Source organism: Anastrepha obliqua, chromosome 1 (genome assembly GCF_027943255.1).
Source record: "Anastrepha obliqua isolate idAnaObli1 chromosome 1, idAnaObli1_1.0, whole genome shotgun sequence".
Taxonomy (NCBI): Eukaryota; Metazoa; Arthropoda; class Insecta; order Diptera; family Tephritidae; genus Anastrepha; species Anastrepha obliqua.
The window spans coordinates 168,917,940-168,986,166 of record NC_072892.1 but is presented as its reverse complement, the minus strand read 5'-3'; the positions used below and the strand labels follow the sequence as shown (position 1 = coordinate 168,986,166).

The 68,227-nt window shown below is 37.8% G+C and overlaps 2 protein-coding genes across 2 annotated transcripts; one reads left to right on the top strand and one right to left on the bottom strand.

Annotated features, from left to right (window-relative positions):
• Positions 1–7,793: 7,793 nt before the first annotated feature.
• On the top strand, positions 7,794–12,900 carry LOC129240615 (DNA-directed RNA polymerase III subunit RPC3). Its single transcript, XM_054876533.1, has 7 exons — positions 7,794–8,039; positions 8,094–8,221; positions 8,287–8,779; positions 8,843–8,948; positions 9,023–9,372; positions 12,144–12,311; positions 12,392–12,900. Exons 1-7 carry the CDS (start codon positions 7,893–7,895, stop codon positions 12,560–12,562), a joined length of 1,563 nt encoding a protein of 520 aa, XP_054732508.1. The 5' UTR covers positions 7,794–7,892; the 3' UTR covers positions 12,563–12,900.
• Positions 12,901–13,415: 515 nt separating this feature from the next.
• On the bottom strand, positions 13,416–47,667 carry LOC129240609 (esterase E4). Its single transcript, XM_054876520.1, has 9 exons — positions 47,110–47,667; positions 29,907–30,011; positions 22,530–22,666; positions 18,298–18,459; positions 18,010–18,199; positions 17,413–17,950; positions 17,053–17,222; positions 16,705–16,985; positions 13,416–13,668 (listed from the first exon to the last, which is right to left on the bottom strand). Exons 1-9 carry the CDS (start codon positions 47,665–47,667, stop codon positions 13,476–13,478), a joined length of 2,334 nt encoding a protein of 777 aa, XP_054732495.1. The 3' UTR covers positions 13,416–13,475.
• Between the last annotated feature and the right edge of the window lie 20,560 nt (positions 47,668–68,227).

Below are 68,227 nucleotides of genomic sequence, written 5' to 3'. Positions count from 1 at the left end.
ATCGATTGTTATGCGCGCTGTATGGCAAGGTTGCGCTGTCTTATTGGAACCAAATGTCGTCGATGTTTAGCTGATTAATTTTTGAAAACCAAAATTCAGTCAGCATGGCCCGTAACGGTCGAAAGAAATGTGGAGCGATAATGTCGCTAGTGCTCTATGAACTTCGCGAACAGATTTATTTTTTCAAAGCAAGTTTCCACAATTTGGAATCCGCTAGTTGTTCTAGCGTTAAACGATTCGTGGTGACTTACCAAACCTTACTGAACAGAAATGTCAACACAGTTTGCCATTCTCAGCTGTCAAAACATAGTTATCGATATCGATAACTAACAAAACCACATCTAAAAAAAAGCACCCGCTATAATCTCGAAATTGGGTGCCATATCAAAATATATGCAACTGGACCCATTTAGTCTCACAAGCATCTTATTTGCCCGATTTAGGCTACTCAAAGGGCTAAGAACGCAACTGACACTACACCGTTGCGAGTTCATGGAATGGAATATGGAACCTGAATGGGCTGAAAAGTTAAGCAATCGAGTTTAATATGTAAGTATTTTAGCGGCAGGCTAATCACCTACCCTGTCAGAAATCAAATAGATTAACGAAACCAAGCATGCTCCCGAGAGGAGAGAACAAGGGGGGGAAAAAGTATTTCGTAAATTAGAAAAAAATGTTGAATTAAGGTGGGATTACTTAGAAGTGACTACCATTCGGAATTCACAGAGAAAACGTTGGTTCGAATCTCGGTGAAACACCAAAATTAAGGCTTGAAACTGTAGGTCCCTCCATTTGTGGAACAACATCAAGACGCACACCACAAATAGGAGGAGGAGCTCGGCCAAACACCTAACAGAAATGTACGCGCCAATTATATATATATATATGCTTAGAAGTCGGCGAAATATTTGGTGGAATAAATTTATAAACAAAGTCATCTTTCCACTTGATCAGAACATACCTAAATACTTACTTTTCCACATGCATACATACATACACACATACATATGTATCTATCTATACGCACATTCGTGAGTTGCGTGTCATTTCGTTCTCATTTAATTTTACCTGCCAACAAACGCAAGATACTCGTCAACGAATTTATAAAATACTTCCAGGTAAGAGTAAGAAGCAGTAGTCCAAAATCTCCAAAAAATCTACAATCTTGCTTTATGCTTGAATAAATAAATAGAGAGCAACAACAGCAATGCACATACATATGTGTTTTTACCTAGTCTTCAATGGAAGCAACAACCGGTCTACCACCACTCACGCATGTACTGGAATTTCTTACAGTCATCATCAAATGCTCTCTTGATTTCCCGTTCATCCACTAGCAGGTTTCTAAACAAACAACAACACTCTACGTAGCTTTACTACTATATAGGGAAACATTTAATGTGCCCACAGTCTCTCTTTTTATTTTATATTTCTTTGATATTCCAAAATTTCTGTTCCACATCGTACTTGGCCAGCGGTTAAGCGCTAGCAACCGGCAAATTCAACGTTCATTTCATTTTCGGAACTCAATAGAGATTGAAGCGTTTTTTCGCGCTGCTACTTCGACTGCGTGGCATTTCTTGCCTACACATAGGCTCACGTACATACATATTTACATATAGTATTTAGTAGTAGTATTGATTAGAATGTGATTTTAATAATTGGTGTAATTAAATTATTTGCTATTCTGCGCATTTGAGGTGGTGAATCGATTCAATATTTACACACCGTGATCCCGCAGATATATTAAATATCAAAAACGCCTCCAATACCGTGTTGAGTTAACCTGAAAAAATAATGGTGACTTTAACCCCGTAGGACGCGTACACGTGTTTATTTTTATTTTATAATTTACATTCATTGTTTGTATGTACATAACTTATAAAATTAATTGTGGCGTAATTGTTGCAATTTATTTATAAACTTAATGGAATTTAATAAAAAAGTAACACTTAATTCATTAACTAAATTGTCATCGGGAGACTAGAGCACTTCACTTTCAACTACTTGCTGTCATTTTATTTTGAATATTTATGTAAAATAAGTTCTTTTTCTATTTGATATTTTAATTTGTGGACTGTTAGTAGTAAATATTAATTCCCAGTTCACTTTTGTATCTAAAACTAGTAGATGAATATCTTAAAAATCTTTTTGCAGCTGGTGTATTAAATACGCCACAAATGTAATGACATACTCGTGTATATGTACATATGTATGTATGCACAATATATTTCTGGGCGCGTGTAGTTAAAAGCTAAAGCCAATCTTTTGCGGCGAACTAGAAGAACACGTGGATAAACGTTGGTACTCTCATCGTTTTGATGGCTACATGGGAATCAATGTCTATGTACATACCATATATATGTATATGTATGTGTGTGTGTGCAAAAGTACGAGTTGCTGCATGAACATGTGCGAGCATGGAGAGGCACTTGTCTGTACATACACGCAGCGACTATCGATAGCACCTCAACAATTTGGAATATTTTTATTTTTTATTTTTGAAGTTTCACTACTTATTTTTTTTTTTTTTTTTGCCTCTGAATTTTCATTATTTTTTCGATAAAAGTATAGTTGAGTCTCTAACAAAAACATATAAATCCAAGTTGCAAACTTTGTACAAAAATAGAAAAAAATTTCATGCATTTGTTATATGGAGAAAATGCGCAACGCGGACGTGGAAACAAATCAATGGGATCTTTCACGAAATAAAAACTCGCATTTAATAGCACTAAATTTTAGTTATTATTATATTTGTTTCCTTGTTCAATCCTCTCGAGAGCATAGGGCTTCTACAAAACTTGTCTTGCGTTGCTTTCGTTAAACTATTTGATTTCTCAGGGTAGGTGATTAGCCTGCCGCTGCAATAAAATCTTTCGCTTTTTACTAAATTTAAATAATCTATAGCTGAAACGGCATACCAAAAATTTTCCTAGAAGTTTTAATTGAAAACCCTGAAATTGTGATAAATATTCGGAATTTTACTAATTTTTGTGTAAAATTTGAAATTTTAATTTACATATATGTATGTACATATGTATGATTTTTATTATATAATAATTTACAATTTTCTAAAAAAATTAAAAATTATTTTATAAAAAAAAATTACAAATATAAAAAAAAGAAGAAAAATAATCAAAACTACAGGGTGGGCCATATAGCGTTTGCTTTTTGAACCACCTATTTTTTTGAGAATGGTAACACAAATGACATGTCAAATGTGTTCATAATTTACTTAAAGGTTTGACATTTACGAAATGGGACGTTATAGGCTTGAACAAAATTAGGAAATATTGAAAATCTATTTCCAAAGTGGTGAGTCTTCCTCTTCTTTTCTGATTTTCACATCGGTGGCTACGTCAATAAGCAAAATTTTCGGATTTGGGGCTCAGAAAATCCACACGTTACTGTAGAGAAGCAAATGCATCCACAACGAGTCACTGTTTGGTGCGGTTTTTGGTCTGGCGGCATCATCGGGCCATTTTTTTTCGCAAATGAGCGAGGAGCCGGTGTTACAGTATATGGCGAGCGTTACCGTGACATGCTCAACGAGTTTTTGTTTCCAAAAATTGAAGAGGATGACATGGACGACATTTGGTTTCAGGAGGACGGTGCAACTTGTCACACTGCCAAAGTTACACTCGAACTTTTGGCTACCGTTTTTGAAAACCGAATAATCAGCCGAAATTCCGATATCAATTGGCCGCCTCGGAGCTGTGATTTAAGCTCGTTGGACTATTTTTTGTGGGGAGCCGTTAAGGACAAATGCTATGCGAACCATCCAGAGACGATTGATGCTTTAAAACACGAAATTGAAGTTGCCATTCATGAAATTGGAGCCCAAACAATCGAAAATGTGCTTAAAAATTGGGTTGATCGAAGGTATAGTTAAAATGTTGAAGTGTTTGCGCTTTGTCGCAGGCTGCTCCCAAATACATACCTATTTACATATGCTTGCCTACGAAGGAGTAGAAAGTTTTGGCAACGCTGAAATCGAGCCACCTTAAATTCGATTTTTTTTTGCAAGATAGTGAGTTATAGAGTCAGGGGTAGTCAGAGGCCCGAGGAAATGATGATTTTCAATAATATTTTTTTTGTGCTAGTCATTTGCTTTACTTTACGAAAGTAAAAACATAGCATTAATACATCATTTCGACTTGCCCTTAGGAAAATTTCAAAAAAAAAAAAAATTAATAATTGTAACAGTTATCGCTGTTTGTGTGGAGCCCATTTCTGCAGAAGTCCTTGCGGTGATCATCACAAGTCATTGGAGATTCATCTAAAATCAGTCGGACAAGAGAAATTAGTTTTATTAATAGATAATCTTGTGCCTGATCGAAGCTTTTTTTCAAAATTAACAATATAGCGGAATCAGGAAATATTTTTCAGATTTTCGAGAGAAAAATCGACAATTAATTGTTTAAAAAATCGAAAATTTTTAAAAGATTTGCCCAAGCGCCCTTTGTTAATTGTTGAATAACCCGAAAAATATTTTTCGGATTCACTTAAAATTTTCACACAATATTTTCAAGATACTATACTTTAAGGAAATGAAAAAAAAAATCCAATTTTTTGTAAATTCCGACTACCCCTAACCCTTATCCAGTTTTATGAGGTATAACCATACTCGCTAGCGGCGAATTTTGTTCAATAAATTTGTTGTTTTTTTCGCATGCAAATTTTTCGTCAAGTTAATCGAGCATAAAGATAGCGAGCAAAGAAGTAGCGAATAGAAGAGGTCTTACGAAAGTAGATCATCCACATGATTCAATGATAAAATGTTTGCTCAGTAAGCAGCTTTCTCGTTCCCTCTTGACAAATCGGCTCCCTTAGCAAGACAATGGGTTGCTAGCTCTAGAAATTTTGAGTAAAAGTGGAGGAAAAATAAAATTTGTAGAAAAAACTTTTCATATGCGAAATGGTCTGCTTACGAGCAACAAAAAGAGTTTTCATCGGTATGTTCAGGACTATTGTAGTATGACATGAAATACATACCGCTTAAGTCAGGACATGATATAGTAATTGACGCAATGCGAGATCGATGAGTGGAGAATTTACAAAGCTTTGTTTTTTATGATGTGGTGATTTAGACGGAATTCATGTTTTGCGAAGAGCTAGCATTTCCCAAAGAGTTACGACAGGGAGCATAATTGGATAGTCCCGACGCGATCGATAACATTGCGTACCACATTTTAAAGATGAGATTAGCGGAAATTAATTCCAATGAGCACACCTTCCCATGTATGGATGAAGTGTCCAGAGGAGGCTTATCAAAGCACAGTACCAGCTTGAAAAAGCTCTTCATATAAAACCACCTGCCGGAATCGCCTTAACACTGTAGGTCCTTCCATAAGTGGAACAACATTAAGACGCGCGCTATAAATGAGATTGGATCTCGGTCAAACACCTAACAGAAGTGAATGTGCCAACTATTTATTTATTTTTAACAAAATAGTTTTATATTGGCGAAACTTTACAACTTCGCTATCGATGTTAAATTTAGAAACTAGTTCACAAAATAAAATATTGAATAAAGTGAAATAATTTCTTGTTTTAATATTAGACAATTTCCGCTAATAGCTTCTATTTGTACCATTATTTGCATTCAAATATTAATTAAAATTTATTTTTTACGCCGTTCGCAGTTTGTTTCCATTTAAGTAAGAAAGTACTTTTTTGCTACTATTTTTACCTTTTTAAGTACAACCTTTTGTAAGGGGGTGTCAAAAATCGAGTGTCACTAGTGAACAAACCTTTAATAATTGAATAATGGATCATCTACTTATACAGCTGTTGACAGCTAATTAGAAACGACACTTATTTCAAAATAAATTTTCCATTTTCCTTTTAAACACGTATTTTCATAACTTTTTGCCAATTTTATTTAAAAACTAGTGGAAAACAATTTTAATCCCAATTCTTTATGAAATATATATATTTTTTTTTAAAGCATGTGAAAGTCACGATTTGGATAGGGATACTAATTAGAACAGTAATGTATTATCAGATCAACATAAAGATTATGTTAGTACTTGGTTCCATAACCCTTTTGCTTCAACACTGCCTCACATCGATTGCGCATTGATGTAATGAGATTCTGACAGCGCGCCACAGGTGTTGCTTGCCATGCCGTTTTTACTTCGGCAAAAAGGACATCCATATTTGGGATATTTTTGGCACTCACGGCTTTTTTAACGTCACCCCAGAGATGCTCTATTGGGTTTAAGACCGGACTGGATGATAACCATTCCAAAACATTGATGGAATTTTCGTCGAAAAACTGTTTCGTCAACTTTGCCGTGTGCTTTGGATCATTATCCTGTTGAAATTTCCATATAACAGGCAAATTTTCCTCAACTCACGGCAACATTACATTTTTTAGTATATCGACGTATTTCTCATTATTTAAAATTCCATCAATCCTATGGATTGGGCCAACACCATTCCACCGGAAACATCCCCACACCATGATTGATCCTCCACAATGCTTCACTACCCGTGAAACGTAGCGAGGATTGAATTCTTGGTTGATTGGCCGTCGAACATACCTTTTACCATCTGGGCCTATGCGATTTATCTTGGTTTCATCGCTCCAAACGATATATTTCCATTGATTTGGAGTCCATGACCAATGGGATCTCGCAAAGACTACTCGCCGTCTCCTTTGTATCTTGGTTAGAAGGGGCTTCTTGCATGCTGCTCTGCCATGCAGTCCAGATTCGACCAGACGCCGAGCAATTGTCCTCTTGCAGATTTCGAAATTATATTGATCCTGAATTTCCCGTTGGATGTCAGTGAAAGTCTTTTTTGGGTCTCTTTTGGAGATAATTGCTATCTTGCGGTCAATTTCTGCTGAAGTTTTCCGGGGCCTTTTCTTACGTGGAACATTGTCAACAGTCTTAAAAAGTTGGATATGCTTTAAGGCGTTAAAAACCATTTTTTTTTAGCATTTGACTTGCTTAGAAATTTCACTGTACGACTTTCCAGCTTTACGAAGGTCGAACATGGAGCTGCGCAGGGCAGGTGTACAGCTGCTGCTTTTCCCCATTGCACATCTTGAAGACGAATATTTTAGTTGCTTTTAAACAACCAATTTAAAATATATACACACCAAAAAGTCGATTATATTACTATTAAAATAACACAACTTGCTGAATATGCTTCCATTGAACAACTGTTTCTAATTACTCGTCTCAGTTTATTTACCTTGAACTAAGTAACCCATGCACTGCGTTGGATAATATTAACGGTACTTCAATTTCACAACTACAAAACTAGGCGCATTGGGTAGTAAATAGAGTAACAAAAGCAATGCAAATGATTTTAAGAGAAAAAATAACGGTAAATTAAACAGTTTAATATTATGCTCATCAAACGTTTATCAAAAGGGAGCGTTTCTAATTAGCTGACAACAGCTGTATGTGAACGTATTATTATAGTGTTTTTTTATGTCGAAAAATGTTATTTCATTATGTGGCAGCATTATGCAAATATTGCCATACGTGTCGTGTGAAACTTTTGCATTTTTCGTATGGGAAAAGAACAACAAAAGTTCAACACTTCTACAAATTATACAATAAATAATGGAAATAATAAAATATTTGCGTAGTAAATATAAAAAACGTGGATAATTTACTACCATTTTTAGTTACAATTAAAATTCTCGCACAATTTCTGTACAAAGCTAATTGCATTCAACTGGTTAACGCTCAGCTCCATTTATATTTCACATTACTCAGTTGACACTAATATGGCAACATTGAGATTTTCGTAAATCAGCTGATTGTATTCGAAGTCATTGTTTAGCGGTTTTCAGAAAGCGGAAACTATTTGCATTGCATTTCGATTATTTTGTAAGTTAAATGTAATTATTCTATACCAAGGCGTGCAAAATGTCTATTGAATATGCAAATCTTTGTTCGGTGGTGGTAAAACTAGTATTTGGCGAGACAGTACAGACTGTTTCTGATTGTTTATTCTGCGCCGTTTCACGCACGTTGCCGGCTATAGTAAAATCCACGAAGTTGTCACGCAAGGAGGTACGCTTAATCTCTATGGAATAGGCCGAACAATGTATATTTTTGAATTTTTAGGCTGCCATGGCATTGTCAGTGCTGATTAAATATCAACTAGTGGTTTTTACACCCTGCGAATCCAATCCGTATTTAGCTGAATATTCGCTGAAACGCGAAGAAATTTTCTACATACTCCGCTATCCAGGGTGAGTGCAAATGGTTTAAATGTTTAAAAAATAAATAATTAATTGAATTGTTATTGCTTTCACAGCTACGTACAACTGATACATACTAAGTATGGCACGGTTGGCGCCGCTATTGCTGAAGAGTTATTGCACGGCGGCCCACAAACGGCCACAAATACAATACTCAAATGCATTGCTAACTCTGAGGCCAAGGAAAAAGTAGAATCATATCGCGATAACTTCTTGGCTATGGTGAGCGATAATTACCTTATCCGATTGCCACAACTAGCATCTGCTGAAGGGGAGCCGGTTCCGAAATTGCAAATCGATGCATACCAATACTTTGTGCCTCCCGACATCAATCTGCAGTTTGTAGCGCAAGTGCAGGCGGGCAAAGAAAAAGTGGAAGGAGCTGCCGATGCTAGCATTTTTTGGCACATAAATTTCAGTCGCTTTCATCAAGATTTTCGAGATACGATAATGATTGGTGCCATTGAGCGAAAACTAGGAACCAGCGCCAGTGAATGCTTCAAATACATACTTAAGCAAATGTACGAGCGTACGGATCCATGGCAAAGGGTTATTATTACTAAAATATGCGCCACAAAACTTTATAATCAACTGGTTTTTCGTGTCTTTTAGGAATGTTCGAATCCCTTCACTTTGGCTGAAATAAAACAAATGATTGAAAAGAAGTCCAACAACTTGGATTTAATAAAGCATTTGGATCAGTATGTGTCATTATTGGGTATGTAGTAAAATGCTGAATTGAGTGGATTTAAATAGTATTCAGCTTAATGATATACTCGTAAATTTGCGCAGCTGATGATCCATTGGGCTTCATACGAAAAATTGGTGAAATGGGTGGTGGTCAGTATGTTGTGGATTTGAGGCACGCCTTCAAAGAGCTAACATTATCCTGGTTCGGACGTGTGATAACAGAACGCTATGGCTCAAAAGCGTCACGAATTTTTCGCATAATACACATGAAAAAATTCATCGAGCAGGAAGAACTGCAAAAGGAGGCGATGATACCGGCGCGAGAGGCAAAGCTGCTTTCTTACTACCTATTCCACGATCAATTTATACAACTCAAAACAATCCGGAAGGCAGGCGGCGGTGGCACAGGACCAGCTAAATCGTTCTTTTTGTTTCATTTCAAACCTAAACAGGTAAATAAAACTAGTTTATTTTCTCAATAATCAGTTCCATTTGCAACAGAAAGGTGCAGATGTGCGCTAGCACCGGATAAATCCCTAAGAAGGCTTTGCATGAAAGTGTAGAGGAAGAATTCGTGATAAAATCGCCGAGTGGTGCACGAGACAAGGTCTCTCCTTACGGAAAAAACTACTTTACTCTTGTGTACGAGAAAACGGAAAATGAGTGAACTTAGTCTTCCATCACTGAAATGTGTGACACTCAGTCTTTCTGAGAAAGTTAAATATCTAGCAGTAATCTTGGACAAGACACTGACCTGGGGTCTGAAACCTGCTATGGTCTGGTGGATATGCACAGCACTTATCAGACAAATCATCGTTTATGCCTCTGTGGTTTGGTGGCGACGATCTATGGTTAAGACTACACTTCGGGAAGTATACAGGCTGCAAAGAAGTGTATGTTTATGCATTACGGGTGCCATGAGTACAACCTCCGCCGATACCCTAAATGCAATGCTTGATTTGCTCCCCTTGGGTCTTAAGATGCAACAGTCAGCAATTAAATCAATGTGTAGGCTCTATAAATATGGTTTCTGGCACAAAGACGGATCTTCGGGACACCGAGAAATCTTTAAGATGGTATCTGAGCAGTATCCGTTGTTTTTGGCAACCAAGGACGACCTTATACATATAGTTTTATTTGGAAGAAAATTAGATGTCACGCAATGGAGTAGCCCTGAGTGCATTCTAAGAGGTTTGACGCAGGTTTCTTTACCGATGAATCTAAGAATGGATTAGTTTCTGCAGCCGAATGGCTCTTAAATGATAGTAATTTAGTATCATTACGCTATGGGAGGAATGGCAACTGTTTTCCAAATGGAAATGTTTGCCAATCTGAAAGTAACAGAATGGATAATTGAGAGGAGGTGGAGCGGGAAACACATTTGAGTGTTTAGGGATAATCAAGCTGCACTGAGGGCTCTGGAGAACGCAAATCAAATCTCAAAGATTGTTCAAGAATGTAAGAAGAAGGTTAACTCCGTTGCAAGACAAAATAAGCTTGTACTTATATGGGCTCCAGAACATTGCGGGGTTCAAGGAAATGAAATTGCCGAAGAATTGGCCAATCAACGGTTACTCCATAGGGACCAGAGTCAATAATCGGAACCAGTTCCGCAGGAATCATGAATTGGATCAGCGATTAGGTATGCAATTTACATAAAGAGCGATGGTCCGGCCCAGAACGCTGCAGAACTGGAAAGCGTTTTATGACAAGCCCGAACAGAAAACTGTCAAACTTTCTTCTAAAATTTGGGAGGAAAGACGTTCGGTTGATGGTCGGTATTATTACAGGACACAATCTATGGGGTCAACATATGACCACCATTGAAATCATTGAATACCCGATTTGGCTGTCTTGCTTAGAGGAGGCGGATAGCGCTAAGAATTTTCTTTGTGAGTGTATTGCATTTCCTAGAGAAAGGCTGCGAATTTTGGGTTCCGATGTCATGAGAACGAGTAAAATTGTTTCTCTTAAACTGGAGGATATTTTCAGATTTACCAAAGAATCTGAAAAATTCTCTTTTTTCTTCCGTTACTTTTCTCCTTTGCTCCTTGACTATCTACCCTTTCACTTTCCAGAGCTTTAAATACAATTGGCTTTTTAACCTGAGTGATTAAGGAGGAGTTACCAAAACTCTTGGTACTTCTTGGCACGACTGCTCAAATTTCAATTTCAAAGCTCCAGAGGGTCAAGGTTCTTATTTCAAGATCTTTTAGGTTTCCTAAATTTTGTTAGCGGTGCACAAAAAAGGCATCGTATGGAGTTTCTCTGGATATCTTGATGACCTAGACTTCGCCGATGTCATCTGCCTCCTCTCTCACAAACTCTCGGACATGCAAGCGAAGGCGAACAAACGAGTCGCGCTGAAACGCACTGTCGGACTGGAGGTTAACATCGCCAAGACCAAAGCTATGAGAGTTAGCGACAACAACGCAATGCAAATATTGGTTGACGGATGCCTGGTGGAATTCGTCGAAAGCTTCCGCTACCTCGGTTGTATCATCACGGCAGATGATGGAGAAGATGAAGATGTCAACTACAGGCTAAACAAAGCAAAGGCGGCATTCGGGGGAATGCATACAGTAAGGGGGAGTTCGCAAATCTCCAGGCGCACTAAACTACGAATATTCGGCCCATGCGTGAAGTCCGTCTTGTTGTACGGAAGCGAAACATGGCTGGTCTCTAACACCATCACACAGAGACTACAATTCTTCATCAACAAATGCCTCCGCATCATCTGCAAAATATTCTGCCCGAACACCATCAGTAACGACGCATTGTGGAGATTAACGAATGAGGAACCCATCCTTAGGCAAATCAATCGCGCAGAAAGTGGCGATGGATAGGTCACACGTTCAAAAAGCCACCAGATAGCATCACAAGAATGGCACTGGACTGGAACCCGCAAGGGAGCAGAGGTCGCGGTCGACCAAAAAACACTTGGAGAAAGTCGATGCTGTGCGAACTCGCAGATATTACTGTTAACAAACAAACAAACAATGCCGACATCTCATGGGACGGTACAAAAACAACAGAACAGAATGGTGTACGATGGAAGAGTTCCTATGCTGTGGAGTGAACAAGGAAAAAAACTTGTTTTAAACTCCTTTGTTCTTTTAATTTTATAATTACGTAAAGTCAAATGTGTTTCTGTGTAAAGGACTTGAATTGCTTTAATGACAAATTATTAATTTTACTGTTTTTTTTTGTTTTTTTTCCACAGAGCGTCCGGATGATATTAAATATTTGCTACAAAGCTTTATACAACACAATTGAGCGTTCTAATTTTGAGAAGTCTGAACACAAGCGATTGATCGACAAGTCACAAAAGCTCGACAGCATTGTTGCTACGATGAAGGAGCGTGGGGAATCCGCGGAGTACATAGACGAAGTATGTAGCGATTCGTAATTTCCAAAATTTGTGTAATGAACAATTTATTAGACGTGTAACTAAAATTTTTTGATTTCCAGATACTTGAAACTCTGACGCCACCCGAAAGAGAAATACTAGAAAAAGTAAAATCTCGCATCAAGACACTCTCGAAAGCGGAACTCACCATCGATAGTAGTATATTTTTGTTACAAATGTATTTGCACCACTCCAAGGAAACAACGTCGCTTGCGAGTAAAGAAAAAAAGTGAATACAAATTTAGTGTTTTTTATTTCAATATATAAAAATTTTGGTTTTTCAATGAATTAAGTATCCCAAAAAAAATGTTCATTAATACTTAAACTTTAAAATTATAAATTAATGTGCTGTGCAACAACGTAAGAAATTGGACTATGTACAAATGAAGAAGACCAACGGTAACTACAAAATCTTGCGTATAAAAATATGTATGTATGTGCGCGCATGAAGAATCATACAAACATACATAGATATTGTAAATGCTCTGAACAGATGAAATGCTGTGATGCTAAATGCTTAAATACTAAACTAAAAATACTACAGCTAATGTAAAACTAATAGTAATTTAAATTAATATGTTTTTTTTTTATATGCGAAGAGCTGTAAATAGACGCTCCATATGGAGCACTCACTGAACTTGGAACTAGAAATGAAATGCGTTATTTTTTGATCATTTAAATAGTTGAAGAGTTGGATTTGCTTAAAACTCCGTTCTCACTTTCTGCGCTTTAGAGTAAAAAATAATTCCGTATTTTCTAGCTTTTAATCCTCCGTTGGGCACCCGAGTCTGGCCAATCCTTTTCAACTTTGGACGTGAATTTAACACATTTCAATTATAGCCAACGACTTGAGCTTCCAGGCAGGTTAGGTGCGGTTGAGTGGCTGTCATTCGACACACTTAAGCATGAATAGTTCCTTTATGATACCACTGGTAGCTTCCTTTTAAAAAGGATCCTCGAACAGTATGAAAAAAGGCCCGACCCGGATGCCCTACCGAAGGTTTTAAAAAAAGGTGTCCAACGGAGGTGTAACTGACTTTGTTTTTGTGACGTTTGTGATGCTTTTGTTTTTGTTTATGGCATTGTGAAAGAAATTTTGAAATCGTTATATTTGATTTGAGCGTAGATTAGTGCCGTAGAGCGGCACTACATTGCAGCGCCATTAAAGTGCGTGTACATATAGTCCCAGAATTGTTGCCGTTCTGCTTCCGGATTGCTACGCATCTTCATATTAGCAGAGATATCCAAATAGCTGAGATCTTCCATCACAGTGTGCGGGCTTATCGGCTCCCAGGTTGTAGTCAATAGTGCGTCCTCCTCGTTTTGTGGTGTAGGAGTGCTGATATGAGAGAAAGTAAAAATGAAAGAATAAAATGAAGAATAAGTAATGTAATATACCTTCTCTTTATTTGTTGTATGTCCGTAGACTATCGGACAAATCATTTGCAACTGAAGCAGAGTGTAAAATTTTTTTCTAGCAAAGACAATTTTTCTTGGAAAATGCTTTATATTTTTTTTTTGGAAACTAGAGCATATCAGTAATATATCTCGTTCCCATGACAGTCGGTTCTACGTTACCGGAATGACCCGGATTTATATCCGGCCAAGGACTGTCACTTCAGCAGCATTCCCCATATATGTATGGGAAATGTTTATGCTGCTACAACAACAACAACAAGTAATATATCTCAAAATGATTATTGGCATCTATTTTTTGCGATTATATTCGAAAAAAGTTTAACGGGTTATATACAGTTAGAATTTTCAAAAATCGATTTCTTTTATTTCTTTTCTTAAGTGGTTATATACAGCTAGAACTTTACAAAAAATCGATTTTTTTTATTTTTTTTTTTCTTAATGTACATATATTTAAGAATACACACAGAAAATTTAATATCGTTCCGGTGAATATTTTCAAAGTTACACGCAAATTTGAAAAGGCGTTTCAGAGTGTATGTAAAGTGATTTTCAAACTTTAAACGTGTTTTTCTTAAAATGGTGTTTTCAAAGTCGATGACCAACATTACTCGAAAACGGCTAAACCGATTGGTCTCAAATTTTAACGCGAGCTTCTTAAATATATTTTTTTAATAATTAATCGAAGACTTTTTCTCACCGATACAATTTTTTTTATCAACAATTTAAGGCCGAAATTTTGGTCAAAAATCGATTTTTTTTTAGAAAGCTCCTTTCCAAATAAATATTTTTACTAATACTAAGTCTTAAAGTACAGTTAAAAGATAACATAAGAAGTGTACAAATTTTTAGATCAATAATTTTGTAAAGTTTTCTCAGAAAAAATGCTGGGAAATTCGCTTTTTTCGGTCTTCTAACTGTATATATCCCCTTTAGATATGTATATATCCCCTTTAGATATGTGGCAATCCTGCAGTTGATTTCCATCCCTTAACTAAGTTGTTTAAACCACGCAGATTTTTTTGGGAAGGTAAATAGTACCTCCAGATAAATTGTACTTAATTTCCCAAGTCTTCGAATAAATAATCGCTAAGATATTTGTCACGGCTTCTTTGAAGTGCAGGAGGAGGTGTTGCACCGACTAAATTTCTTCTTCATCTCCATTCCTGCAGAAGTCATTGTGTGGTACACCCATTCTACTGGCTAGGGTGTCAAAAGTGCAGTCACCCGTTATAACACCTGTGAGGACACTGGAAGTTGATCTGTTGAATCCAATCACACATTTTGTCCTTTTAAGATTCAGTTTTGGCCAGAGCGCTTTGGAGACACTACAGTTGGTAGTATTGGTTTCCGAAATTATGCTCAAGAAAATTGCAATGTACAGTTCGTTTAGAGGAATGCTAATGCCCTCTACCACTCGCTGAAGCTTCAGTTCGGAGGCTTTTCTTGCACACTCTTTCATTTCCTTCCTCTCCAGAGTGGCCGTTGACCTAGCAAAGTGTGGTGTTGTGTTGTTGGGTAGGCGAGAGGGTCCTCTTGCATTCTTTAACACATCTTGAGTTGATGTGCGCTGAGACCAGTGCCTTGATCGCTGCTTGACTCTCAATCAAAATCGTAAAGGCTTCTGGAGGTAAGTAAGATTTCAGGTTGGAAGACGCTACTTTGATCTGGGAGTCTAAAGGAGCAATTTAATTGCCCCGAGTACACTCTCGATCCAGTGCCATTGGCCATCTTTGTGGTGGTCATCTGATATGACTCTGGTCTGCCAACCCTTTCTCTCGGGTATTCGTATTTTATAGTCTTTGTTCAGATCTATCTTGGAAACCAGATAGTCTGTTTTCGTTGCGTCTTGCAAGTGTACAACTGTGCGTGTTTTCTTTTATATTGTCAGCTTGCCAGGATTAACATAGAAGCAGATTTTGCCGCTATCCCTTTTACATATATATCAATGTAGAACCACTTCCAGCGCCACCTGATGCGGCGATCGGGGCGCACCTGTTATTTCTAGATAAGCTAATCGTTCGACTTTTATGAGATTCTTTAGATTGGACTGCGTATGTACCGCCTTCCACCACACGAAAACTCTATTAGTTAAAATGGGTCGTATTGTACACCCAGTGATTTATATGCGGTCTCAGACCCAATTTTTTGCCAAATGTCGTCTTACAGATAAATAAGACATTACAGGCATTTCTCGGTGTTCCTTTTCCAAGAAAGGACTTGTACGGTCCTTCTGACTTGTAGCACCGGAAGGAGTTTACCGCCCAGGTTACCTTGGTCTCGCAGATAATCTCCCTTGCAGGTTCATCTATCTGAATTCCAGAAAGGCTAGAACTTTGTGCATTGTTCGTGCATTCTGGGCATCCAGGAAAGTGTGTTTGCATGAGATACTCAAGTGTTTCCTGCCCTTTTTCTGTGAAGCTGTCATCCGGTCTTTTCAAAAAGCTCGGTTTGCAGGATACCTTGAAGGAACATTTTCTCAGCCTTGAGAACTCAGATGTGTTCTTCAATTCTTCACAAAACCTCATTCAGGATTCTTTCTTTGCTTTCTTTATTTCTCTCTTAAGAGGCATTTAACTGCTGTGCAATGGAGAGTATTTACATAAATAAAATAAATAATTGGCGCGTACATTTCTGTTAAGTGTTTGGCCGAGCTCCTCCTCCTCCTCCTCCTATTTGTTGCGTGCGTTTTGATGCTGTTTCACAAAGGGTTTTAAGCCGACCCCGAACGGTAAATGGTTTTTATGATGAGCTTTTATTAGAAACACCGCCGACCACTGCTATTAGAAACATTTTTTTTCTATAATTTTGCTCTTTCATGTACGGAGATTCTAATCTACGCACTCCCGAATCGTAGTCACGCACCAACCCATTCTGCTACGGCGGCCGCGATATATTTACATTATCTTATTTCAATTGCAAATGTTTTGTCCGATACTGTGTGCCGTTGTCTACTCACCCATACTTGGCGAAATTCGTCCACATGCGCACCATACGATTTTTCACTAGCACCTCTGTTGAGCGCGGATCCAAGCTCAGGTTGAAGAAACCGAATTTAAACAAATAACCCATTTCATCACCGTGGCAGACGCCTGGTCTGGAAATCCCCAGCATTCGTTTGTAGAGTCCAAGTGCACCATCGTACGAAAAGCGATACATATAAACAGGCGCATTGCCGTATTTGGCATGGTTGCGCGCAGTCTTGCGTATGCCGTGCAAGAACATCAGATCCGTTAAGAGCTGTAATTGTAAAGAAAAAAACATAAGGGGTCTCATTAACTTGATTATGGTAAAATATGATACGCACGGCAATCATTTCGTCCACCGAATCCACGCCCACTTGTTTGGCGCCCAGATAGAATTGTCGTATGTCGCGCGTTACCCGCGCACGCTCATCGGTGACATTCAAATCACGTGGAACCATGCGCGAAAAATCATTTTCAATTATCTCCAGTAGCTTGGGATTCTTGCGCAGTCCTATAAAATTTAGATTTATTAGATTTATATTTATTGGAGGCTTGCACTTTGACCTCATGGTCTTTTGTGCTCTCTACACATCACATCAGTACCTCATTCAGACCCAGTTCTCTTATTGAGCTTAAGATAGAGCTGGGTTGGACTGAGCGTATGTGCGTTGATTGACTGAGTTTTCGAAGGTATTACTCACTTCGTATGAAGAGCATAGCCTCGTGTGTATTATAGCCCGTCATGTATGGCACGTTGCTATGGAACTTATGTTGTTGGTACATTTCATTCGGATGTTGTGTGATGAAAGGATCTTCATAGAATATTTCACGTTCGCCACGCGCATTCCAATAACCCTCGACTATCGGCACAAATGGCAAGCCAATATTGTTGCGCGAATCTTCAGCTGTTAGAGTCGTGGGTGCTGCCTCCACCAATTTCATAGCCGGAACGCGTCGCAAGAATTCCAATATCTCCTCGGTATCATTGGCGCCTACATAACCCAAGTTGGCGGCCAAACGGAAAGCGCGCTCTGACGAACTGTCGGCCATCGACCAAGGATTTAGCGCCGAACCACTTTGTGAGATGGCACGATGAAAGAGACCCTCGGCGAGTGGTGATAGCAGCAGCATTTGCACGCTTGAGGCACCGGCCGACTCACCAAAAACTGTCACTTGTTTTGGATCACCACCGAAAGCGGCGATATTGTCACGCACCCATTTCAAGGCAAGTATTTGATCCTGAAAACGTAAAATAAATGATTTGTTTCACGTTAGCTGAACTGCCTGCGGATACTCACCTTTAATCCTTGATTACCTGGCGCATCGGGGCCGGCAGTCAAAAATCCCAAAGGACCCAGCCGGTAGTTGAGTGTCACCAAAACAATATTTTCGGCCACCAAGTAATCGGGACCATAGAGGAAAGTGTTGCCGGAACCGAATGAGTAACCGCCGCCATGCAGCCAAACCATAACAGGCAAAAGCACTTCACTGCAAGGGAAGAGAGAGCCGAATAAAATGGGTATGAACAATTTTACAAAAATAACATGGAATTCGTTTTTTCGGTTTCCAGCGAAATTCAAACTCACTCATCCTCTTTGGGCAGCTGTGTGGTGAAAACGTTTAAAAATAGACAATCCTCGCTGCCCTTAAAGGTGTCCAATATCATATTCTTGTGCGGACAGCTGTTGCCCTCGCGCGATGCATCGCGCACGCCAAACCAAGGTTTCGCGGGCTTTGCAGCGCGAAATCTGGATGAGAAGAAATAAGACTTTATAAGTACACAAAGGATCATAAAGGACTTAAGGCAGGATGCCCTAAATATAATCTGGGAGTGGTGTAGAAAAGAGGGATTATCAATCAACCCTTCCAAAACCACTATTATCCCATTTACCAGGAAAAGGGTTCTATATATTCCCACCCTGGGAGTAAATGGAATAGACGTAAAGGAAGAGGTTAAATATCTAGGAAATATGTTGAATAAAAAACTCAGTAATAAAAAAGGCAACGAAAGACCTATGGACAACAAAACAACTCTAGGGTAAATCCTGGGGTTTGAACCCTAAAATAATCTACACCCAAAATGGTAAGACCTATTGTACTGTATGGGGCTTTGCTATAGTGGGTTAAAACAAATCAAACTACTGCTTTATCAAAACTAAGTAAACTACAAAGGCTGGCGTGCCTAAGCATAACAGGGGCCATGAGAACTATATTACCCCAACTGCTGGCATGGAAGGGCTTTTAAATTTACCACCGCTACATTAAGCAATTCAAAGAAAGCTACTATGCAAGCACCCTGTCTTCATATGAAAGAAAAACTTAAACCAGTAGATCTTACTGGACACCTCAATATTTTGAACAGGGTTCAACATGCCGTATGCATAACTCAGACGAATGACCACACGGAACCCGTACTCAGTTTTATAAAGAGATACAAGCTTATCTTCCCGTCTAGGGGAGAGTGGAACACTAACCCAACATGGCTAAATTATGACTCACAAAAATGGTACACAGATGGTTCCAAAAGACTCCAAGGAGTATGAGCAGGAATAGTGGGGCCTAGAGCACACAAATCCCTGACACTAAGTACATATACCACGAGTTTCTAGGCGGAGCTCATCGCCATAATGGAGACAGTGGAAATCATATCCAAAAGAGGCTTCGAGAAAGTTAAAATTAAAACACCTTCGGACAGCCAATCGGTTCTCAAAGCCCTGAATAGCTTCACATTCAAGTCAAAAGTCCTAATAGAGTCTAACAATGCACTCAAAAAACTGGCCACTGATAATCAGGTCTCACCGATGTGGGTACCAGGACATGTGGGACACGAAGGAAACGAGAAGGCTGACTTGTATGCCAAAAAAGGGACAGAAGGACCAACCCCATTTTTCGACTTTAAACAAAAATAATAATATATAATATATAAGAAACCAAAAAATGGATCTAAACTACAGTACCTGGCCATTGAATTATGACCGATGATAAAAATTACATATTAATGGCTTTGAGAGCGAATAAAAAGTAAGCGGCTTGAAAGCATTTAAAAAAGTTTACATATTTGTTTTTATTAAAAGCTTCTTGATATTTTTGCATTAAAACTATTTATTTTAAACTAATATTTCGTGGCTCCTCCCCTTGCTGTTAAGACGGCCGCAATTCGTTAAGGCATACTGGCTGCGCACTGTGTTATCTTCACCTTAAGATTTTGGTCATTATACCACACATCTTCGATGTTTTCCTTAAGCTGTTGTATTGTGGTATTATTCCGCTGATATACTGCCGATTTGAGGTATGTCCAACAATTTTCGATGGGGTTAAGGTCCGGTAAATTGCCAGGCCATGACAAAACCATTATTTCCATTGAATTCAGACAATTCATACCCATCCTGGATGTGTCACATGGAGCTCCATCTTGCATAAAGGTTTATTCGTCCCTCGGACACTTCAGGGTTTCTAAATATGGCAGCAAACCGTTTTCCAGCACGTCCACGTACTGGACAGATCACATTGTTCCCTCAACAAAATGTAGCGGACATGGTCCCTCTGAGGTTAGACAGCTCCAAACTATAACACTGGGGGGTGTTTGACCCTTGGAAGCACACAATCTTCAGAATATTGTTCTCCGGCTCTTTTGCGAACAAAATTTGCTGTTTTTGTGACCGCTTTCAATCGGCATTCATCGCTGAAGATGATCTGTAAGAAGAAAAACAAAACTACAAAAAAGTGGGAATATTCTCATCTTCTTACTGCTATTTGACAAAGAAAAAAAAAAGTTTTTTTTAAACTTACTTTTTTCCAATATTCCGCGTCGAAGTCTCTGTGAAGTTGTGCCCAAAGTTTCCGCCGATTTCGCATACACGGTGTCAGTTTTGGCTTTTTTGCTGGTCGTCTGCAAAAAAGTCCATTTTCGTATAAGCGTCGTCGTAACGTTCTTTCCGAAATATTTACGCCCGATTCCTGAACCTCTCTTAAAATCATCCGACTGTTCCAGAGAACTGCGAAATGCGTTTTCGGCGACAATTTTGGCGATTGTTTGAAGTTACCGCTAAAACGTTGTTGGTATTTTTCCACTTTATGGCAACATCCACCAACGCCTTGGATATTCGAACGGTTCTTGCGTAGCTCAGGTTCTTGGTTTTGAATTTGTTGCTTTTGTCCCGATGTCAAATCCGACTTTCGGCCCATTTTCTAAAAAAAGCCGGGTTAAATTCAAAAAAAGGATAATCCACGTGACAAATTCAAAAGATATGTATATTTTGTACTTACTGTTGTTATATTTTAGATATATGAATATTCACTATTCAATTCTTTCACTTTTCAGACGATTTCAATTAGTTTTTTATGCTCTTCACACAAGATGGAATTATTTCGCACTGGCACTTGCGCACTTAACTTTTCACTTATAAACAAAAAAACTGATCCTTTTCTAATCGTAGCAAGCCAATTGACCGGAAATTCTCAAAAACATCTAAGAACAGGTGAAAAACCCCTTAATACCGTTTTTTATTTGGAAAAGTCCTAATTAGATAGAAAATTTTACCTGATATTTGAAGTTTTCAGAAAAAATGCCATCGGACCTAACTCAATGGCCAGGTACTGTAAAATCAGGGAATACTGGAACGGCATAAGCGGGCTTAAGGGGGGAAGCTGGTCTAGAGCGCAAAAAATGGGCATATTTTATGAATTTATTTTGACTCAACAAAGGAATCAATCGAAAATCTGTGAAATAGGTTTAATAATATAGCTTTCATGGTACAAATACAAAATTTTTCGTCTGAATTAATTTCAAAATGGCCGCTGTCCAGCAGTTCTCCTAAGGCGCCTTTTTTTCTAGTGGGTCCATTGCCGAAGACGTAAACTCCTTAATTTTTGTCCTGGATCAAAAAATAAAATTTTTTTAGTTTCTATATAACAACAGAAAGAGACGTACGTAGGATTTTTTCGATATTTTGTTTTTTCGCGAAATGGTGCACGTTTGAACAAAAAGTTACAATTTTCACTATAAAGAACGACATAAAATTGTTGATTAAAAAAAAAACTATGTAATATAAATAAAAAATCCTACGTACGTCTCCGGAGAAAGGTATTTCGAATGTATTGTCAAAATTTCGTAAGAATCGGTAAAGATTTGTTCGAGTTATGTCTTCGGCCAGTTTAAAAAAAGTGATTTCGAGAAAAACGCGTTTAAAGTTGTAAATAGCGTTCGGGGCATACCTGCGAGGCACTGCCGTCGAATGAAAAATTTGGGCATTTAGACATTTTTGCTGGCATCCCTCATTTGGTATATTATTTCTAAGACCCTAAAGCACCTTTTAAGACAAAAAAAAATTTTTCGATTTTTTCAAAATTCTAGACCAGCTTCCCCTTAACCACTCCAAAAAGTTTTCGAATTTCAATACCAACAGAGCAAAATCTACTCTAATCCTAGATAAAAAGGGCCTCAGATTACTCTGTTGAGGACTTACAGGCAACTTTGCCTGTAATAAACCCTTGAACACAATAGGGTTATCTAGTAGAAGATCATTCAGGTTCTGCTGTGAGGAAGAGGAGTCTATGCAACACTTATTCACCAACTGTGAGGCATTAGGCCACAGGAGACACAGAATCCTAGGCTCGTACCTACTAGAGGAGGAGGAAGTACAATTACTCCCTCCCAACGAGTTGGTTCGATTTATCGGTATACTAAATAATTAAAATTATGCACATAGGGTCGCACAATAGATCAATCTGGCCGCAGTGCATAAAACCATACAACCATTACGATTACCATTATAAGTACACAAAGTTACATACATAGCCCAATATGAGAGTAACATACCTGCTGGCTCCAATTGGTGGTTCACCATAGCGTATGCCCTTAAAACTGTAGTAGCCGCCTCGTTCGCCGGATCTGTACTTCTGAAAGCGTCCACGAATTTTACCCAAAGTGGTTTGGATGACAACATTTGTGTCTTTCTGGGGAATATGAAAAAAAAAAAAATAGAAAATAGTTGTTAGCATAAAGGGTCCGCCATATAACTTTACGGAATTAAAAATGCTATAAAAAAGAAACTACTCAATATTTTTCCAAACTGTTTTTTTTTTATTTTGAAGTACAATCCTTCCGGTTAATGATGGAACACAACTTCATTCATATGGCTGCCTCGGTTAGCCATGCACCATCCCATACGATCGGTCCAATTTTTCAACACATTTTCGATTGTATGCGGCTGTATTTCAGCTATGACATCGCGTATGTTGATCTTCAGTGCATCAATTGTTGCTGGTTTGTTGGCATGACATTGGTCTTTGACGGCACCTCAAAGATAATAATCCAACGGCGTCAAATCGCAGCTTCGAGGCGGCCAAACAATATCAGAATTTCGGCTGATAATGCGATCTCCGAAGACAGTGCGCAAAAGATTGTTCGTAGCATTCGCTGTGTGGCAAGTAGCACCATCTTGTTGGAACCAAATGCCACCAATATCCTGCTGCTCAATTTCTCGGAACAAAAATTCATTCAACATACCCCGGTAACGTTCTCCATTGAGGGTTACGGCCACTCCTCGCTCATTTTCGAAGAAAAATGGAACAATGATGCATCTCGACCAAAATCCGCACCAAACAGTGACTCGTTGTGAATGCATTGGCTTTTCTTCGAGTGCGTGCGGGTTTTCTGAGCCCCAAATGCGGCAATTTTGCTTGTTAACATATCCACCGAGATGGAAATGAGCTTCATCCGAAAAGATGATTTTTCGGTAAAAGTCTTCATCTTCTTCAAGTCGATCCCCAGCCCATGAAGCGAAGCGAAAACGCATTGGGTGGTCGGTCCATTTTCGTTCAGCGGAAGAATAAAACTAATTTTCTGTCAAATCAGATGACAGCTAAGTGTTACCATTCTTCAAATAATACCTAGTTCAAATCCGTAACGATAGATGGCGGGCCCTGTAGTTAAAAAGTATCTTTTTATTGCACCAAAAGAGTGCTAGAAATTCTTTTTTTTTCTAACAATAAATGTAGGTTTTAATTTACGCTTAGAATTACCCAAAAAATACTTTTCAGCATATGTACGTATGTATGTGTGCAGGCACATTTATATATTATATATGGAGGAGTATGTTTTGATTTAATTTCTTGTTAGCCTTGGAAATGTTTGCTTGCGATTTTGTCCAAAAATGTATTTAGCCTCACAAAAATTCGTGCACCTTGACACACTTAGCCTTCATAGTACATATCAGCGTACACAAGCATTCTCTTGAATTTAATGAATTTTTAGAACAAGCCTTTATCGTTTTATGGCAGCCTAGAGTGCGAATTGCCAACAAGTTTATTGCGATTTTTTCTTTTTTATTTTATACAAAAAAAATATAACAAAAATTGCCAAAAATTTAGTCTGCAACAGGTGCAAATAAGCACTATAGAACGTATGCGCACATATTCGTAAGTATGTATGTACAAAATTGTCGCATATGTTCTTGAAAAGTGTTCAACCTAGCTTCAAAGCATCTGCAGTTAACGGAGCGGTCATAAGAATTCTAACAAACAACGGAGGTGCACAAGACAGACGCTTCCTGTCAAAGCCTGTCAAAGGTGGTAAATTCTGTTGTTCTCTACGCTGCTCCCATTTGTGTGGGAGCCAAACCATCTAACGTTCGACACATAGCAGTCGTGCTACGACGGAATACACTCAGAGTCGCGTGCACGTTCAGGACCGTTTCTGACGACGCGATTTGTATTATCGCCGGAAAACTCCCTATGGATATACATGCACGAGTCATCTCTATGACAGGCAGGGAACAAGCCCATCAAAGGAGAAAAAAGCTACAGAATGGCTTCACTCCATAGAAGAATGCCAACATAGATGGGATCTACCAGTCAACGGGCGTTGGACCCATACACTAATCACTGAAATAGCACCATGTGCGACCAGGAAACACGGTGACATTGCTTTTCGTCTAACGCAGCTAATCAGCGGGCACGGATGCTTTCGGTCGTATCTTCACCGTTTTAAGCTGGCAGACAACCCCTGCCTGTTCCAATTGCTTACACTGCTCCAACACGATCGAAGATGCAAAGCGTGTAATTTTCCAATGTGACCGTATTCGGGACGAGCGTCAATCGCTGTAGGTACTACTTGGACAGTCGTTGCAGGCGAACAATCCTATACTTGCCATATGTGCATGAAACAATAACTGGAATGCTGTTAAGACAGGAGTGGAAGGCTGAAGAGTAGGAACTCTTGAGTAGGGAGGACTAACTGGTTGACTGACGAACAACATTCACGAATGCCTGATTTAACACTGACGACACTTCTGGTTCACTTAATGCCGTTCTGGGCCGTCCCAAAGTAATGCAAAAAGTAGTTCCAGGAAGGAAGAAGGGATTGTTTTAGTGGCCACACCACTCAACACAGTAGACGACGATCAACGGTGCGAAGACATTTTGAACTCTACTACGCCCACCAAAAAATAAAAAAAAAAGTGTTCAACCTTAAACTTCCTCTCGATCTTCGCATTGCTCCACAAATAGAGGACTCCATGTTGCTCTAAGCGGATAACAATTGTTTTTCGAGAACTGCAACAGTTAAAATTTTTATTATATTATATACAAAAATGAATGTTTGTCTGTATGTCATCGATGAACTCAAAAACTACTGGACCGATTATTATAAAAATTGGTATATAAAGGTGGTTAAATTTCAAGGCCGATGTTGAATGTGAACCACACCTAAACGTCAACGACACCGTTGGACTTCTTTCTTTGGGGTTATTTGAAAGAAAAGGTGTACGTCGATAAGCGAGCAACAATTCAAGAGCAAAAGGATGAGATAATTCGGCACATTAACGTTATAGGACTTCAATTATGCCTCAGCGTCATCGAAAATTTTGACCATTGGATGGAGGTGGCCCAGGCCGCGGCGGCCATTTGGCCGATATTTTATTCCAAACGTAATTGAGCCATACCGATATGAGATATTATATATTAATAAAGAGAAATTACAATAATTTTCTAAAAAAATTGTATTTTATACACACTCAACACCGGCCCTTGAAACTTAAACACCCTTTATTGTTTTTTTCCACGGAGAAGGTTTGTAGAATATGCACATTGATGCCAATCGCCACCAGGCGGCGCGTTCAATCGATTGTCATGAAAATCAGTATGACCATGTATTTTTACACAGAGGAAACGAGTATGACGAATTTGATTGAAGAATTGCTCCACTAAAACCGGTTATTATACCCATACACCTGTGTGCAAAAATGAATCGAGATAGATATGTCCTAACCACAAGACCGCTTAGCATCAGTCCTACTGAAGCGCTTAACGTACTAACACATCTATTACCATTAGACCTACACATTAAAAAAATCGCTACATGCACCACTGTGAAACTCAGAGACATAGGAAGCTGGACAACAAGATCATACGGTCACAGCAAGATCTTCCAACAGGGACCCTCACTGCTCAAAAACAAATCAGACTTCACAATCCTCGATCTCAACTTCAAGAAAGACTTTACGGTACGTTTTCCCCCGAAAGCCGAATGGAGGAAAGGGAAAGTGATTCGTAGATTTGATGTCGAAATCTACACTGACGGTTCTAAGATGAACTGTGGTATGGGAGTTGGCCTCTATTCGGAACCGCTCAACTTATCCAAATCAAACCGATTTCCTGACCATGCCAGTGTGTTTCAGACTAAACCATTAGCAATCAGGGAAGCTGGCAAATCACTAAAACACTACAAAGAAATTGGTGCAAGAGTAGCTACGTTTTCAGACAGTAAAGCTGCTATCAAGGCCTTAGATTCCAATTCCATTTCATCCAAACTATTTTTACAGTGCAGAGAGGAACTAGAACTGCTCGTTCATTGGCTTCAAATTACTGTGATAGGAATATAGGTTCACCGGTCATAGGAATATAGAGAGCAATGAGACAGCAGATGAGCTAGCAAGTAAAGGTTCGGCATTAGGACCTAGGCAGTGGTGTTGCTAACCCATTCAACACAATAAAAACATCCATTGCGTCACACTACTATGCAAGGTGGAAGAAGGTGGAAGCAATTAACTAACTATATGTACTACAACAAGAAAAGCATGGCCGTCGTACAACATCCAGAGGACGAATTTCCTGTTAAGATGACCTCGCCCAAGCACCTCAAGTATCACTGCAACCCTTACAGGTCGCTGTTAGGGGATCATGCAGTCAGAATGAACCTTCCTTTCAATCCCATTTGCAGAAGCTGTCAGGCGGAGGGGGTGAAAGAAAGTCTTTTCTACTATTTACCAAACAGGTCTAGCTAGATTAGTGGAACAACCTGGTTTGCCATTTCAGCAGCATAAGCCAACATATTGGCGCTTATATAATATCTTTTATTTGATGTTTGGTTGAGCTCTTCCTCCAATTTTTGGTGTGCGTCTTGATGACGTTCCACAAATGGAGAGGCAAACAATTTCACCCCACCTCCGAATGGCAGATGGCTTTTTATGAGACACCTTTTGAAAACAGAAGTACACTCGGAAGTTTGCCATTGGCTGCCGAGGGGCGACAGGACTTTTTCTAATAAGCTTTTTTCTGTCATTTGGGATTTTATGCCCGTAGATTTGAACCTGTGCTTTTCCGAAAAGACGGCGGAGGCATCCAAATACATGCTGAATATAGGTATGTTCATGAAGCCAATAATTTCCAAAAGTTTTTATAAATTATCAAGTTTTAGTGTTCATGTGTCGAAAAAACTTGCAAAATAGGGGAAAGAGAGAAAGCAATATGACATTTCATTTTGAGCGGAAGTTGCAAGTTTTTACCAGATAAGCTTTTACTTGTAAAAATTTGCAAATGAGAAAAACAGCTGATTGCAAAGTAAAAATAAACACGAATTAAAATTTCCAAATTGAGTCGAAGTTTTAAACAAAAATTGTGATACAAACGGAGAATGCAAGTAGTATTTGCGGTACATATATTAAATAGGCATTGGCCAATGATATAGAGGTATGCAGTTCTGAACTACAGCCTCCAGTCAAAGCTGCTGCGCAGACACATCTGTTGAAACTACAGTCTCTGGCGAAGTTTCCGGAGGAAATGAAGTGAGAGATCGTATATGCTGTGAAATATAAACACATCACCAAAATTTATAAATGATCAAATCAAAAATTACGAAAAATTATTTAACATGAAAAATTTATTAAAAAAAAAACACTGAATACCATAAGAAAAAACTAAAACTTTTCTGAATTCAATTACAAAAACAATAATTATTAAAAAGGAAATAAAAAAAACTACTAGAATTAATAAATAACGAAATTCAACATTATCTTAATCCAATTAAACTTAATTATAAAGTAGTGTAGTGTGAAATTTTCGGTTTTTCATTTAATTCTCATAGCACTTCAAATACATATAAGTAAATCTATCATCCTTGCATACCTACACTTATTCACTTTTTGAGAAAATTGAGGAGCGACTTTAAAAGATCGACTTTCTCCCTTCCACGTCGAAAATTTAATCAGCTATTCGTGAAACTTGCAAATTGTCACTGGTTTGCTTTCAGGCACTTTTTATATTATTTTTCGCTTTGAGAGCGAATTCTTGGAAATTAAGTTACTGGAAAAAATCATAAAGATCGAGCACTAGAACGAAAGTTACAGACCGTGGAAGCGCGTCAATTATCCATAAATGAAGTGCACGCAAAACTTTAGACGCGATTATCTCGAAGTCGTGTTTTTTGAAAGTTACCGTCGCGGTGATCATTATTTTCAAAAACTATTTGACCGATTTGCATAAACTTTTTTTTTTAATTATTCGAAGTTACAACTTCGTGAATCTGAACGGTTCATTTTTTATAAATATTTGCATAGTTCGCTGGAATTAATTTTTTTTTAATTTTTCAACCCCTCAAAAATCGGTAAATAAACCGTTCAAATTCACTAAAAAACATTTTTCTACAATAATAATTAAATTTTTTTGATTTCAGTTGAGCTGCTCATGCGCTACGGTGATCACCGCAAGCCTCTTCTAAAAAATGGCGTTTCGGGGAGGGGCGATATCAATAATAAATAATAACATTTTTTAAAATAAAAACACCAATGTATTCTTCGAGAGTTACCCTTCAGTATGATATATGCCTCATTTAAATAAAAGTTCTAGAACAAATTAAAACAAAATTATGACAATCGTCCATTTTTTCGGACTCACAAGGTATATAACCCCTTAACTAATTAATTCTAAAAAAGGTTAAAAGCCTTTTTCGTAGCAAATGTCTATCCGGCAAATTTTAAAACAACAAAATGCTCTCTAGACGGTTTTTTTTAGAACTACCTTCAAATTGCGCAAATCTTTTGAAATTGCCTTGTTTTGTTTTGTAAGAAAAAAATTATGTATTTGTGCTATGAAATCAACTGGCAAAGCTAATCGCACAATTCGCAGCGCTCGAAAATCGTAGTCAATATTTTAGAAATATTTTGAAAGGTATTTTGTACAATTCTGTCGGCTGAGCAATCAAAGTCATAGGCAACTGACACCCAAAGTCATTGGGCGGTACCAGAGAATTTAGCAGCGAACTCGTTTTAAAATCCTTCATTGGTTTTATGAGTAGCAAACACATACACACACACATGTATGCGGTATGCAGTGTGAATGGCGTGTGATTATGCTGATGTTGCGCCTCAATTGCAAATTTGCAGACTCTAAATGTCAGGCTGAAATACCGGCGCACCTCAATGTACAAGCACGCACATACATATGTACACACATACATATTATGTATGCGAGATGCAGTTGTTGGTTGTCAGAACTGAAATGTGTGTCAAGAAGCAGGCAATAAATAATTAACTCGCTACGACTCCAAAGAGTAATTTTTAATGCCAGCTAAACGACTTGGGTGACTTGCAGTTGCTATTACATGCAGACATATGCACATACATACATACATACATACATAAGTACACACTAAAAAATTTAGCAAAAATTTGGTTGCATTTTGTTTTTTTTTTTTGCAAAGTTATTTGGTGTGCGTCCGTCCGTCCGTCCGTCCACTTCTTTGCCTCCAATATTCTACAGCGAAGGTCACTGTTGCGGTTAGAATGCATTAATGGCCAACTGGTTTTGCTCACTTGTGTTGGTTTGTGGTTGAATTACGCGCTTGCATTGCTGCACGTTTGGTTTTTCTAATATTTCTACTTAGTAGCTTTTATTGTCCATTTATTGTTGTTGTACTTACGCGTAACGATCTGACCACCTCTTGCACGACTCGCATGGCACGTGACGGAAAGAGTTGCACCAGCGAATTGGGATGTGATGTTAATGTCTTCCATGCCGTTGATTCCTGCAATAACAAAATATTTGTGTAAATTTCATATGTCAATGTGTTTGTATGAGTGATACGAGTAATATGCGAATTTGGATATGAAGTCTTTGGTGGCCATTAGTGCCAACTTTGGGACCATCATCAAAAATTTAATTTTTTTTGTTGTTATTGTTTTGTTATTGGTTAGCAGTAGTCATTTATTAATTTATTTATTTCAAGTAGTCAAAAAATATACGATTTTAAACTGACTAATGAAACTAAAGTTTAATTAAATTTCATACCTACGTCTAACTAAACTAAACGATTGAGTCCAATAGTACAGAAAATTCACTCTTTGAAACTGAGAATTTTAGCAAATTACATAGAATTGGTGGGCTCAGAATTGCACGATAAATAGAATCAGTGCGAGCATAATTTGTATTGAACTTATTTAGATAGAAAGGACGAGCGCTACGAAGAATTCTTGCAGTCGTGAGAAAATTAATGCTTTGAAGCAACACTGGCCACTCAATGTCACCCTTTGTAACACTGAAAACAAATGAGAGAGCAAGAATCGATCTTCTACTTCCTAAAGGCTTCAAGTTGATATAGTTGATGTTGTAGCAGTAACTTTGCCTTGTCAGTGTAGTGTAATCACCGGTCGTCTTCGTCTAGCTCATCTAACGGTAGACCCAGGAAACTAGCTGTTTCGACGGGTTGGGTCCAGAGGGAGAGGGGTGTTAGATGAGTGAGTTTGTTGAGCATGTGAAAAGGTGGTTAGTGTCGTGCGGGGTGCCTTCACATGCGCGGCATATGTTTAGTATGCCGCGGTCGATTCTGGATAAGTAGGAGTTTAACCTGCTACGATATACAGAACGTAGTTGTGCCAAGGTTACGCGGGAAGTTGTCGCTCTTCGTCTGCGACGTGTGGTGGTTGGACTCCGACGACGGCATTTGATATAGTTGATGAGTATTGATGATAATACATTTTTGCTGAGTTTTCCAATGAGTTCAATATATACAGTTTTTTGAAGTAAAAACTTCTTTAGGGGCGTTTGAAAATCTGAAGGATGTAAATCAAGGCACATTAAAGAGATAGGAGAGAGAGAAAGGAGCAAAAACAACAACATCAAAGTAAGTACAGGGTGGGCCAAATAAGACCTACTAATGTTAAGCACAAATAACTTTTTTATTTTTTGACATATTTATTTTTCTTTTTTGTTGGCTATAATTGAATTGTTGAAAATTTATTATGGAACCCTACAGTACAACACAACGCGTTAAAATTGATTTTTTAAATAATGTTTTGATATCGGATGAAGCGCATTTCCATTTAAATGGTTATGTCAACAAACAAAATTGTAGATTGTGGGGCTCTGAAAATCCAAGGGCAACACACGAACATCAGTTGCACCCATCTAAATGAACTGTTTGGTGCGGTGTTATGGCCACTAGAGTTATCGGTTCATATTTCCTCGAAAATGAGGATGAAACGCCGGCATCGATTTCAGGAGCTTCTTATAGAACATTGATTGAAAACTTTTTGCGGCCAATGACGGAGCAGTATCCTAATTTGTGGTTTCAACAAGATGAAGCAACTGCGTATACTGCTAGGCAGTAGTCTTTAGTCATTAGTAGGTCTTATTTGGCTCACCCTGTAAATTGTTTCTACTTTAGATTCCTAGAATGTTAAAGTCTATAAACGAAGATTGGCAGTTAAGGGTAACTTAAACACAATTTGATATTTTAGAGACCAAATAAAAGAAAATTGCATCCTTTCATTTAGACTTTGATTTATTTGAGGTTTGCACTTCGACTTCATGGCCTGTGTGCTCACTATTCATCTCAGTACCTCTTCCAGACCTAGTTTCCTTATTAACCTTAAGATAGAACTGGGTTGGACTGAGCGTATGTGCAAATCTTCCGGCTGCAAATGGCCGAGATGTTTCAGCCTTTCGGCCCTATACATTCAAGGGGCAACCTTACTACTGTACCTGTTAATGTATAAATTTGTGTGTTTGTAATTAGCAGTCGTTTTTATTAGCAGAGAACTTAATAGTACCAGCAGCTGTAGAAGTGGGTTCTCTGTTTGGAACAAAGAGAGCCAGAAAACTTATGTAAACTGTATTTGTAGATAGGTTTTACGAAGAGGCGAGTGCGTAAGATGGTTGCATGCCAAGAATTATAGAGATAGAGATACTGTGATCGTTTCAACGAAGAACGCCAAATGCTTGAGTTAGCCTTGGGTGAACAGCTCAGCCCAGATAGCTTAATCAATATCATGTGTACATCACATGACTGTTGGAACGCAGTTAAAAGTTTAACAAAGAGGATAATGCTGCACCTGCAACGCGCGGAGTGGCAGCGCAAACGCAGAGAAAAACAAATCATCCCTCGAAAGGAGGTGGACTGTCTACAAACTGACGACAAATCACAGACGGTCGAGTCACGTTCTCACGACGAGACGGTATAATATTACTGCAACATCTCCTTTGCTGCAGATACAAAAGAAACTTCGATAGCGTACAACATCCATACGCTCATGTGAGAAGCACCTGAGAGCATGCCACACATACCATTGGTATGACGGCACTGAGACTTTAGAAGACGAGCCTATAGTAAGAATGGGTGGTATGGTGGATCCAGACGTGGGTGAATAGTATTGGTCTAGTTTATTGGACACCGTTCTGAGCCTTCCCGAAGTAATGGAAGGTAGTTCCGGGAAGGGAGTCTCCCCAGAAGAGGAGAGCGATTGTTTTAGTGGCAACACCATTGACGACGGTCGCTGCAAGTGCGAAGGCATTTTAAACCGTCCTCACCCACTGCAAATTATACAACAAAACGGTGAATTTTGATCGGACAATCCGAAACATTTTAAATAAAATTTTATATTTTATGTAAAAATATTGGTTTTCTTCTTCCATAAACAAATTTGTCAATTAAGATTGTGTGTGTTTTCAGATAGCTCATAAGGGATAAGAGTTTAGCGAACGTATTCCTGAAAGATTGCCAGGCCCTGCTTCTGCTGCCATTTGTGGTATGTGTCTAGCCGTCATTTCTCAAAGGAAGGATTTTATACGACATAGAGGTTTACAATTACTTGCATCGCTCCGAACGGTGTTAGAAAAAACTTTATTATTTTACTTATTGATCCGGGTCACAATAATAAAGAGGTTTAAAATAAATTGCATATCCATCAAAATTATTGTCATATCTTAACTCGATAATCAGGTAGTAAAAATATTGAAACAAATTTCATATGCGCACTTTTAACAACTTTTTGGCGCAATGTAAAACTTAATAATTTTAATTTTAGTGTTAATATTTTTGCATCAGCAATTACAAGAGGTAATTTTTATAAGTAAAACAAATTTTTGCAAAACTCATCCTTGGAAAAGTCTTTCGAAAATCACTTGAGAAATTTCCACCCAATGAAGTGTGATAACTGAGCTTGATGCTTAATAACAAACAATACTTATTTTTTTTGTTTACCTTACTTAATTTGTTGCTACGAGGTATTAAAAATAACTGAAATGAGCGCATATGCGCCGCTTACAGAGCGCGCATGGCGTATGAGCAACCAACGGACAAGTTCACAACTGAAATATGTCCAATTAATATGTGTAACGGTACTCACGTGCGGAGATAAACAATGTGAGATACCTACATATGCATAGCACTTAAGTCTCAACAAGATTTAGTTACGATCGAATTAATTGCTTGTCGTCCAGACACTGGGTTAAGAGGTTCAAAATAAATTTTCGGCTAAAAAACACGTCGTTAACCTTTAATTTACGAAGAAGAAAAATAAACAAAAAATAATGTAAATATTATTATATATGGAATCGTTTTAGCTAGAGCAGCATTGCACATAAAAAAAGAAGACTTGTTTAACCTTTACTGCTATTAACTGCCAGCGTTAGTCGCCACCGCTTCATTCATTCTGTCTCTGTTTCCTCGGCACTGCGATTTGCATGTGGGGTCTAATTTTAATAAGCAGCCGAAATGTGTACTCACATATCGGCGCTTGTGTGTGTGCGTATTTTATGTTCGTAAGCGTACGCTGGCAAACCTAAACACACACAATTTTTTTCTCTCATTGCGCATGTCACACCACTCGCGCTTCTTTAACGCCAGCAGTCATTTTATCACCTCTTCGCTGTACTGCTACCAAACCAAAAAAATTTCAAGTTCATCAAGTCTGGGCGTTTCACTTAAACTTTATATTGCGCATATCTGCATGGAAATATACGAATGGCAATTGACTTTATGGCAAGTGACTTTATGTTAAAAGTTTTTTTTTTTTTAATTAAAATTCGCATAACATTTTTTCACATATATCTATATTAATATTTAGCGTTGGGGGTGTGTACGTCTCATTCAGTTGGCTAAACGAGTTCAATATAACTGAACTAAATTCGAAATGTCTTTGAACTTTGTTTGAAGTCAATTTGCATTATGCATAGAATTCGACAAATTTATTTTATCTTTGACCTAGAAGATTATTTTAATTATTTATTGCTGTTTATATTTTTTAGTACTTTGGACTTAAGTAAAAGGGGGGCATACCATAGCGCCTTAAGATTAGCAGATCAACATAGTTTGTAGAGCAGTGGCTTTAAAGCCCTCATTAAGATGTTGGAGCTGCGCAACAACGCAATCGATAGACAACAACAAAACATTGCTTCACTAAAGCGAAACTAACGAGTTGAAAAATGTCATACAAATCTGAGGTTCGGGAAGAACGGCATCAAAGTTCTAAATTCAATATCACCCGTCTTGCGAACGTCGACTGGCAATAGATAAACGACTATTGAGCGGATATCGATGGCATTGTGAGTGTCGATTGCTGGATAAATCAGCGACTGTGAACAGTTTTCAATTGCTCATTGTTCCACAACAATTTCTTAGTCGTCGAAAGTAAAAGCGCACAGGAAATAGTAAAATGATGAAAAAAGCTATTTGTATAGGTTGTCAGAAGTCTTGCGGTATTTTTATTGAATTTTCAATTGTTCATAAAATTGGTTATAATAATGCGATTTAAGTCAAATATGCGCCGTTTTGTTCGATGACGAGTTCCCAACGAGATGCCAACTTCATAATACCCCTCTTATAGAAGCTCGCTTCCCTATTGTCAAAAAACTCGGAGACCCAATTTTCACAGGACTCTCTTGTGGACAACTTCCGACTACCAAGCTCGTTCGCCATGGACAGAAATAGGTGGTAATCACTTGGTGCGAGATCCGGACTATACGGTGGATGCAAAAGAACCTCCCATCCGAGATGTGTGTGGCCTGGCGTTGTCCTAATGGAAGACAATTCGGCCTCTGTTGATCAAATGTGGCCTCTTCTGCATCAGTGCTGCATTCAAGCGGTCCAGTTGTTGGCAGTACAGGTCCGAATTGAGCGTTTGGCCATAGGGGAGCAGCTCATAGTGGATGATTCCCTGCCAATCCCACCAAACACACAGAATAACCTTCCTGGCCGTCGATCCAGGCTTGGCCACCGTCTGGACAGCTTCACCGCTTTTCGACCACGACCGTTTGCGCTTCACGTTGTCGTAAGTGACCCACTTTTCAGTGATTCGCATGCATCCATACGGGCAAAAATGTTTTTTGCGTCAAGTCGTGTGGCACCCATACATCGAGCTTCTTTTTGAATACAACTATAACTACGCGCTTGCAAAGGCAAGCTTGCGGAAATACCGCAAGACTTTTCTGACAACCTATATTTAAAATTGTAAAAAATGTTTGAAATAAAATTAAATGAGCTTGTGTATTACAGAACTAAAGTGGCCTGGTTCAGCTGATGCAGGTTGATTAAGATATAGGGAAAGGGATCTGTAAAATGCGGAAACGCAACTTTCAGCAAACGAACAATTTTCAAAAACTTGTGCTGATACATATTTTGTCTAAATTTCTTAAGCAACACTTGAAAGTCATATACATTTGCTCATCCAGCAGCTTTTCAGTTTTTTAACACTAAACCTACCATGGCGGGTCAAATGACCCATTTTAAACTTTTTTTCAGAAGATTTTGGAAATAACATTATTAAATCGCCGTTTTCTTTCACGACTTTTATTAAAAAATACATCGAATGTATTTTTCAAAATTTACTCCTCTCTTGCTAATTGTTTTACCGAGAAATATATGTGATCTGCTTTAACTACCGTAACGGGTCATTTGACCCATGCACAGATTGTGTCTCTTGATTGAGCCGTTTTCCCTATTACGTGATATATTTCGCTCCATTGAGTTATATTTATTGCAGACTGACGGATGAATAGCCAATTTCGTTCTACTACAAGCGAGCATTACAGTAAAAATTTCAAGTTATAGTGCTATTTTGTGAATCAAAAATTCTTATTTGATAATTTTACATATAATTCTTATCCCAAAAATGTCAAAACATTCAAGATATTTGAAATCATTGGAAGTTATAAATAACATAGATGAAGAGTGTTCGGAATTCAGTGAGGAGCAACTGTCTGAAAGTAAAGTAGATAACATAGTACAATATAATTAATAAATCATTTGACAGATGAATGTGAGTCCTCAGGTAAAGAAAGTGAAGGTAAAGAAAGCGAAGGCGAGAAAAAGACCGTTATCGAGTTCAGAAAGTGAAAAATATGTGGAAGGTCGATGCACTGAAATTGCGCCTGATGGTACAATTTGGCAAGAAATAGAACAAAGCTCAACACCTGGACGTTCTCCAATTTGTAATATTTTTAGGGAGGTTGTAGGCCCGACAGCGTATGCCAAACGAAATATAATGAAGGGCAAAGTAAGAACTGCATTTTCTTTGATTATTGTCAATCGTGTAATGGAGCACATAAGAAAATGCACAGAAGAAGAAGCCTCTCGAGTATTGGGAGCTCAATGGAATTTTACTCCTGCAAAAGTAAATGTATTTATTGGTCTTCTATGTATATGCACGTGGCTTATATCAGGCAAAAAATTTTAACATTTCATATCTATCACTAAATGGGGTCTAGCCAGCAACGAAGCCAGCGCTTAAAAAATGATAAATTCGCTCTAATCTCAGAAGTATAGTACAAATTCATCAAGAATAGCCAAAATTGTTAGAAGCCTGTGTAACATGCAACTATCGATGAACAGCTCTTCGAAAACAAAGTAGATTTACACAATATATGCCAAAACCGAATAAGTTTGGTATCAAATTTTAGCTAGCATCTGATGTCAGCACTAAATACATCATAAATGGATTTTCATATTTGGAAAAGGAAGAAAAAAGAGGTGCTTCAACTCCGCTTGCGAAATTCGTTGTTCTCAAACTAATGGAACCGTTCACAGGATGCGAAAGAAGCGTCACTGCAGATAATTTCTTCACAAGCGCTTCACTCGCTACGAAACTATTAGAAAAGAGAATCACTCTTTTGGAAACGATTCGCGGAAGCATAAGAGAACTGCCCAAATTAGCCAAGTAGAAGAAAGATGGTGCGCCACGCTTCTCAACAAAACTATATAAATCGAGTCATTATTCACTTACCATTTATAAAAGTAAGACAAACAAAAAAGTGCTTTTACTAAGCGCAAAACATAAATCTGTAAGCATTGAAACATATGGCAAGCGTATACCAGAAACGATAAGATTTTACAATAATACAATAATACGGTGTAGAGATGACGAATCAAATGGCCAGAAAATACTCAGTGAAATCAAAATCGCAAAGATGGCCTGTGCAGATTTTCTTCAATATTCTTGACCTGGCTGGAATCAACTCAAGAGTTTTATATAGAGAAACAATCGGCAAAAACACCTCTAGATAACAATTTTTATTTTAATTAGCTGAAGAACTTGCCGAAAGAAGATTTTCAACAGGAGCAAAAACAAAGCAAGAATAAACTATTTTTATGTTTTTTAAATTTAATATATAAACTATTTTGAATCATTAATTGAAAACAATTGTTTCATTCATGTACTAAATTGGCCTAATTGATATATTTTTCGCTAGACTTAGTAATATATATAACATTTTAAAGGCGGGTCATTTGACCTACTTTGGTAGGAATAGGAATACATAAAGTATCTGTAGGTTTAGTGTTAATAAAACAAAAACATATTAAAATTTCAGACAATTCGGTTAAATAGTTTTTTTTTTTGACAACACCAGGCCGAAAAAATTAGTTTTGAGATAATTGAGTTTAGAACTTTAATCATTTAAATGCGACCATTAATCCCGCCGCGTGACGAATCTGACTCTACCTGCCAAAACGGCTGTGGAATCGAAAATACTGGGAACATCCTTCCAAAAATTTTACAGTCTATACTTTTGAAATATCAAAAAAATATCGATTTTTTGGAAATTCTAGGCCACCGGGACCCTTAAACGAATAATATTTGTAATACTAGAAAATTTTCGTTTTCTGGTAGTAACATCAAAGATTTTATCATATTTATGATTCTATTTCCTTCAAGAACTTAGCTGCAGTTGAGAGGTCTGTTAAAAAATAAAAGTGAGCAATTGACGCGTACATAATTTAACAAGTGCTCTTGGCTGAGCTTTCCCTCTCCTCTACCTTTAATAATAACGCCTTACAAATGGAGGGACTTATAATTTTATATTGCCTCCGAGCAGAAAATGTTTTTTTAGGGAACTTTTTTTCATGCTAGAAATGCACACGACGGCTTGTCCATGGCCACTATTAGAAGTAGCTTTCTTGTGCAATTTGATGTTTCATGTCTTAGATTGGGCTTTGAACCTGAAATCCACGCATGTTAAGTTTAAAAAATATCAAATGCAATACATTAAGGGGGTGGTAGGGTTTAGCGCTAAAAAAAAAACACTTTTTTTTTAATTTTTTACAGAAATATGGCTTAAGATACTTTAATAAAATCAGTTGCATGTTATTGTACATCTTTTCAATAAGTTTTTAAAAAATATTAATAATAAAATATTGACAAATAAGCCCATGACAGAGTTTTTTTGGAGATATGTTTTTCGAGAGGTGCTCTGCGGTGGCAATCGGCATTCGTCGTAGAATCATCTGAAACTAAAAAAGTCGAATTTTTCAGTTAAAATATGACGTAATGCTCCCCCCCCCCCCCCCCACATTAATAAAAATTTTTTTTTTTTCATTTTTGTAGTTTTGGTGGCAAAAAAACGTAAAACGAGCATTTTTGGCGAAAAATTTCGCCATATTTGTAAGTCAAAAACAACCTTAAAAAAAAAAATAAAAAAAAACAGTGTGGGGGGAGGTATTTTTTATTTAGAAAACGTGTGCCAAATTTGAAAAGAATCGGTTGAATAGTTTCGGAGTTGTGATTGGCACCGACTTTTAAGAAGTCGTTTCGGGAAAAACGCGTTTGAAAAAATGACTCTGAAAAATTATCGATGCTCCGCATTCGAGGTAGAGTGCCTACAAAGGCTATAACTTTGAGAGTTCTGCTCCGATCCACTTAAAATTTTGACACAACATTCTTGAAATGATTTACTATAAGATGAGTGAAGAAAAAAAATTTCGATTTTGTGATATGTAATTTATTTTATTTTAGTCTTTCAGTGAGATCAGTGCAATCAATTGCATTAATATTTGAAGTGTTCCTAAAATTTAACAAAAGTGAGAAAAATTCCTTTTGACGTTGAGAATAATATCAAGTGCCTCACAGAACACGGCTCTTCATCTCGAAAAATTGCAAAGGCTTTAAATATTAGTTAGTCGGTGGTAATTAGAGTGCAGAAAAGGTGTGGAGTTGCCTCTAAAAAAAATTCTGGTGGACGCCCACGACATTTAAAAGATGGTGACGCAAGGCTCATAGTCAGAAACTTGAAGAGAGACCCTCAGCTAACACCAAAAGATGCTGCGGCTGCTATTGGCAAAAATGTTAGTCGATTGACAACAAGGAGAGGCCTTCAAAATATCGGATACGTGGCTGAGATCAAAAAGAAAAAACCGGCATTATCTAAAAAAAATGTTCAGGCTCGTTTAAAATTTGCCAAAAAACAGCGAGACTGGACCATAGACGACTGGAAAAAAGTTATTTGGTCAGATGAGTCAAAATTTAACCGCTACCGGTCCGACGGGAAGCAATATTGCTGGAAGCGTCCAGGCGAATCATTGCAAAGACGCCTTATAAAGGAAACCGTCAAGCACGGAGGCGGCAATGTTATGGCGTGGGGTTGCTTTACGTGGTGCAAGCTTGGTCCCCTAGTAAAAATAGATGGCATAATGAAAAAGGAGGACTACCTGAGTATTTTTCAAACCCATCTTACCAGCTTTGTGAACGTATGCGCATATCAGTCAGCTGAACTTACATTTCAGCAGGACTTACAGCAAAGGTGGTTAAGGAATGGCTTACGACTCAAAGTTTTAAGTTGATGGAGTGACCCCCACAAAGTCCCGACGTCAATCCGATTGAGAACTTGTGGTCAATAGTGAAGCGACGGTTGGGACAATATGATACTCTTCCCACTAACCTCGACATGTTATGGCAAAGAATAAACTATGAATGGAAGCAAATTCCCCACGACATTTTGCATAATTTGGTAGAAAGTATGCCTAGACGTATTCTTTCAGTCATAAAAAATAAAGGTCTATGGACCAAGTATTAAAAAAAAGCCAACAAAATTGCAAAGTGCAAAACTGAGTACATACGAGTACCATTCATTTTTTATTTTTGTACGGTTTATGCAATATTGTTTTTTTTTTGTTTAATTATGAAATTTTGTTAATTATTTGTTATTGAATAAAGAAACAAAAAATTGTTTCATTTGCTTTGATCGTTTTCATTCTGTGGGCACTTTTGTGCACAGTCTTCGAACATGTACTCAGTTTTGCTCCCCACTGTAAGCCTCTGTTAATAACAGAGCTAATGCTATTAACTTGACAATAACACAGTAGTGATGTTAAACAAATGTTAAACAATATAAACGATGTTAAATGTTAAGAACTGTTAATGGAAAAACAATGTTGGTGAACCTAAATTAAACAGTTCTAGTAACAACAAATAAACAAATAGTAAAAAGGAATGTTGGATGAAATGCGTAATGCTTTTTGTTTAACTCTTCATAAAATGCAGCGTTGTTTTGGGTAATAAGCAATTCATTTAGAATGTACAGAGGAGTCTTAACTTGACGTTGAACTCTCGTTCAAACTCTCGTCGGGTAGTTATTATACATTTTCTACTATAACTTTGTATCTATGGGGAATTTTTACAATCGACTTCATAATACGCCTAAAACTATAAAGAATAATAATCTGTAAAAAAAAATCGATTTTTTTTTAATTCTGGACGTTTGTAACCTCTTAAGATAGTTTACATTTGCAATGCACTTATCACTGTTAATATAACATTTTCTGTTAGGCCAGTTGAGTGAACTCTGTACTGCAGCAGATTTTATGAGTTTTGATGCAACAAAACTTACATTGGAATTTGAATCTTTAAATGCGTTGTTTAGCTGCTGTTAATGCTCAATGGAAGCAGGTGGTTAAATAAAACTCAATAAACTCATGATGTTAATTTTTGTACAAAAACGAGTTCTTCTTAAAATGCGGTTTTCCATGGATTTAAAAAAAGTTATTACATGTTATGCATGTATTTAAAAATTCGAAAAACCATTACGGAAACGGAAGAAATATATGGCACAGAACGAATTTCGCGTGTACTTGTTTTAAAATGTCTTGAGTGCCCCCGACATGACCGAGATGAGTACGAATGTAACTCCTGGACCACCCTCCCACATTAAAAAATGTTGGGTCCTATCGAAAAAATTGGTAATAAATTCGATTAAGTTGTTGAAGGTTAAACTAGTAGTAGCCTATTTGTGCCTCGTGAAAGGACAAGTCATAGTTTCTACACCAATGTATGGATTCAAGTACGGAATCGTAGTGTTCGATCTTTCAACCTATTACCATCACGCTAAAAAAATTGTGTGCCGTTTTTGAAAAACAACGCCCTGTCTTTAATTTTTTTTTGTTTTTGGTCAAACCTATATTATGGGGTTACGGGTAGTCAGAGGCCCGTGAAAATTAGAATTTTCAATAATTTTTTTTTTTTACAAAAATAAAAACATAGCATTAATAAATAATGTTTCGACTTGACTTTAGCAAAATTTCAAAAAAAAGAAAATAAAATTTATAATTGTAAAAGTTAAAAGTTTGTGCGGAGCCCGTTTCTCCAGAAGTTCCTTGCGCTGATCATCACAAGTCCTTGGAAATTCATCTAAAATCAATCGGACAATAAAAATTTAGTTTGATTAATGGATAATCTTGTGCCTAATCGAAGCTTTTTTTTATCAAAACTAACAATATGGCGGAGGATGGTTCCATGTGTAGAAGTCCACGCAAGTGGGGAAAGTTACTGATCGCCATTCACTTGGGAATGGCCAGGACGATTCTTCTGCATATGGTTCAAGCAGCTCACAACGGCCGGGATTAGCCCACGTATCCTCTGGGTAGCTTCCGAACATCCGTTCGGGAGTGAGCTAACGTGAGAAGGCGAAACATTCCAGGATAGCTGGTTGTGCGTTGGGTTTGGGACCCGCCACTTAAAAATCGCCCCCAATGAAAAGTTTTAAAAAGCCTCGGATGAGACCTCCCTATACTGATGACGACCCCTGCAAACGAACTAAGGATTATGATTTGAGGGCATGCACCTGGAATGTCCGGTCCCTTAATGGGGAAGGTGCCTCTGCCCGGCTGGTTGATGTCCTCGTGAGAGTAAAGGCTGACATCACTGCCATCCAAGAGATGCGATGGACGGGGCAAGGAAAGAAAACCATGGGACCTTGCGACGTCTACTACAGCTGCCATGTAAAGGAGCGCAAATTCGGTGTCGGATTTGTTGTGGGAGAGAGACTTCGTCGCCAAGTACTGTCGTTCACTCCGGTGGACGAGCGTCTCGCAACAATCCGCATCAAAGCCCGTTTCTTCAACATATCGCTAATTTGCGCCCACGCCCCGACGGAAGAGAAGGACGATGCGACCAAAGATTCCTTCTATGAGCGCCTGGAACGTTCCTATGAGCGCTGCCCCCGCCACGACATAAAAATCGTGCTTGGCGACTTCAACGCCAGGGTGGGCAAGGAGGGAATTTTTGGTCCCACAGTCGGAAAATTCAGCCTGCACAACGAAACATCCGGTAACGGACAGAGGCTGATCGACTTCGCCGGGGCCCGAAACATGGTAGTCTGCAGCACCAGATTCCAGCATAAGAAGATTCACCAAGCCACCTGGCTGTCTCCTGATCGAAAAACGCGAAACCAGATCGATCATGTTGTGATAGATGGAAGACACGCTTCTAGTGTATTAGATGTACGTACGATCCGAGGACCCAACATCGACTCGGATCATTACCTTGTTGCAGCCAAACTGCGCACCCGCCTCTGTGCAGCAAAAAACGTACATCTACCTACGCAAAGAATGTTCGACATCGAAAAGCTGCAATCACAACAGACAGCCAGAAGATTCGCCACTCGACTCTCACTCCTGCTCTCAGAGAGTACCGCCCAACAAACCGGCATGCACGAACAATGGAGCACCATTTCTCGTTACCTACGTACCGCCGCCGAAGAAGAAATCGGATTCCGGCCAGCCCGAAAAAACAGTTGGTACGACGAGGAATGTCATACTGCCGCAGAAAGGATGCCGCCTATAGAGCCACGCTGGGATCGGGCGCAACGCGAGCCATGTGGGATCGCTACAGAGAGCTAAAACAGGAAGAGAGACGTATTAGAAGAGAGACGAAAAAAGAAACGAGAGGCCGAAATACGGGAGTGCGAGGAGCTTGAGATACTGACCAATAGGAATAACGCCCGAAAATTCTACTAGAAAGTTCGGCGGCTTACATAAGGTTTTAAGACCGGGGCGTTTTCCTGTTTTTTTCCCCTGTTTTCCTGACATACAGAGCAATATTAAATTATGGAGGGAACACTTCTCGAACCTGTTAAATACTTATTGCTGCGCATGTCACCGAGAAAGTGAAGATCCCGATACCCCAATCGTTGACGACGGAATTGTCGTTCCGCTACCCGATCATGACGAGGTGAGAATAGCGATAACGCGGCTAAAGAACAACAAAGCCGCGGGCGCCGACGGACTGCCGGCTGAGCTATTCAAACATGGCGGCGAGGAGCTGGTAAGGTGCATGCATCAGCTCCTATGCAAAATATGGTCGGATGAAAGCATGCCTGCCGATTGGAATTTAAGTGTGCTCTGCCCAATCCATAAGAAGGGCGATCCTGCAATTTGTGCCAATTACCGCGGGATTAGTCTTCTAAATATCGCCTATAAGGTTCTAGCGAGCGTATTGTGTGAAAGGCTGAAGCCCACCGTCAACCAACTGATTGGACCTTATCAGTGTGGCTTCAGACCTGGAAAGTCTACCATCGACCAAATATTCACAATACGCCAAATCTTGGAAAAGACCCATGAAAGAAGAATCGACACGCACCATCTTTTCGTCGACTTCAAAGCTGCATTCGACAGTACGGAAAGGAGTTACCTGTATGCCGCGATGTCTGAATTTGGTATCCCCGCAAAACTAATACGGCTATGTAGGATGACGTTGCTCAACACCAGCAGCGCCGTCAGAATTGGGAAGGACCTCTCCGAGCCGTTTGATACCAAACGAGGTTTCAGACAGGGTGACTCGCTGTCGTGTGACTTCTTTAACCTGATGTTGGAGAGCATCGTACGAGCCGCAGAACTTAATCGCTCAGGCACAATTTTTTATAAGAGCGTACAATTGTTGGCGTATGCCGATGATATTGACATCATCGGCCTTAACAACCGCGCTGTTAGTTCTGCCTTCTCCAAACTGGATAAAGAGGCAAAGCGAATGGGTTTGGTGGTGAACGAGGACAAAACGAAGTACCTCCTGTCTTCAAACAAACAGTCGGCGCACTCGCGTATCGGCACCCACGTCACTGTAGACAGTTATAATTTCGAGGTTGTAAAAGACTTCGTCTATTTAGGAACCAGCATTAACACCGATAACAATGTCAGCCTTGAAATCCAACGTAGAATCTCTCTTGCCAACAAGTGCTACTTTGGACTAAGTAGGCAACTGAGCAGTAAAGTCCTCTCTCGTCGAACAAAACTAACACTCTACAAGACTCTCATCATGCCCGTCCTTACGTATGGCGCAGAAGCTTGGACGATGACAACATCCGATGAAGCGACGCTTGGAGTGTTTGAGAGAAAGATTCTGCGCAAGATTTTTGGACCTTTGCACGTTGGCAACGGCGAATATCGCAGACGATGGAACGATGAGCTGTATGAGCTTTACGACGACATAGACATAGCACAGCGAATAAAGATCCAGCGGCTACGTTGGCTGGGTCATGTCGTCCGAATGGATACAAACGCTCCGGCACTGAAAGTATTCGATGCGGTACCAGCTGGTGGTAGTAGAGGAAGAGGAAGGCCTCCTCTGCGTTGGAAAGATCAGGTGGAGAAGGACTTGGCTTCACTTGGTGTGTCCAATTGGCGCCGGTTAGCACGAGAAAGAAACGACTGGCGCGCTTTGTTAAACTCGGCCAAAATCGCGTAAGCGGTTATCGCGCCAATTAAGAAGAAGAAGAACAATATGGCGGCCTCAGGAAATATTTTTCAGATTTTCGAGAAAAACACCAATTAATCGAGAAAAACAGCAATTATTGCTCAAAAAAAATCGAAATTTAAAAAAAAAAAAATACTTTGTTTTTTTTTTTATGTTTCGCAAAAGCAGTATAAATTTTATTGAAATCTACCAAACGGGTTTTAAGTTACAGTGATCGCCAGGTAAAAAAACATAGTTTTGAGAGAAACGAATTTAAAGTTTTTGTGGCTTATCAGGAGCCCGAGCACCCTTTGTTAATTGTTGAATAACTCAAAAAGTGTTTGTCGGATTCACTTCAAATTTTCACACATTATTTTTAAGATATTATACTTTAAGAAAATCCAAAAAAAAAAATACAATTTTTTGAAAATTCTGACTACCCCTAACCTCTTACGTTTGTTTGCAAATCGAACGAAGCGTCGCTACGTGCAGATAAGCAGATACACGGGCCATATGGTATGGAATCGCTGGTATCACAAAATGGGTATCAAACCTACGAATTAAAAATATTTTGAACATGATGTTTTTAAAAGCGAAAATTATAAATAAATAAAGAAAAAATGTCCACCATAGAAAAATTGTGCTAAAACACTTTTATCGAGAAATATTTGAAAATTATTAAAGGATTTTTTCCTTGTCTTCGACCACAATAAATGATGTTCGAACTTTTTCCAGTTGTAATCTCTTCAGAAAAATTATGAATTTTTTGTAGTACCGTAGCCTTTTCAACGGGCCAGATAACTTGCTATCAAATGTCGGAGCTGTATAATTTATTTTTAGTGATATTCAATTTCAAATTTTAAATTTGTAGAATAAACCTTGGGAAAAGTGTTTATAATATACGAGTAACCAACATAAAAATGCAAAGTTTCGCAATATTCTTGAGCTTTCGGGGCCATAAATTTACATTTTGCATTAATAATACTAATATTATTAATAAGGTTTTGCGTAAAAAGCTAATAACTGCAATTAAGTTCAGCATTAAAAATCACATTTGCTTAAATATCTTTAGCCACAAACAAATTATGGCGCACTAAACGCACTTTTGCAACACTAAATGCCTAATGTGAGAAGCGAGAAAACATAACCTTAAATGCTATTCATTACACGAATTGTATTTGTTGCTAAATTTACATAACTACAAACACACCTCAGCGTTTTTAGGTAATGAAGAACGAAAACAAAAAGCACAAACGCCATTTGACACGAACTAACATTTCCGCATTGTGCGAAAAAGTGTTTCAAAATCAAAACAAAAGTCAGAAACTCAGTGCAACACAATGAAGCGCGCTAAATCAACTCAACTAAACGCAACCAAACGCCGCTGAACTCAACTGGACGCGTAAAGTGGCTGTAACCAAATGCATAACAATAACAATAACAATGGCACTAACAAAAGCAATGCAAGTCATTTGTGGCTGTGTTTGCTTTGACGCAACACGAGCGCCGCACGATGCCACACACACACACACACATTTACGTATACAAATTCCCACACACGCTTTTTTGTACATTTTTCTTTGCATTCGCTAACATAAAATGTAGCTGCGCGTGCATTTCGCTGCTCATAGCTACCTCAAGTGAGACGGTTGCTGCGCGTGCTGCCGCTGCCACGATGGCTGCTGCCACGGGTTTCGCCTTAAGTCTGGTTATTTTTGTTGTCGTATTTGCAGCATTGAACATTGTTATGTAAGCCGGTTTTCTGGCTGCGCGCTTTGCCGTTGTTTTTGTTGTTGTTGTTGGGTTCGTTGCATTTGCTAAACTAATTCTAGGTTCCTCATACGCCCGCGTTGCCGAATGCTCGTTGTCTATTGTCAATGACGTATTTGTATCACTTGTAACGGTACTGATATTATTTGTTGCTATTATATTTGCTGCACTTCCTGATTCGGTAGCCATTTCGGTAATTGTGGTGGTTTCTGCCGATTTTGCCGCTTTTGTTGTTGTTGTTGTTGTTGTGCCTATCAACATCAACTGTTCTGCAATTTGTGTTAAATTGGTTTCATGCGCCGCCAACTTTCGTTCCACGCGCCGGCTCGAATTTTGCACCGCAATGGCGAACACAATGAGACCACTGGCCGCCGCAATGACAACGGCCACGGCAATAAAATTGATAATGCAACGCCAATTCATATTGACAACGGTGAGCACATCGGCGTTGGAAGAGCGTTAAATGATGTGGTGAATGACGCAGGCGCACACGCGAGTCGATTCGCCGATTTGCCGATTAGCCTGTTGTTGGCCGCCGTCTATGTACTTTGGTGTGTATTCGCCCGGGCACTCGGTCAGCCGGTTAGTTGGGCAACACAAAACCGCAGTTTACGCGATTCGTGCGCATGTACCGTTTAAATGGCTGTGGCTGGCTGTGTCTGTGACAGCGCGCGCCGTGTGACGGTGTGTGCGTGCGCGCTGGTGGGTTAATGCGCTTTATGTAACTTTCAATTACCACAACAATCGCTGATTGTGCTCTATTATACAGGAACTAATGTCTACTGTGCGCTTTAATTGGAAATCATCACTGCACTTCACTTGCACAAATAGTTGCTTCCATAAACTTCCGCTTTAGCTTCAAACTCTACTTTTCCTTTTCTGTTGAAAAAATCACTTTTCACTTTCGATTTCGATTTTGATGCGCGTTCGCGTTTTGGCCGCACTCCAACTCTGTTGCTCGCCTGCAACTAACAAACCAGCTGCTGATGTGGTGCTAATCGTGCCAAGGAGGTCGGATATTTGGTGAAAACCACTACCAGTGCAAGTCGCATAGTCTGCCTGCAACAACACTATTACCAACACTTTAATTGCAGATGCAGTTTTTCTTTTCAGTTGTTGCAGTTGCAAATGAAATGTGTTTTTTGCTTTGACTTTGTTGTTGGTTGGAATTTTTTCTGGCCTGCTCTTTGAATGACTTAATTTCATTATGTAAAACATTCGGCAGTCTCGCCGCCTTGAGCGCCATTGTGCACGAGTAATTTGGTTGGTTTGGTTGTGGTCGTCAATTTTATGACATCGCCGATTGTTGTTTTTATTGCGATCGCATTGTGTTTGTGTTCGCTATTATTGTTGGGAATTCCGCCTGCTGCTGCACTTGATGCAATCTGTGAGAAAAAAGTGCAGTTGGAGAGCAAATCAAAAAAAAATTTACACGCACAGTGACTCGTAAAGTGGTGAAGTTGTATAAGAAAGACCATTTTTTATAAAAGATCTAAACGTAAGCTAAAACTACAAAGCATCTTGTGCTAGAAGTTAGGTTGATATCACTAGTTTGGTATCTCCAGAATAGTTTGGATCCCGACTAAAATTTGATATTGTTCGGGTTTGAAACACCAAATGATAGAAAAGGTTTTTTTCTAAAAAAGTCGCTCTTCAGCAGGTAATGGCAAACCTCCGAGTGTATTTCTACCATGAAAAAAACGCCATATATAAAAACATCTGTCTTTCGCAGGCGGCATAAAGCTGGGACATAACGGGTGGGCCATATAGCGTTTGCTTTTTTAACCACCTATTTTTTTGAGAATGGTAACACAAATGACATGTCAAATGTGTTCATAATTTACTTAAAGGTTTGACATTTACGAAATGGGACGATATACGTTTGAACAAAATTGGAAAATATTGAAAACCTATTTCCAAAGTGGTGAGTCCGTGACATGCTCAACGAGTTTTTGTTTCCCAAAATTGAAGAGGATGATATGGACGACATTTGGTTTCAACAGGACGGTGCAACTTGTCACACTGCCAAAGTTACACTCGAGCTTTTGGCTACCGTTTTTGAAAACCGAATAATCAGCCGAAATTCCGATATCAATTGGCCGCCTCGGAGCTGTGATTTAAGCCCGTTGGACTATTTTTTGTGGGGAGCCGTTAAGGACAAATGCTATGCGAACCATCCAGAGACGATTGTTGCTTTAAAACACGAAATCGAAGTTGCCATTCATGAAATTGGAGCCCAAACAATCGAGAATGTGCATAAAGAATTTTAAGAATTAAGTGTGTTTGAATATTTTACATTTTTTTTCCTTATTCACTCCTCTCGGTAGCATAGGGTCTCGACAAGACTCTACCATCGTACACGGTTCTGTGCTGTTGTTTTTGCACCGTCCCATGAGATGTCGACATCTGCTAGTTCGCGCAGCATCGACCTTCTCCAAGTGTTTTTTGGTCGACTGCGACCTCTGCTCCCTTGCGGGTTCCAGTCAAGTGCCATCCTCGTGATGCTATCTGGTGGTTTTCTCAGTGTGTGACCTATCCAGTGGCGATCATCAAACGTAGAGATTTGCCTAAGAATGGGTTAACCTGTGTCGTTACTGATGGTGTTTGGCCAGAATATTCTGCAGATCATGCGGAGCCATTTGTTGATGAAGAATTGTTGCCTCTTTGTGATGGTGTTAGAAACCAGCCATGTTTCGCTTCCATGAGCCGAATATTCGTTGTTTAGTTCGCCTGGAGATTTGCGAACTCCACCTTACTGTATGCATTCGCCCGAATACCGCCCTTGCTTTGTTTAGCAGTTGACATCTTCATCTGCTCCACCACCACCGCCGTGATGATGCAGCCGATATTTTACTTAGCAATTGATAAAAGTTCCTAAGGATATCTCAAAGAAATGGAACTTAAGTGTAAATCGAAAGTGAAATATTAAATTTCAAACTAAAATTGTGCTATTGCTGTATGCCACAGTTCTGTTCTAGGAACTTTTTGGGCCGATTATGGATATAGTTTTATCGGACCGGTTAACTCAAGCATGACGACGGTGGACATAACTTATTCGCCACTGAGGTTAGATTCCATATAAAGTGGGACATCTAATAGGGTGATTGAGAATAGAGTCCACGTGGATATCAAGCAAACAGGTGAAGGCTTGAAAACCAAACCATGGTTGAATTTTTTGGATAATGTTCCTAAAAAATATAAAAAAATGGTTGGTCAGGATAAGAGGGTAAAAAGTTAGTATTTTGTGACGAAAAATTAAAAAGTTTTAATTGAATTTATTTTTTCAGACAAGTGGTAACCCTAAATATTTTTAAATTGATTTTTTGTAACGTTTTCTTATTCAATACATTTAGTTTGCGTTTTTACATAGGTGGTATACCTTTTAAAAAAATATTTTAAGCGATTTAAATTGCTTGCGCTCGCTCTGTAATATTTCAGTTAACTCATAAATTTATCTTTTCAAAGTGAGCTTTTTTTATATTCTTTCCAGTTTGCGCATATATTTATACTTTTCTGAACTAGTGGCAACACGCTTCCGTGATACTCTTAAATTAAATTTTATATTTTCCTTACTTGATCGATATTGCCGTATTTGAGTTAATTTTTATTAAATTTAAACAGGTGGCAACCACATTCAAAATTTTTTAAGAATTAAAATTTGTAAGCCTTTTGCGTTTACGAACCTTATAATATGGCGTTTATCTATTCAATTTAATGAGTTTTGATTTTACAGACACATGGCAACCCTCTTGAAAAATATTTTCGAAAGCAGGATTTACCAAACTTCTTGTATTTGAATTCCATATTGTTACATTTCATTTACCTTATTAATAAAATTCAATTTGAATTTTGAAAAAGATGGCAATTCCCAAAAAAATTTTAAACTTTTAAACGCTTTCCATTTGACACTCACATTGCAATATTTGATTAATCCTATTAATATAATTCAACTTTTTAAATAGGTGGCAACGCGTCAGCGATATAGAAAATGAGGTATGCACTTAAATTCCCATTCATTCTCATATCTACCAAATCTACACAAAAAATTTCATAAAAATCGGTCAAGCGTTTCGGAAGAAAGCGACCCTAAGCAACGTGACAGAAGATGTTTATATAAAGGGTGATCAATTTACGGTTATCGGAATTTAAATTAAAATAATACAACATAAAATAAAAAACAAAAAAATGAAATAAAACAAAAATTGATTGGGCAATCTTTATTACTTTTGTGTAGAACAACTCAAGAGATTTATTTTTTAATTCTGCATGACAGATCATTCTATTGGGAAAATTACCTATTATCTATTATAAGTAGAGGTGTGCGTTAAATGTTGAACTCCTGAGGAAGACCACGAGTTGATGTGCTTGGTGAAACTTGCACATTTTCAGCAACAGCAGCATTTTTTCGGCTGTGCGCCCCGTGCGAGCACGAGAACGTATTGGTGTATCCAATAGAGATACACTTTCAAGCACAAGCTCCAAATGTTGGACGAACCTCCCTATATATGGTACATATGTTTTAAAATCGATACATTATTGTTGAATTGTCAATTGTTTTCACTTCTTTTTCACTAATTTTGAGGGTTGTTCTAGGGCTATCTTCCCGAGCAAGCAAGGAAGGAGAGGAGAGTCGGCACGGATATAGGTACCTCTGTTTTCACTGACGGATCCAAGATGGAATCTGGAGTGGGAGCGGGGGTTTTCTCTAAATCAGCCAGCATTTCGGTCTCCTTTAAACTGCCGGAAACGAGTTTTTTTCCGATAGCCAAGCTGCGATCAAGGCCCTGTCGTCGCCGTATTGCAGATCTCTTCTGGTGAACTCCTCAAACATCTCGATCGAGCAGGAAACATCTCCCTTATCTGGGTTCCTGGGCACAGGAATATAGAGGCAAATGAAATTGCCGACGAGCTTGCCAGGAAGGGGTCGACAGAACCGGTTTCAGCTGTCCCCCTCTCAGATATCGGTGTCCCCTTGGCCGTCGTTAAAGGGAAACTACACAATTTCTTTCTAAAAAAAGCGCAAGACAGATGGAGGTCTTCTGTCTCAACGTGTGCTATTTCGAAAACACTATGGCCTCAATACGATATAAACAGAACGCTTAAGGTGATGGGTGATCGGTACTCATGCGAAGAAGCTTGGAATTCCGTACAACCCCTATTGCAGAAGCTGTGGGGATCCTGCAGAGAAAGAGACTGTGGAACACTTTCTTTGCAAATGTCCGGCTCTGGCGGCTAGGCGTTTGAGATTCCTTAGCGTGCCCTTTGGGGATGACTTGAAGAAATTCTCCAGCCTAGATCCCTTTTCTCTCCTCCACTACATCAACAGCACTGGATGGCTGTATAAGGTTTTGTCTTCCCAACAATTTTTCTTTGCACAGGTAATGAATGGTCCACATTATGGTATCAAAACGGCACGTAAGAGCTACTTGAAGTGTGCCTGTGGCACTCTTGCCATTTTACCTACCTACCTACCTTCACTAATTTCTTCATTGAAAACATAACAAAAATATTTTCTATATATTAAAGTACTATAAAAATACAGAACTATGATCTAAAATACATTTTTATATAGCATTTTAATAACCAGTATAGTAATTTTACCATTCGGAATTCACAGAGAGAACGTTGGTTCGAATCTCGGGGAAACATCAAAATTAAGAAAAATATTTTTCTAATAGCGATCGTCCCTCGGCAGGCATTGGCCATCCTCCAAGTGCCGTGAAAAAGCTCCTCATAAAAATATCTGCCGTTTCGAGTAGGCTTGAAACTGTAGGTCCCTCCATTTGTGGAACAACATCAAGACGTACACCACAAATAGGAGGAGGAGCTCGACCGAATACCCAAAAAGGGTGTACGCGCCAATTATTATATATATATAGTAATTTTACAATATTTTGTCTTTAAAGAATTTTTACCGAATTGATTCATGATTGATTTAATTGATTGATAATTCAAAAAAAATTTAGGTTGTCCCGAACTTTTTTCACATTTTTTCATGAGTTTTTGACTAGAAGAATATTGTAACGCAAAATTAAGGACTTCTTCCAAACAAATAACCCAAAAAGAAATGTTAAAAAAATTTATTAATTGTAAAAATATATGAGTTTGTTTAGCCTCGTTAGATCCCGCTGGCGTCGAAATATTTATATTTCTATTTCCAATAGGTTTCTAAGAAAATATGTTTTGTATTTAGTAAAGTTTGCACATTACTTTTTTTAAACTTCCCTTTAATGGAAACAAATTGTAATTTTAGCACATCCGCATCGGGCTATTTCCTTAAATTTTCATAGAAATCGGGATATTTTAGCAATGTAAAGATATTTAAACATAAATGTACATATAAAAACTGCGATAATTACTTTTGTAACTATTAAGGTGTGTTTTTTTCATGTCACCAGACAATCTACCAGGTGGTGTTGAAGTTGGACCAGTAGCTCGTGATGTTTTGGGCTGCATTTCATCAACTTTTTCAGTTAACCAGGCCCTCGCAACTGCTAATCAATATTTTTATACACAATTTTTTTATTGATATTTATCGCTTTGCATATTACAAAGCTGTTAAATAGTGCAATATTCATTATAGTTATAGTTTTTGGTTCATTTAGTTGTTTTTCGTATGATAGAATAATAGGAAAGGTATTGATCTGCACGATCAACACCTTTCATGAATTTGTTGTATTCTGTGATGCATAGTGGTTTCACAATATTCTCTTTGGTTTTTCTGTTATGCTTTCCGGTCGGTACTACTTCAGCAGAATAAATTGTACGCATCATTTTTATTTGTCTTTTATCTTTAAATATCAACAACAGACAGTCACCTATTCGGCGAAACACTATGCCACCTTTTTTGTGGATCGGAGTAGGATCGGAGTAGGAAAAAAAACCCGAAACGAGATATTCGAAGTAAACAGTTTACATGTTTCGATCTAAAAGAGAGCCAAAGGAGACCGGGATGTAAATATCCTTGGAGAAAGTATTTCTGTTCAGTCCAGGAAAGCACACTTCTCACAAATGGAGAATTCTCGTTTCTCGATGCAAATGTGTTTACATTGCTACTCAAGTAAATAAACATGAAAATGAATGTGTAAATAAACGATAATTTATCTAGAATGCAGGTCAAAGACCTTTAGTGCCCTCTATAACAGTGTTATGCATAATAAATTAATAAAATATTTACTTGTACTCAATTTGATTCTTAAATGTAGCGTATCTTTTTTTTCCAATCAAAGCTTTTGAAATTTATTACTGGTTGCCTTTGTACTTTACCTCTAAAAAGCAAATTCCTGACCACTGTAACAGACACGTCAATACAAATAAATGGAAGTTTTCTCAGTTTTAGTAGTAATAAATTATTTCTTCTTCTACTTCTATTTACACTTCTTTAATTTTATTTTACAAAAGCTGTAACCGCCTTTGCAAATTGCTGCTGATTAAAAAAAAACAATCACAACCATTGTAATTTTTTCGCAGCTTTTATGTGGCACGGCTTTGACACTAATAAACGCAAGTGTGAAAAGCAAGAAAATCAATTTGTTTTAGAATAAAGTAGCAGTGGGAATTGTAGTATTTTGTTACTCTGCTAATTATGGAGGCAGCTTCTTCTGTGTAAGAATAGCAGTGATCACCAACAATGCCTGCATTGACTCATTGTTCATCGGAGTACTACTGCTGTTGAACTTTTTCATATTTAAAATTATTTTATCAAGGTTGAGATAATTAAACCAGAAACTGTGTCGTCACACTTGAATGCATAATTTACAATAACAAACAAGGCATGTAAGCAGAGGTAAATTTTATGAAAATGCGCTCACATTAAATTATATCTACTTACGTGTACGTGTATGTATGTATGTACACATGTTTGTGAGTATTTGTTTTGCTATTCGTATGGGTTTCTATCTGAGATGTACATAAGTACAGTGCCACAATAAAATGTACTTGCAGTTGTACAAAGGTACTATGCAAGCATAATGTCGCTGCTTGGTTTCTTAAGAACGAGATACAACTTTTTCGAGTAAAAAAATGTCTACATAAATTCTGTTGCAACTGAAAATTATAATACCCGGTTGTTCAGCAATATTTTATTACTAATCCTCCATTGGGCGCCCGGGTCTGGCCAGAATGGCTTTTTCGACTTTAGACGTGAATTCATTTCTATTACAGCTAACGACTTCAGGTTCCAGGTAGCTTCCTAAAATTTAATTTTCCATCGATTAATGGATATAAACTCTTAAAACAGATCCTCGAACAGGATGAAAAAAAGGCCAGACCCGGGTGCCCAACGAGGGTTTTAAAAAAGGTAATCAACAGCGAATTAAACCGAATACCTTTATCTCTTAACCTGACATAAGTTAGATTGCCATAGATATACAGCAACACCTGCAATTATACCCTTTAGTACCTGAACTCAACGGACATGAACAGCTATCATATTTTCAACTTTGCTGCTGCGTTTAGTTCACAGCTCAAAACGCGGTACCTATATTAATTTTTTGCTAGATACTAAATAGCAGTCGCATAAGAAATTTTCCTGACTTTTCTTCGTTGTTATTTTTATTATTCTTGTAAGAGCGTAAGAAATAATACTAAATAAGAAAAAAAAAAATGAAATAAAAACAGAACTTACTAAAAAATAAATAAATATTTCTTCAAGAGTTCCCACTTATTTTTTTATAATATATATAGAAATTAGTTACAAAACTTAATTAAATATGCATTAGAATAAGGACCAAGCGCAAGTTGGAAGTTTTAAAAAACAAATGTTTTCGAATAGAGTTGCCACCTATTTTTTAAAGAAAAAATTTTAAACAGTTAAAAAGATTTCTTAAATATCAAGAGCATAAAAAACTTTACTACAAACATTTTTCTTTGAGAGTTGCCACATAACTTTACTAAATGAAAATAGATAAAAAAAATTAATTAAATATGCGTTAGAATGTGGGTATTATCGAAAGGTGTTTAAGGGTTTTTTAATACAAAAATATTTTCGAATGATATTGCCAGCTATTTTTTAAGGAAAAATTGCAAAGAATTAAAAATTATAATAAATATAAAGAGTACACAAAACTTAAAATGTGTCTTTGAGAGTTGCCACTTAACTGTACTAAATAAAAATAGGTAAATAAACTTAACTAAAGATTCAGGATTACTGATATTAAGCGAAAGGTGTTTAAAAAGTTTTAATGTTAAAATATTTTTGAATGGTGTTGCCATCTACTTTTTTTAGTGAAAAATAGAAACTTACTAAAAAAGTGTTTTAAATATTGAGAGTATACAAAACTAAAAAAAAATTATTTGAGAGTTGCCACTTAATTTTTTTTTTGGAAATAAAAATTAATAAGAAATAAAAACTGGTAGCAAAACTTATCTAAAGATGCTAGATTATTGGTATTATGCGAAATGTGCTTGAGAATTATTTAATGCGAAAGTTTTATCGAATAGTGTTTTCACTTACGTTTTTATGGAAAAATAGAAATCTATTGAAAATTTGTATTAAATATTAAGAGTATACACAACTTTAATAAAAAAATGTTTTTTTGAGAGTTACCACTTAACTGAGCTAAATAAAAATAGGTAATAAAACTTAACTAAAATTGCCAGATTATTGGTACGAAACGAGAGGTGTTTAAATAAGTGTAATGCTAAAATATTTTTGAATGATGTTGCCACCTACTTGTTTTAGTGACTAAAAAATTGTGTTAAATATTGAGAGAAATAGGTATTAGTGAAAGGAAGGTTTCTAAGGGTCTTTTAATGCAGACAAATTTTCGAGTGGTGCTGCCACCTATGATTTTAATGAAAAATAGAAAATAATTAAATTTTTTTATTAAATGTTAAAAATGTTTAGCAGAAAAGTATTTTTGAATAGCGTCGTCACTTATTAAGAGTATAAAAAACTTTAATATACACATTTTTATTTTAGAGTTGCCACTTAACTCTACCAACCAAAAGTAGGTAACGAACTCAAATAAATATGTTACATTATTGATAAACGAAAAGGAATTAAGAATGTTTTAACGCAAAAATTTTATTAAATATTAAGAGTATACAAAACTTAAAAAATATTTTTTTGTGAGTTGCCACTTATTTTTTTTATAAAAATTGGTGGAAAGGCTAACTAAATATGCATTTGATCATGGTTATATGGGGAAAGGTATTGAAGAAAGTTTTAATGCAAATAGATTACTGTATAGCGTTGCTACATAATTTTCATTGCAAAATAGAACTTAATGAAAATCTTTCATTAAATATTAGGAGCGAGCATAGTCGGGGACGGCAGCTCTTTCTTTATTAAAATATTATTTTTAAACATTCAAGTGCCTACTGGGATGAATAATTTTTTAAATATTTTTATTTTTATTACGTATTACTATATAAATGTATATAAATATATAATATAAGTAAATTATTAGGTGCGCAACTAAGTTCCCGCTGTTTGTCAATAGATGTCGCCAGCAGTGTGTGTTAGTCGATTCTAACATAACCTAAACGTCATAAACCAGGCTTAGACATATGGTGAACAAACCGATTCTACACATTAGTGGTTTTGTTTTGGTATCATACGAATATACTTTTGGTTTTGTGAAAATGTCTGATTTTGTGCCGAATAATCGTCATTTGCGGGAAGTGTTGATTTTCCTCTTTCATTCGAAAAAAACGGCGGCTGAAGCGCATCGCGAGCAACAAAAAGTTTATGAAGCTGCTGCTTTAAGTGAAACAACGTGCCGAGACTGGGTCCGTCGCTTCAAAGACGTGATTTTAATGTTGACGACCGTCCGCGTGAAGGAAGGCCAAAACCTTTGACGACGTTGAATTGGAGGCATTGCTCAATGAGGATCCGTGTCAAATGCAAGCAGAGCTTGCTTCAGTATTAGGAGTTACCCGCCAATCCATTTTTAAGCAAGTGCATGCTTTGGAAATGATTCAGAAACAAGGGACTTGGGTTCCTTATGAGTTAAACCCAAGGTTCCTTATGAGTTTTCGCCTGTGAACAACTGCTCCCTCGGCAAAAAAGGAAGGGGTTTCTTCATCGCATCGTGACGGGTGATGAAAAATGGATTCATTACAGCAATCTAAAGAAAAGAAAGTCATGGGGACATCCTGGTCATACTTCTACGTCGTGGCCTCGGCCAAATATTCACGCTGCAAAGGTTATGCTATGCATTTGGTGGGACGATGTTGGTGTTATTTATTATGAACTGTTAAAACCAAGCGAAACCATCACTGGGAATCGGTATCGACTTCAATTGATGCCATTGAGCCGAACACTGCGCGAGAAGCGGCCGCAATACGCGGAGAGGCATGAACAAGTGATTCTACAGCATGACAACGCTCGGTCTCACGTTGCCAAACCCGTTAAAACCTACCTGGTAACACTGAAATGGGAAATCCTACCCCACCCGCCAGATTCTCCAGATGTTGCACCGTCCGATTATCACCTGTTCCGATCGATGGCATATGGTCTACCTGACCAGCTGACCAGCAGTTCCATTCATATGAAGATATCAAAAATGGCTTGATCCGTGGATAGCCTCAAAAGATGAATAGTTTTACCGCGACGGTATACGAGATCTACCAGAAAGATGGGAAAAAGTAGGAGCCAGCGACGGGCAATACTTTCAATGATTCACTTGTAACCATTTTTTTCGAATAAAGTTGTATTTTCTCAAAAAAAAAAAAAACAGCGAGAACTTAGTTGCACACCTAATAAAAATCAAGTTCTTGGTTCTAACAATAACTAACGGGTGATATTTTAGCTATTATCTTTTTAAACAGTTTAAACAGCTGACGCACGTTTCATGTTTTGTTTCACTGTCAAACATCTTCAGTTTGGTCTATAATTTAACCATGAATCGTCTTACAAACGAACAACGCTTGCAAATCATTGAATTTTATTATAAAAATGCGTGTTCTGTTAAGAAAGTTTAAGATCCACTTTTTTATCGACAAATTGTGTTCAGCGACGAAGCTCATTTTTGGATCAATGGGTACGTAAATAAGCAGAATTGTCGATTTTGGAGTGAAGATCAGCCAGAAGAATTGCAAGAGCTACCAATGTAACCAGTATCCAGAAAAGGTCACAGTTTGGTGCGGTTTATGGGCTGGAGGTATCATTGGACCATACTTCTTCAAAGATGCTGCGAATCGTAACGTAACTTGAAAGGTGAGCGCTACCGTGAAATGATATCCAACTTTCTTTGGCCCAAAATGCAAGAGCTTGACTTGCATGACATGTGGTTTCAGCAAGACGGTGCCACATGCCACGCAGCACGCGTAATAATGGACTTGTTGAGAGGCGAATTCGGTGAACATTTTATTTCACGTTCGGGAGCTGTATATTGGCCAACCAGATCGTTCGATATAACGTCTTTAGATTATTTTTTGTGGGGCTATGTTAAAGCTCATGTCTATTCAGACAAGCTTGCTTCAATTAACGCATTGGAAGACAACACTAAAGCATTTATATGTGAGATGCCGGCCGAAACATTGGAAAGAGTATGCCAAAATTGGACTAAGCGGATGGACCATTTGAAGCGCAGTCGCGATCAACATTTGCATGAAATAATCTTCAAACATTAAATTATATGGACTGTACTATCGATATAAATAAAAATTTCATGCATTTTTGTGAATTTTACATGTCTTTTTTTGAAAAACTTCCCTATAGCTCTTAAAAAATCATCCAAAATTCAAACTTTCCAACAAAGTTAAAAATAAATTACAAGATTTCTTGCATTGCTTAATCAGAGTTTTTAGAAAAGTTTTTTGTATACAATTTTATAGTTCATTGAATTTCTGTATAATAAAATATAAGTTTAAAGTGCCCCAAAAATGGTCTTGACTCTTGACAAATTGCTTTGCTGACGGTGTTGGGTTTTTAAAAAGAATGTCGAGCACTCGGCATACGACAAAAATTAAATAAGAAAAAAATAAATTATCAAAATTTGTGAGAAAAATCCTAAGTGCTTTAGTTATTTTACCCAGTGTGTATTTAACCATTCCGTTGAAGTAATATCTTAAGCTGGTTGACATACTTTAATAACATTTAAAATTTAAAGTTGTCTGTTTGTAGAGTGACACTGAGCTGACATTGGCAAAGGCAATTCATGGTTTGCTTGTTAATGGTAAATATGACTGCTACACCTTTGGGCTAGTGAGACTCGGAGTATTATGAAATTTTAGAGTAGAAAGAAACAAAATTATTTTATTTTAGTTATTCAAGTTTTAAAATATGTTCCAAATATTCAAACTCTAATTTTGCTAGGGTACAGAGTATTATGCATACACCATGCGGCTCAAACGAATATTAATGTGACTTGAAAAACTTGTTACACAGAAGTAATTTTACATTTACTCTGTCCGTTCTTCTTCTATGCCAATTTATTCAAAACTTCAATACTTCAATGCAAATTTTCAAGATCACACAGTCAAACGTATCGTTTGTTGTCGAACTTTAGAGGTTAATAGGCGGCGAAAGAGACACAAACAAATACACACGCACCCAAGTTTATGCAAAATTCATATGCTTTGACTACTTTTCTCGCTACTGACCTCAAGTATATCTAACTATAAACTAAAGTTTGCTTATCTATGTAGTAATTGATGGCTCTTTGCGGCTTTGTCAATTTGATGAATGAAACTGGCACCGATTTTTAGTTGGCAAAGGTGTCAGTGCAAAAACGTAAAGCACTAAGTGATGTTGCTACTGCGGCGCTTTAGTCATTGAAAGGCAAATGAGAAAACAAATCAATTAATAGTTAAATTATTATCTAAGTTCGGAAAAGAAATTTATGAAACAAAAAAAAAATTAAGTGCATTGGAAGCTTCCTATAAACTCTTTATGGGACCAAAACTATTTGCTCATTGGAGGATAAATAAGCCCATGGAAATAGGAGCAAATGTGATTGCTATCCCAATATCTAATACGAGACGTGTTTTTAAAGTAAGTACCGTTTTGACATAAAAAACAACAAGTAAATGTTTTGCAAAAGTAATTTATTCACTTGAAAGGCAATAATTTACTCTACTTTTTTACATAATTCCCATTACTATTGAGGAATTTATTGTATCTTGGGACCAACTTTTGTATGCCATCATCAAAGAAGATTGCCGTCTGATTAGACAACCACTGCTTTACAGTCGTTTTCACTTTGTCATCCCTTTGGCACCCGGCGTGAACACAATTTCCGATAAACCTTCGTAAAGAACACTTCTTGAGACAGCAGGTAATTGTTCAGCTAAGGACGAAATCGTGAATCGTCTGTTCTCTTTCACTTTACAGTCCACTTTTTGAATCAGTTCATCGGCAATGACTGAAGATCTCCCACTTCGTTCCTCATCATGAATGTTTGTGTGGCCATCTTTAAAGGCCCTAAGCCATCACTCATAATGTTCTCACCATTCTCACCATTCTCACTTCACTGATTTGGTGATGAATCCCAACTGATTTGAAGCCTTGAGCACAGAGAAACCGTATTACAGCACACATTTCCCAGTCAGCGGGATTACCAATAGGTGAAGGCATTTTAAAATCACGCAAACAGATGTAAACTCTATCGGATGGTTCCGTAATGATGTCTGTAGCTTCCCAACAGATGTAGCTACACGACGCGCATCCGCGAAACGGTGACCGCAGCGCTGCGGCGGCGTACTTTAAAAGCGGTACTTACTTTAAAAACACGCCTCGTACATTTCTTCTTAAGAAGCATCTTGCAAAAGTATGCACTTCAATTTTTTCACAAATTTGGCAAATACAAGTAATTTTATTGTGACAGTCCTTTACAACAGATGCCTTGGAGCATAGTTGTGAAAATGAAAAAAAAAATTAAATAAAATATTCATAATCGTTTGAAACTACAGCCAAATTTATTTTTTAATTTTATAAAAATTTGGAAATATTTCATCAAAAATTCAAACTTTTTAATCAAAACTAAAAAAAAAATTCTAGTTCTAAAAAAAAAGAAGTTCTATAGCCCATTCAGGCGCAAATTTCAAGTTGGTAGATAATTTTTTCTCTAATGGTGTTGCGCATTTTTCTCATTTATCAAATCCATGACATTCCTTTTTTTATATGGAGAAAATACGTCAGACCTTCAGAGAAAAAACTGTTCAAAAATCAAATTTAAGGGGGGAGCCTGCTTTAGAGGCTTCAAAAAATCGATTTTTTTTTGTGCATAAATGTCTTCCCAAACTATCCAAGAATGTGTCCTCAAAATTTCAGAAGCAAATTCAAAATATTTTCGGAGTTACAGAAGAAATTGTGAGCAAGCGTCGAGTAGATATACGAGCGGCCGGATCGCTCGAAGTGCGATTTCTCGGTTTTTTATTTTTACGATATTTCCTAATTGGCGGGAAAGATAGGGAAAAAGTTAAACGTCCTATAGAAACGAGATAACATTGATTGTATTCGGAATTAAATTCTCTTCTAGTTGAACCTAAAAAACCTTAAGAAAGTTATTATTAACCCACTTTTTAAACAATCTAAAGTGAATTTGTTTTTCCAAAAAAAATGAATTTTTTTTATTAGCAAAAAATTGTTGAATTTCTCACTTTTTGTTTAATTTTCTGGGTTTAACTAGAAGCTATGCTATACTAAAATAATTTTTTTTTTGGGTTTTTGGTTTCTGATGAAAATTGCGACCTGCATCTTTCCCGCCGCACGACACATGCACACTCGAAGCGCCTCGGCAAAATGCTTGTACCAAGCATAATATGACATATATTTAAATGAAAAAATTTGAGAAGACTCTTGAAATATATAACAATAAATCCTGAAAGTTTCGATTCAATCGAATATTTCTTTCTTTCCCAAAAAAATCCCCGAAAAAATCGATTTTTTGGAGCCTGCTTTACCCCCCTTAACGGACCATAAAACTGCGTACCCAATATTTTTTCATGTGGAGAAAATACCTCAGACCTTCAGAGGAAAAAATGTTCAAAAATCAAATTTAATGGACTATAAACTGCGTACCCAATATTTTTTTTTATATAGGGAAATTACGTAAGACCTTCAGAGAAAAAAATGTACCCTATATTTTTTTCCAAATTGTGATAACAAATTTTGAGTACTGATAAAAATTTGGCAAGTTTTTCTGAAAGTTGTACAAACCGTTGAAACTTAATTAATATGGCCTTTGCTATAAAATGAAATATGATTTTTATAAATAAAAAAATATTTCAAAAAGTCAAAACTTTTCAAAATGTTTGTGTGGTAAATTTGTTTCGCATTCTACATTGCACACTGGCTTAGACGATTCCGTTGTGATTCCCTGAACAGTTCGTTTCTACGTTACCTGGATTTATATCCGGCCAAGAGCTGTCACTTCAGCAGCATTCCCCGTAGATTATGAACCAAACCATTTTGTATTTTTTAGATGATTAAGTGTCAAAATTTTGGAGGTATTTTCCATACTGAAAAAGGCGGTGGCTAATTTAATATTTTTTAATAATGATTTCAAGCACTTTGAAGAATCGATGCACTTGAATATAATATCTGTTAATAAACTACTGATTCTACTTCATTCATCACCAGCTAATGACAATAATTGTGTTATTTATTGGCTACAGTTTCCTACAGTTCAATAGACGGCAATGAACGAATATTGTGACTTTGATTTTTTTACTCACTTCACAAAACAAGAATACTGAATGATAACTGAATTCGCACAGCATCGCTTACCTGCCTAATTACAAACGGTTATGTGTATGTATGCGTCGATCAATTAGCGTTCCGGATCGTTAATGAATTTATAGCAGAAAAAGGTAATAATAAAAAAATTGTATAAATGTTTTATAGATTGACATCGATGGGAATTGTAGGGCCGATGAACTAGCGAAAGGTGGCTCCAAACATCCCCTTCGAACACGCAAGCTTCTTTGCTTTTGGAGATTTGTAAGAATAATGAACGAAAGATGGTTTGAAGAGCCTGCTTTTTCTTGATTGGTGCGATAACCTCTTAAGCGATTTTTGCCGAATTCAAAAAAGCGCGACAATTGTTTCTGTCTATTGCGCTAGTTGAAGAAACTAAGTGAAGTCCTTTTATAGCTGGTCTTTCCAAAGCAAAGTAGGCTTTTCCCTTTCTCTGCTATCACCAGCTGGTACCGTATCGAATAATTTCAGAGCTGGAGCTCTTAGGAGCTTAGGTAGGTAAGTGCGTATAGCGGTTGCCAACTGGTACACCTGGACCTGCTGTAGGTCCATTGTGATACCCCTCCTCACTCTACAATATCCTCATTGAATCAACCTATACCTTTAATGTATGTAACAAAATTTGTTACTTTTAAATTGGCCAAATCTGCCAAATTATTCAAAAAACTTGCAGTATTTCCTTCTTCAATGGCGTTACAGCTTCTGCGGTAGTCATTACAAGGAGCTCCCAGTCTGCTGGCATGCCTCCCTATAAGACAATACCCTGTTAGAACCCCAAAAATATTTCTCACGTCCTTCTAGTTAAGTTTCTCCAGTCGGTTTGTGCGGTCCATATTCGGTTCTGGCCACGTCATCCAACTTGTTGTATAGGTCAGGGACTGAGACCATAGCACGTTGGCAGGCTAAGTACCTGTAAAATCATACGGAAATTGTGGGCGGCTACTAACGATAAACAAAGTACCACGAAGAAGATAAACTATATCCCTACTAGGCCAAAATAAGCATAGTCTTATCACATTCTTCTTTTTCTGCTTTATTGGCACAGTAGCAATCTAAGCGATTTGGCCCAGCTCAACAAAGCACACCAGTAGTTTCTTTCATGTGCTACCCGACACCTATTGGAAATACCAAGTGAAATTAAGTTCTTCTCCACTTGGTCCTTTTAACGCAGTTGAAGCTTTCTTCTTCCTTTGCTACCACCATCGAGAAACGTATTTAATACTTTCAGAGACGGGCATTTGTGTCCATTCGTAAGATATGACGCAGCAAGCGGAGCCCCTGAATCTTAAACTGCTCCCCTATGTCGATAATTTCGTACAGCTCGTAGAGATCATCATTCCTTCGACAGTCTCCAGCATCAACGCGCAGAGGATCATACATTTTGCGCAGTATATTTTTTTCGAACCTTCTAAGAGAAATCGCCTCAAGTTTTGCTATCGTCCGACCTTCTACGCCTTGAAATAGGACGGTCTTAGCACACAAATTTCTTTTATAACGGAACCCTGCCTAAAAAGCAGGCGCATTCAGAAGCTAGTCGTGCTGACTTCTGCAGAAGATGTCAAGTTAAGAAGTAGGAAGAAATGATTTTGCACCTTTTGCTGTACTATTCTCCTTTATCCAGATGCATGTAAATCCACCATACTCGGCTAACAATTAATCGGTGAGCTGGAAGATCTCAGCACTATGGAAATTAGGTTAGGAAGATTGGTGAAATCATTGAAGTACCAGTCTGACACTCCCTAAGTAGTATTAAAGCCCCGTTCTGATACCATTTTGAGACCTCCAACGGGCAGATATCCACATTGAAATAGAGCCGTTGATGTAATGAAGAATATTGATAGGATTTAGGTTGGCGCACTGCCCCAGGCTGTTAAAGAAAATAACCCCCAGTGACCTTAATCGTCTAGCTGCCAAACCCGGACATTTATATAGAAAATGCTCAACAGTCTCCTTCTCTGAAACGTCCCGATAGCTTCTTCAAAGGGGATTAAATGGTAAACCTAGCTAACTGTCCGGTGTTTTCCAGAATTACACTTAGGATATTGGATTGCGATATACTGAGTATGGATAATGATCATACTGTTCCTCTGCCGGATCTCTTAAGATTCATCAATGAATCCAAGAGATTTGTATAAGAGTGACCTCAAACTAATTTTTCCGTCTTACCGCCCGCATTTCATCTTTTCTATCTCTATTCTTTCTACTGAATTCTATCCGCGTGTAGCGCAATGGTCTCCTGACTGAGTGCTTGGACTTGTCCAACCCCCCACAAATCTAATGTAATCTAAACACAGCTACGAATTTGGAAATTAAATGACGTGGAGCCTCAGACTTTCTGAGTCCTTAGGAATCTGCATTGGTCTTGAAAGATCTCGGAAAAAGCGACATCACAATGTGTTAAGAGCCTGAGTGCATCTTCTAGTGCACTATCTAATCAAGATTGGGGCGCAAAGGCGAGAAGAAAAAATAATAAAAGGGGTGTCTAGTGTGTTGGGTAAAAAATATTTACATTTTTTTCCATAACCCTTTTACTATGTCAATCATTATGTGTATAAAGGTTTTTTTTTTGCAATTTGAGGTCTTGAAAATGTAGCAGATCTACAGACGCGTCGATTGTGCGTTATTTAAAATTCAACTCTCGATAGTGTTTTTTCACAACATGTCCAGATAAAGCAACCAATTTATATTAAAAGTTATTGAGTATCGGATTTATTGAGTATTAGGACTCATATTAGATAGGAAGCTTACATCGAAATCTAATATTGAAGAAAACGTAAAACAGGCAAAAGTTGCATTATATACCTGCAAAAAAGCGGTCGGTTAATATATGGACTATTTGTATGGTGGCCATCTGCTCAAAAGACGATTTACGCTAAAATCATGAGTAAAGTCCAAAGAACAGCTTTTTTATGCATCTCTGGTGTTTTAAGGACCACCCCAAACAAACCGTTTGAAGTGCTAATCAATTTGCCTGCACTAAATCTCGTAGGGAAACACGTGGCCACCGACGCGGCGCTTAGACTCAAAAGTATGCTGCTATGGAAAGAACAGTGGTTGACCACGCCTGTATTTTGTACACGCTGAACCGTCACGAGCAAGAAATATACTATTCTACTCTTAGACTCACCTTCGACAAGCTCTTCAAGAGGAGTATACTGTCAAGAAGGGAGTGGCAGACATCAAGGCCATGGAGAAGGGGTGAATTAAATGTTTATACAGATGGTTCCAAGCTAGGCGATAAGGTTGGCTATGGAGTAGGGACTGGAAGGAATTAGGACTGGAACTATCCGTTCGACTACCAGACTACTGCAGCGTTTATCAGGCAGAGATTCTAGCTTCATTGGGATACCTATAGCCACGAGTAAATTAATAATGAAAAAAAAATTACCCAAGAGTCCAATAGGTTATGGAAAGATGAAGGTACGTGTCTAATAGCTAGGCTAGTATGGCCGTAAATAAACAAGAAAAGAGCAAATGATTTCCTTAGCCTCTTAAGAGATGATATCCCGAAGGTTGGGGCTTGTGTCACCGGTCAGAACTAGGAGTATTCTCCCATGAATATTGTAGAAGTTGTAGAGATGAGAAAGAGGAAGAAACAGTTGAGCACTTCCTTTGTAATTGTCCAGCTTTAGCCAAACTCAGAGCAGGTTGTCTAGGTAAACACCTTTCTCTTACAGAACTGTCCGGCGTGGGGATTAGACCAATACTGCGCTTCATAAGAACCTCAAAGTGGTTCCATGAAGATAAATAAACAAGGTTCCCGTGTCGCATAGTGGTATCACAACGGACCTGTAGGGCCATACGCACCTACTACCACCATAATCTAACCTAACCTATTGTGTATCACTTATGATTTATTCGGTTGAAAAAAAACGAAAAAAATGTAAAAAATAGTTCACATATGTACCTAATTCTGGTAGGCGATTTTGCGCTAAAAAGTTAAGTGAAAATTCGATTACACCAAAATCTTGTTGGCCATCGAGCAAATGTTTTGTGACATGAATTGTCGTTCCAAATGCCTGACGTTTACTTAAATGTATATTTTAATGTTACAAAATAATAGCTAAAAGTTCATGAAAAGTTTAAAAAATATATCATTAAAGTACCAAAATATTATGTTGTTATTGCATGTCATAAAAAATTTACGAAAAAGTAAAACAAAAAGCACAGCTATCACAACACACGAACGCTTAAAGTAGCAAAACAATACCCAATTCGGCAGTCATTCAATCACTCATTCCATTGGTCACACATCTGCCTGTATTGAGCAAGTTTTTCGTTTTGGCTTTCTTTTGTTTGTTCAAAGATTTTGCTGTAGCATTGACTTTTACTATT

Excerpts from the sequence above, each read along its gene's own strand:
- LOC129240615 (XM_054876533.1), top strand. The coding sequence starts at position 7,893 with ATGTCTATTGAATATGCAAATCTTTGTTCGGTGGTGGTAAAACTAGTA. Across the intron at positions 8,040-8,093 it reads CGAAGTTGTCACGCAAGGAG|GCTGCCATGGCATTGTCAGT; the intron begins GTACGCTTAATC and ends TTGAATTTTTAG. Across the intron at positions 8,780-8,842 it reads GTACGGATCCATGGCAAAGG|GAATGTTCGAATCCCTTCAC; the intron begins GTTATTATTACT and ends CGTGTCTTTTAG.
- LOC129240609 (XM_054876520.1), bottom strand. The coding sequence starts at position 47,667 with ATGAATTGGCGTTGCATTATCAATTTTATTGCCGTGGCCGTTGTCATT. Across the intron at positions 18,460-22,529 it reads CCACCAATTGGAGCCAGCAG|ATTTCGCGCTGCAAAGCCCG; the intron begins GTATGTTACTCT and ends CTTCTCATCCAG. Across the intron at positions 18,200-18,297 it reads CAGCTGCCCAAAGAGGATGA|TGAAGTGCTTTTGCCTGTTA; the intron begins GTGAGTTTGAAT and ends CTTCCCTTGCAG.